The sequence below is a fragment of the Capsicum annuum genome, chromosome 3 (assembly GCF_002878395.1).
Source record: "Capsicum annuum cultivar UCD-10X-F1 chromosome 3, UCD10Xv1.1, whole genome shotgun sequence".
Classification (NCBI taxonomy): domain Eukaryota; kingdom Viridiplantae; phylum Streptophyta; class Magnoliopsida; order Solanales; family Solanaceae; genus Capsicum; species Capsicum annuum.
Genome location: NC_061113.1, coordinates 139,999,378 through 140,071,466, shown reverse-complemented (window position 1 = coordinate 140,071,466; position 72,089 = coordinate 139,999,378).

The window sequence follows — 72,089 nt, the reverse complement described above, 5'->3', positions numbered from 1 at the left end:
CGATAAGTGTGGACCCTAAAGTTAGTGTAGTACCAAGAAGGCTTAATCACTTTAAATATAAATATGTATTATACCATCCCCAAGCCTACGTTATAAGCTGAAGAAATGTCCTATAGTGATCCTAACTTAACTGTCTGAAAACATAGGTAAAGAAAATAAGGGAAACCCTATGATATTTGACATGCATTTATTGGAACTTCTTTCTCAGAGTGAGTGTCTCTTGACCGTCCTTACATTGACATACTAGATTTCATAAATGAGTATGGAAGGACTTCCTTGTATGAGGTCACATCGGTTTTATTACTAGCAACTTACTTGTTTGGATACTATAACTTGAATATATGCATGGTTATTTATTGCTAATGTAATACCGTATCTTGATTCCTTTATACCACATTGTTGTTCTATATTAACACACGCAGTTGGTTTTAAAGTGATTGAACTCAGAGAGGGCAATGTGTTTTGATCTAAAATTGATGATTGACTACCATAGGTATCTTATGTTTCCCTTTGTTAAGCATCATCATATTGTTTTGTTAAGTTATGTTGAATGATGACAGGCAACATTTTATGTTGAGGGTCTTGATGTGATATAGTAATATAGCACGTACAGTGCTTAAACTATGAGAATATGCATGTATTAAGGCTATTTTGTTAGATTTGATATGTTTTAGGCATTGTTTTATAGGAAATTAGGAGTTGGGATGCTAAATTTAAGAAGAAATATGAAAATTTGAATGTTTTGCTACCTACTTAAGCATTTTTAGGCATTTGTGGTAAATTATGAATTCCTCCTAACTACCCGTAAGGACACCTTGCGAGTCATAACTTGGACAGCTACGACAGAGATTCGACAGTATTCAGTATTTTTGTCATAAATTTTCACCCTAATATCATATTAAGGAAAAATTTATATATTTGGAAAGCTAATTCAATTGTCTATCCGTCGGTGGGTCTGGAGATAAAAAATTATAAGTACACAAAAATTTATGCTCGGTTGAAAATTACAATAGTTATAAAATTCACAAGGATTTAATGCTTTAACTTTCCTATAAGATAAGAGCTATTTGTGATCTTTATATGCATGTAAAGTCACCAAAAATCTCTAAAAATGTTGAAGTCTGGTTAGTTTATGAGTCATCACATCACCTTACGACTAGTAGCTTTACTCGTGTAGATGGCAATAGCAGAAGCTAAGTGGAGGCTAAATATGACTCAAAAGGAGTGAGTAAGATCCCTAGTGTGGAATTTTAAGGATAATAGAAGCTTGTATCCCTACAAATGTTCACTGGAATACATATAACTAGTAACATACGATTCGTAAGGAGAATTTACCAGTAGACCACATAAGTCCTAAGTTTGGACGAGTTAGTTTTCATATTCTATTTTAGTTAGGAATGGTTTCCTAGGGTTTCTATGTATTCCACTTAAACTCCAATGATATTTTGAAGTCCTAAGTATAGGTAATTATGTTTTCCTATTTTATTTAGGATTTGATTTCTAGAGTTTTTGTATTTTATTTAGGATGTGATTTCTATTTGATTTCTAGTGTTTCTTGTAATCTATAAATACACTTTAGACATTGTATTAATTATTAACATTCATATATTGATTATTCACACATTCAGGGATAAGACCTTGGCGGCGATCCTATACACTTATTATTCTTGGCTTGTTCTTAGTTTGTTATTTAATTTAACACATTGGGATTTATTCTTTCATTAATTGGAAATTTATTTTGTAATTTCTTTTGTGGATTCCATGATTTATCTCATAACTATGAATGACTATTTCCTTTAGCCAGGGTTGTGGGAACCCTGATAGATTAACAAGTATGCATTGCCCGATGATTTTAACAAGTTTGAGATACATTTTTGGCCTATTCCCTGGGGGATCGACCCCAACCTAGTTGGTTTACTATATTTGACAAGGACTACTTATACTTATAAAGAGGTGTACTTTTGGAGTAATCAAATTTTTCAAAATTTGATGTCACCCAAAACTAACCTCTAATAAAGTATGTCGTGGTTGATGCTAAATATAGTAATCCAACTAGGTTGGGGTCAAACCCATAGGGAAGATGCTGAATAGTTGCTTACCTTGATGTAATTCACGAGCAGTGTGGAAAATTAAATGCAAGATTTTTGATGTAATCAGTAAGTTGTAACTGACTGGAGTGTTTTGAGTAGAAAACAATAGAAGATAAACAATAGGATTGTTTTCCACCAGGCTTCTTAACTCCATAAGTTTCTCGTGTTCAACCTACCTAATCTGCTGCTCGTCATGCAAAGTCAACAAGCTATTTTTAATCAACAATGTTTATAGATCTCACCCTTACCTTGTGAGTCTTAGGGTGTCGCCTTATTTCTCCTTGTCTATGACTTTATTTCAACTCTTAGTTTTGAGTCTTGAGTGGATTAGATAAGATACAAGAATAGTGATGATGGAGTGAATCTCAAATTATTGTCTAAATCCACTTTACCCAATCACAAACTCCCTTGTAAGGATGTTTATGAATAGTGTATCCCCAAGCTTCTGCAGTTGCTTTGAGGTTAATTATGATGAAGATAATTAAGATACATGTAGTTTATTTTATAATAGATGAATCTCCCAATTCCTTTACGTAGTTAATCAACCAGGGTTCCCACAACCCTAGCAAGGGAAATTAGCCAATCATGGTCACGCAATAATCCATAATAATTAATAAAGAAAGCATGTAGTTATTTGCACAATAATGAGGAGAATAAAATCCGAAATCTACTGTTGAATAATAACCCAAAATCCCAAGAAGAAAGAAAAACTATGTAATAGAGTATATTGGAACATAAAATGTTTTAAAGAATGTAACCTAATAAAAGATAAACACTAGGGTATTATTGTATACAAAAATACTCAAAAATCATAATAAAAATGGGAAAGGTAAAGTTATGTCAGCGCATGGTACTATTCACTTATTCACTCATTTGCTTATCATATGAGTCATATCATATTTCTCGTATCCATTCCATTTTCTGATCTCCAAAGGATTAAGATTTATGTTCTTCTTATGACTTCTGCTCATGAGTCATTCCTTGATTATAAGACTCATGGCCTTCACTCGTATCCACTTGGGAATTCTTTCTTTGTAGCTTTGAACACTGGTCTAATTACAGTTTCCCATTAAGAGTCATACTCAGACTTTTGGCTCGTATACTTCTAAGACATTAACTTTGGATGGTAGCTTTAGATTTTTTTTATGCTTATGATTCTTTTTCAAGACCCTTACCTTTAGATTACGACTTATATGAAAAAGTTGTATATTTTCTTCATTTAGTATTTTGTTTTGGTCTTTGATTCTGTTGTGCTTACGATTCATCCTACGAATCGTATGGTGTGTTGATGACTCATGAGGTAGCTTGTCTATTGATAAGACTTTTGTCCTTCTTAGTTTTTTTCTTCCATTTTCATCTCAATACTATTGTAGACCTATTTTACATGCAATAAACACAAAAGTGCATCATATCTACTAAAACAACCTAAGTCCAAGCATAAGCTCAAGGTTTTAAGCATCAAAAATGTTGTATTTCCACGGCAATCAACACCCTTAACTTCGAATTTTACGTGTCCTCAGGCAAACAGAAACTAAACTCTATCTCAAAATACAAAAATGATGCTTAAATAGGAAGATCCTAGGATACCTATGGCAGTGATTTTTAATTTAATTTTCAATCATGTTATTCCACTCCTAAATTTAACTCTTAAAGACTCAAACTGTGTATAACAATTTAGCAAAGGGAGAAACACAAGGGAATCTGATGATGGCATTACATTTGTGATAGACAACTAGGCCTAGATACGTACTGCATTCACCAAACAATCTAGCAACCTAACAACATAACCCGTGTGTGCTCATAGTCAAAAAAATACCATTGACTCTTTGTATGGATCAATTAATTTATTCAAGGATATAAAAAAAGATTCTCTCGCTTGCAAAGAAGTATCACCTATGTATGAAGAATACCATAGGCTTGCCTTAATGCTCTCTTCCTAAGTTTTCAGACAATCGAGGTAGGATCACTGGAGGAACTTATTAGGCTTGTAATGTAGATTTGGGGCTAGTATGGTCCCCATTTTTTATTTATTTAGTTACTATGCCTCCTTGTCACTATGCTTTCTTTGGGGTTCACTTATTCTTCCATTTTATATCTTCCCTTATACCTCCCTTTTTATTTCAAGTGCATTCATGGTCCAAGTGCGGTTTTCTTTTTTCATTTTATTTTTTCTTTTTTCAATTTTATTTTTCTTTTTCTTTTATTTTACCTACACCTATCATTATTCATTTACACCTATTTTGTCATACTCGTTTTCTCCTACATACCCATATAACAGCCACCCTAAACTTAGTTAATTTGCTTGAGTTAAGTTGCACAGTGTCCATGGAGGTCCAAGTTAAAAACTAGTTCATTGTGAGGGAAACGGGAAGGTGAAATTGGTATAATCAAAGAAATGGGTCAATTAGGCTGAATTATTTTGATAAAAGAAATCCATATATTATTTGGTTGGACATTTCGGCTCGAGTGGACTCAGAAAAAAATGGCCTATGATAATTTCCTACTCTACTATCCTAGACATAAGTAAAAACAATCGACTAAGTTGTAGATTCCTACACACCAGGAACTCAGTAATACCTTACACCCATTTACACAAGGTTACATTGCTAAGTACTACTTATCCAGTTATGCAACTGTTTTCCTTAATTTTTATATCCCTAATTCTAATTCCATTATCATATTCAAAATAGTCTCAAACACACATATATCACACAATTAACATACAATTAAGAGGGGTCTCAAATTTTCATCACAATTTAATTAAATACAAATACTTATAGTGAAATAATTTCAAATTCACAATCATTCATATTTCTAGAATCACAAATCAATTTTAAACCAAAATTCATTAATATACAGAATAAAGAATAATTCTTCAAAATCAATCAAAAATCACTCTTCTAGCATACGTACAAATTTTCCTAGTTTCTCGATTATTTTTCAGCACAAAACCTTTAAGCCATAATAGACTTTCAACTATTTAGATTTTCAAGTAATGCTACACATTCAAAATCACATATACAACCCCACCCAATCTAAAATTCTTGCACTATCGCAAGTGCCAAAAAATGTAAAGAAAGGATGAGAGGTCATACATGGGCGCTTAAGGAGTCGAATCATTTAGTATCCCCATGTGACCCATTTGGTTAGGTTGCACCATAATCATCATGAGTTCAATCTACTGGGACTGGGTCAGCACCCATGGCACTAGTGGTGGCTGGTGCACTTAATGTTATCTCGATCGATAGGTCTACATCACTTCCTTACTTAATGTCAACAACAGGTGGTATCGAATTACCAACTCCTGCAGCTCACGAACCCGTATATACCAGTTTTGATTATTCTGTAGGCTATCTGTCTTATCTTTCTTTATAGCATCTTTCTCCCCATGCTTTCTTTTCTTTCTCTATATTATGTTCTATCAAGTTTACTTAGCCTGTACCTCAACTTTGTCTAAAATACCCCAGATATTATCAACATGGATCGTGGGCATAACTATCTCAATCATGGGCTATGGGATAACAAGTCTATCATACAACACCCCGACCATCTTCTTAATTTTAACAACTTTTGACTTAAACTCCATAATATCTAAGGTATGGATGCTACCCAACTGTCAGATCATCCTCAACTCCAAATCATCAGGTCGCACTTGGACCCGCTTATCCTTGTTTGCCAACTTCAGGTTAATTAAGGATTTACACTCCCTCCATGTTTCAAACCTTGGTCTCTAGCATACCCAGTCTTATCATATCTTCAATCCACATCACCTGTGAAATCATAATAAAACCAGAAGGCATACCTCTCGGGAGGGGTGGTAAAGACTGCACTGGAGGTGGGGCACCTGATGTACAATCTATAGCTAAAGTCTATGCGATCCCAGTCTGTCCACCCGACTTAGCAGAATTAGTTGTCCCATCCTGACCACTCTATCTATACATCTCTATAAGTAAATCAGCTTCTTACCTCACCTGTTTAGCCAATGGGTTGGTTGTGTCTCTTATTAGGCTAATATATGTGGTGTTCATGGCCTCTATTATCTCATCGATATTGGGGAGTTCCTGCACTCCTACAACTAAACAAAGTTACAGATCATACATGGGCATGCAAGTAGTAATTTTTCTTCTCTTAAAACTCGATCTCTCATTTTTTTAGCTAAGAACTCTCGTACATCAAACTTGTAAATGGCCATGAATCCAGTTATCAAATCTACTCAAACTCCACTCAAAACATTGTCCCCAGTTGTTGGACAAATCCTTTATCGGGCCAACATCCATCATACATTGGCTTTGAAATTAGGAGTATTCTATTCGATCTGAGGGGAGGCTACTCATGGGCTTCCGACAACCCACACAGTATTCTCACTATTGGATTCTATATGCCACATAATCCTTTTGAAGTGGCAAATATTTTTCTCTGACCCTATCTGTTTTTGTGTAATTTTTCTAATCTTCTCCAGATGGTTGTCTATTTCAGTAGTGTTTACTAGAGGTTGATAATCTGGTCCATGTAAGAATCTGCTAATAGTGTGTAGGTAAATATATACCTGCATTCCCCAAATAGTTAGTGATGGTATAGGTTCACCACATTTCCATAATTGACCATGTGAATATTATCTCTTTAACTCGCCCTTGTACGCTGCGTAAAATTACCTCACTATCACGTCACTGTACTTCCTAGGCAATCTTGTAATCCACTAAAATCCATATCTCTTAAAGTTTTCCTTTGTAATACCCTATAAAATTCTAAGCTTTTTTAAGCTTCTAGATGCAAGCTTAAGGAGTTCAAAGCTTGAGATTTTTCATTGTGTTGCGTACTTAGTCATTTATAAGACCCCTAAACATCCTGGATTTTTATTTTTGTCTTTCCGACCATGATATATTGGTTTTTAGGTTGAAATATGTTCGTAGTTATTAAAGGTATATCTTAGGGGAGTTTTTGGAATTCAAACTGGCGTAGGGCGTGTTTGAAAAATAATAACACTACACCTTCGTGATAAGACTAGGGTGTGGGCTTTGCTCTACCAGACTGAGTGTCACGATATTAGGTTATCTCCACTAAATTAAGGGTCACATCGCGGGGCTTGCTCTGTTCGAAGGAGGTCTGCAACATGCCAGTGTTGTTTCTCCCATCTCTTTTTCCATTAAACTAAGGGGTAATTGGGACATTTCACTCAACCTAAGTAGTACATAAAATTATTGGGATCAACCATATGGGTATTATTTTCTCTTTCCTCTTAAAATTACTTTTACGAAACCCTTCTACTTTCCCAAGTACAATATCCAAGCCTCTTTCTCAAGAAATTAAGAGTTCAAGCTTCCAAGTTCAACAAACCCTCAAGAAATCTTCAAGAAACTGTCTAATGCGATATGTGGTAATTCAACAATGGGTCCCTTTCACTCTTTCAACCAAAAATCCCTATTTTAACTTACAAGTATAAATCTTATACTACTTTATGAAATTAATCCATGAATTTCATGTTAAATCAATTAAAAGGCATGTCTAAATGTGTTTCCAAGTGAATTATGCTTTTATATTTTAAACTGAAAGTTTCCATGTCATAGTCCATTGATTACATGTTAAATCCCTAAATTGTGAATCAAGCTATGTAATCATATAATTTTCTCTTGTTTAGGAAATTACCATGTTAAAGTTCATGCTTATCAGTTATTTTTGGTGAAATGTTCATGTTTTGAGTCTTTAAACCATGATTCCATACTATAGTTTTAAAGCTTTGTTGTCGTATTTGTGGTCATTCAATGTGTGCGGGTTTTGAACACCCAATACCTATGTGTTGTACATGATTTATTATTTCTATGTAATGATTAAGTTAAACTATGGATATTATTATTTTACAGAGCTTATATAATCATGATGAGCACAATCAGAAATAATGTTCAGTTAAACTTAGTCCAGTTCATTACCACTGTTAGTTCAATTAGGAGTAGAATTTTGCATCGGCTCAATGGAGGGATGACAGCTCCCACTTCAGTTTAGGCAGAGTTGTTAGTAGCAGCCCCTAAGTTTAAGAACTATATAGCCAGAGTAGTATATGAGGGGTTACCCATTAGTTTAGGCTTGACTTTTTCTCAGGGGTCACCTGTCAGTTTAGGCATCACACCCTTGTCCTTTGGGACGCATGTTTAGTGGATCCACACAACCATTGTTAGTACTTATGGCATGACACTGACACCCTTTTAAATAAGGTTACAAGTTGGTCCCCGATTAGATATGATTGGGTCATGTTGGTTACTTGATAGCTCTTAAAGATTCAATCAGTATTTTAGTGTGTTTTAGTTTAAATTTTCTTAACCAAGTGTACAGATTATTAGTTATTCAATTATATATATTTTAGTCTTTTAGATTTCAAATTATCTCTGTAACATGATTGTTCTTGGTCTTGCATTCTTAAATATTACATGTTTATGCATTCATGCCCAGTTATCCCATGCATTTTAGTCAGTCCTTATCTCACATACCAATACATACAAAGTACTGACAATATACTTTTCTTTGCACTATGTTGCCTTATAACATAGGTTCGAATGCTTAGTTTTCCGACCACTTTTTGACAACTCAGCGTTATCTAGTAGAAGTAGTGGTGAGTCCTCACCCATTGAGGATATGATTTGTTTTCTCTGTTATTTCAATATTTCTTTATGTTCAATTGGTTGGGGGTTTGTCCCATAAACTCCTTACGATGCTTAGAGGCTTTTAAATAACTAATTAGACATTTAGCCAATTCTTTCAATGTTATTAGTTGTTTTAGAAAAATACTTTAGTTTCAGGTATTTTTATCTGATATCTTAGACATGTCATTGCTATGTATTTTAGTATTCGAATTTATAGTATCTTATCAATTTACCCTCTACATATGTGTTGTATTATTATTTTACTCAGTGCTCACAACATATATCAGTTCCTGGGTTTACGTATGGTCGCTTGTGGTCGTAAGAACCGTTGTCTCGACTTGGGGGTAGAGCCTTGGATCGTGGTAAAACTTTTTATCAAATCCTAAGGTTGTAAAGTGTCTTAGGGTGTCTTAAACACCCGTTGAGTAGAGTCTTATGCATAGGTGTGATGCACATCATACTTATGGAAAGAAGGCTATGAGATATTTTAAGAAAGTTTCCCTTTATTCAATGTTCATTTCATGCAAAAGAGCATGAGTTCTTTTTAATTCCTGTTCTAACTCATAATTTATTCGGTCTACAGACAATGAATCCCATAAGAAACAAAAAAAAAGGAATAGAGATAAGCCTGCACCACTACCTATTCAGGAAGATCTCCTGAATGAGAATATATCTTATGCGGAATTCAGGTCAACTTTCACTACCTTACACCATTTTGTAGCTACTCAAAACAATTACCACGCTATTGCCCCAGCCAATCCAATGGAAAATACAACTACAGTTAGGATTAAGGATTTCACTTGGATGAATTCCCCTCTGTTTTCAAGCTTTAAGTCTATGGAAGATCCGTAAGAGTTTCCAGACATGGTGTAGAAAGTGACAGATATCTTTGGCGTCACTTTAAGTGAGAGTGCATATTTGGTTATATACCAATTACAAGCTGTAGCTTACACCTGGTTTAAGCAGTGGAATAAGGGTTGAGGTGATGATGCAGGGCCTGTGGAGGGAGGATTTTTCCATAACTTTCATAGACAAGTTCTTTCCCCTAGATTTAAGGAAAGCTAAGGTTCAGGATTTCATCAATTTGGAACTAGGTAATATGAGAGTGAAGGAGTACCCGCTTAAGTTTACTCAGTTGGTGAGGTATGATCCTTCTATGGTGGTAGATAATAGGCCTAGAATGAGTAAATTTATATCTAGTATTTCTGATATTGTGGTCAAGGGATGTAGGATTGTTATGTTGATTAAGGAGATGGACCTATCTAGATATATTATTCATGCTCTGCAAATTATGAAAGAGAAACTTAAGGAGAAAGAGAGACAATAAGAAGTCCATAATAGGTAGTTTAAAATTTTCTCAGCCCAGGTTAGAAGGTAGGAATAGTTCTTAGTTTCATCAAAAATTTTCATACCTCGCTCCATCTTTAGCTAGTACACCAGTGCCTATGTTCAGTCAATGCAGTCGCGATTTATCGCCAGGCTATAATTCCTAGGGTAGTGCAAACAGTGGTAATACAAATCCTCTCTGTAAGAAATATAGTAGGAATAATCAAGGTAAGTATAGAGAGGGCAGTGATATGTGTTTTAGATTTAGCAAGCCAGGCCATAGGATCTGGGTGTATTTGGTGGTTGCTCAGAGGGGCAATAATGATCGTAAGTAGGGCTAGACTAATTCTTCAGTAACACCAGCTAGTCGCTAGGCTCAGCAAGGTGCTATGTTCAGTGCCATCAGTGTGCATTACTATAATATGTTATATGCTATCCATTCTCGAGATGATCAGTAAATTTCTCCTGATGTGGTTATGGGTACGTTACATGACTTTTATCTTTATGTTTATATTTTATCATACCCACATGATCACTTTATTTTATGACTCATTATAAAGATGCTATCTTTGGTGTTAGTCCTAAAACATTAGAATAAGCTCACTCAGTATCTACCTTGGTGGGTAAATCTATCAATGCAAAGAAGGTGTACAGACATTGCCCGATCATCATATCTCAGATAATGACTTTAGTTGATATTATAGTGTTAGAGATGACTAATTTTAATGTTACTGTCGATATGCATTGGCTCCACTCATGTTATTCGTCAGTTCACAATAGAAATATATTCTTTCAATTTTAGTTTCCTAATGAACTTGTTACTGAATGGATGGGTAGTACTTTAATACCTGAATGTAATTTTGTGTCCTATCGTTAAGCAAGAAAGGTGATATATAATGGGTGTATTTAATATCTTATTTGTTTCAAGGACTCAAATTATTAGATTCAAAGTCTTGAGTCAGTTATAGTAGTAAATGAATCTTCAAATCTGTTCCTGAAAAACTTCTCGGAGTTTCCCCGAGAGGGAAATCGACTTCAGAATAGATATACTTCAAGATACACAACCTATCTTTATTCTTCCATAGAAAATGGCTTAATCTGTACTTAAGGAATTAAAGGAATAGTTAAAAGATCTCTTACATATGGGTTTTATCAAGCTTAGTTTCTCCATGGGGCGCGCCTGTCCTGTTTGTGCATAAGAAAGATGGTTCACTTAGAATATGCATCGACCACCATTAGTTGAATAAATTTACAATCAAGAATAAGTTTATCTCCCTAAAATTGATGAATTGTTCGAACAACGTTAGGGTGACTGTTATTTTTCTAAGATAGATCTTAGACTCGACTTTCATCAGCTTAGAGTTAGAGAATGTGACATTTCAAAGACACCCTTCAAAACTTGGTATGGCCACTTTGAATTTTTTTAATGTATTTTGTACTAAAAAATGCCCCTAAAATGTTCATGGAATTGATGAATTGGTTGTTCAAGCAGTACTTTGATATGTCCATCATAGTCTTCATTGATGATATCCTTGTTTATTCCTATAGTGAGAATGATCATGCAATTCATCTGAGGGTTGTGTTGCAGACCCTTAAAGATCATCAGCTATTGATAAGTTTAGTAAATATGAGTTTTGGGTAAGATTAGTAGGTTTTCTTTGACATATAGTTTTTAGTGATGGCATCCGAGTTGAGCTGCAAAGGACCAAAGCAGTGATAAATTGACCTAGGCCTATCTCTTAATTATATATCAACAGTTTCTTTGGTTTGACTAGCTATTATTGGTGGTATGTCGAAGGGTTCTCTATTATTACTTTCTTCATGTTCCGATTAACTCAGAAAAATGTCAAATTTCAGTGGTCATATTCATGCAAGAAGAGTTTTCAAGAGTTGAAGACTTGACTTACCTCTGCCCAAGTCTTAACATTGCCAGATGGCTTAGATGTATTAGTAGTTTTTTGTAATTCTTCCTTAGTTTGTATTCGTTGTGTGTTGATACAGAGAGGCAAGGGCATAGCCTATGTCTCTAAGCAACATATACCTCATGAAAAGAATTACCCAGCCTATGATTTTGAGTTGGCAACTCTTGTATTCGCCTTGAAAATTTTGAGGCATTATCTTTATGGGGTTAATGTTCATGTGTTCATAGATAATAAGAGGTTGTTGTATGTGTTTACTCAAAAAAATCTGAATCTTCATCAAAAATGTTTGCTCGAATTATTAAAATATTATGATATTTGTTTATTATCCGGGAAAAGCCAATGTGGTGGCAGATTCCCTTAGTAGGTTGCGTATGGATAGTTTTACCCACTTAGTGAATGATAAGAGTGAGTTAGCCTATGAGTATCATAAGTTTGATAGATTAGGTGTCCAATTGGTTAATTCAGCTGAACGTAGCACATTGGTTCTAAGTGGTTCAGAATCTTCTTTGGCTGCTGAGGTAAAGGAAAATCAAGATAGGGATTCTAGTTTTGTTAAGTTGAAGGAGACTATTAGAGACCATAAAAAAGAAGGTTTTTTTCCTGGGGAGATGGTGTACTCCTCTGTCAATGCGGGTTATGCATTATATGTGTTGATTGTTTTTTACTACCAATTTTAGCAGAAGTGAGTGGTGCATAGTACTCTATTCATACAGAGACCACTAACATATACCATCATTTATGGGAAATATATTGGTGGAATATTTTGAACAATGATATTGTAGAGTTTATGGATAAGTGTTTGAACTATCAGTAGGTTAACGTTGAGCACTAAAGGTCTAGTTGTACATTGCAGGAGTTTAACATCCCTTCTTGGAAATAGTAAGTGGTTTTCATGGATTTTATGATTGGGTTTTCTCATACGCATCGTCTCCATGATTCGATTTGGGTCATGACAAATCAACTAATTTCTTGCCAGTTGATATATTATATTCAGCTAAAGATTATGCTAGACTCTATCTCGGAGAGTTGTTTAAGTTTTATCGGATTCCGTTGTCTATCATTTTAAATAGAGGTACTTAGCTTAACTCTTACTTTTGGAAAGCTTTTCATAAGGGTTTTGGTACCCAAGTTTCTCTTAGTAAAACTTTTTATCCCTAGACTGAAGGTAAGGCATAACAGCCATTCAGACTTTAAAAAAATTGTTGAGGTCCTGTATTATTGACTTCAAGGTAATTGGGATTACCACTTACCTTTGAATACATTTACATACAATAATATTTATCACACGATTATTCAGATGGTTCGGTTTATGTCTCTCTATGGAAGGAGATGTAGATATCTTATTTATTCGTTTCAAATAGGTGAGGCATCTTTGATAGGATTAAATTAGTGTTTCAGACAATGGAGATAGTTTAGTTGATTCAAGAGAGGCTGCAGATAACAAAAAGTTGTCAAAAATCTTATGCAGATATGAGGAGAAGAGATCTTGAGTTCTATGTTGGTGACTTGGTGTATTTGAAAATTTTACCTATGAAGAGACTGAAGAGATTTGGCAAGAAGGGGAAACTCAGCCCCTGCTATCTAGGCCTATATAGAATCTTTAACCATTTTAGGAAGGTAGCTTATAAGTTTGAGTTGCCTACAAATTTTGCAAAAGTACATTCGGTGTTTCATGTTTCCTTGTGAAAGAAAAGAATTGGTGATTCAGCTGTTGTTGTTCCTCTAGAAAGTATGGATGTTCAGAATAGTATTTCCTATGAAGATGTTCTAGTTATGATCCTTGATCATTAGATTCGTAGGCTAGGGAATAAGGAAGTTCCCTTGGTTAAATTTCTTCGGCGAAATTAGCCTATTGAGGGAGCTTCTTGGGAAGCAGAAGCAGATATGTGAACCAAGTACCCTCATCTTTTGTTAGCACACTCAGATTCAGCTTGAGGTAACCATTTTCCTTAGAGTGACTCCTTTTCGTTCTCTATTTCAGATATATATCCATTGACATTGTATGCATTCACAAAATCAATTTAGTTCATGTATCATGCTTTAAACTCAGTTATGTAATCAAGTTCCAAGTCATTCATGTTAAGTATAAGATCTCAGTTATGTTAGTTTTCTCAATCTAACTAGTCTCATTCAAGGATAAATATTCCCAATGGGAAGATATTGTAATACCCCACAAATTTCTACGCTCATTTTAGCTTCTAGTTGCAAGCTTAAGGAGCTCAAGTCTTGAGATTTTTCACTAAGTATTGAGTACTTAGTCATTTTCAAGAACCCTAAACTTTGTGGATTTTTATTTTTGTCTTTCCGACCCTGAGACGTTGGTTTTGCATTATAAAGAGTTTAGGGTTGTCAAAGGTATGACTCAGGGGAGTTTTGGAATTTTCAAATAGGCATTGGGGTGTGTTTGGAAAATGGAAATAGTGCACCCTCATAATAAGCCCGCTGGGCATGGTATGCTTTGCCAAACTGAGTATCGTGATATAGGGCTTTCTCCACAAAATTGAGGGTCGTGGTGTGAGGCTTCCTCCACTGGAGGGAGGTCCATATCTTGCTAGTTCTATTTCATCAAGCTCTTCTGCCTTTAAACTAAGGGGAAATTTGATCTTTTCCCTTAACCCAAGTTGTCCATAACACAAAGGAGATCAACTATAGAGGGCTTATATACCCCTTCCTCTCGAAATTACTCTCACAAAACCCTTCTCTTATCCCAAGAACAACATCTAAGACCCTTTCCCAAGAAATCTAGATTTGAAGCTTCGAAGTTCAAGAAACCATTAAGAAATCTTCAAGAAACTATCTACTGAGGTATGTGAGTATTCATCAATGGGTCCTTTTCACCCATTGAGCCCGAAAACCCTATTTTAATTTAAAAGTACAAATCGTGTCCTACTCTATGAAATTAATCCATGAATTTCATATTAATAGATTAAAAGTCATGTCTACAAGTGTTTCCAAGTGAATTACGCTATTTTATGTTTTGAATTGCAAGTTTACATGTCATAGTCCATTGATTTCATGTTAAATCCCTGAATTATGAATTGAGCCACATAATTATGTTGTTTTCTTATATTTAAGACATTCCCATGTTCAAGTTAATGCTTCTCACTTATTTTTTAGGTAGATTCGTTAGTAGCAGTCCGTATGTTCTAGAACTACATAGCTGGCATAGGATATTAGGGGTCACCTATCAGTTTAGGCCTTACTTCCTCGTAGGGGTCACTCGTTAGTTTAGGCTTGACACCATAGTCCTTTGGGACACTAGTTTAGTGGATCCATACGGCAAGTGTTAGTACCCTTGGAAAAGAACGAACACTCTTCAAACTGGGGTAACAGGTTGGATAGTACACACAGTTTTAGCCAGTTTTTTAGTCTATCTCAGCAAAGGGTTGCTTGATCAAGTTTATAAATTATCGATTATTTTGTTATATAGATTTCATATTATCTCAATAAAATGTTTGTGCTTGGTCTTGCATTCTTAGATATTATATATTTATGCAACCCAGTTATCTCATGCATTTTAGTCAGTCTTTATATCACATACCAATACATTTAAAGTACTGATCACATTCTTTTCTTTGCTCTATGTTGTCTTATAAAATAGGTTCGAATGCTCAATTTCTCGACCGCTCTTAAAAAACTCAGGGTTACCCAACAATAGTAGTGGTGAGTCCTTATCCATCAAATTCATGCTGTTTTCTCAGTTATTTTAGTATTTCTTTATTATCAGTTAGTCAAAGTTAGTTGGTGGTTTGTCTCATCAACTCCTCATGATATTTAGAGGCTTTCAGACACCCAATTAGTAAGTCAGTCAATACTTTTAGTTTTATCAGTTGTTTCAGAAAAATATTTAGTTTTTAGAATTTTTATTAGATATCTCAGACATGTCAATTCTACATATTTTAATATTTGGATTTACAATATTTTATCAGTTTACCTTCCACACATGTGTTGTATTACTATTTTACTTAGTTCTCATAGTAGGTACCTGTTCATAGGTTTATTTGTGGTCACTTGTGTCCGTATACACTGCTATCTCGAATTGGGGGTAGAGCCTTGGGTGATTAAATCCTCAAACTTAGGTAACTCTATGAACCAAGAATTAGTCAACCTCTTCTCTAAATACAAGACCCATTTGATCTTTCTGTTATGGACAATGCTTAGGCCATCAATATAGGTCTCCTGCATATTGGGGTACCTTCATCGTTCAATGATATGCATCGAAGAAGTAGTAATGACTAGCGGGGGCTCTTGTAGATCTATAGGAGGCACGCCAACTTCCTCATAATCATTTTTTGAACTCTCTACCTTAGAGCTAGATTTAACTTCTTTTTTTGCCCCTGAAGGTGGAGGTGAGTGTGGAGGGGATGCACTCGGGTTCTATATCCTATGTCTCTGTGGAGGTGAGTCCTCTGGATTTGCTACTTTCTTCCTTTTTGCAGCCATTTTGTCATTTAGGTTAACCTTTCCCTTTGTTAGGTATTTGTACAGGTCAGTACTACTGCGAGATGACTTAATAGCCTCAGAACAAAATGATTATACCTTTTTGTTTTCCCTTTTGGACACTTGTTTGGAGGAAGATGCACCTTTAGGAGGGATTGTAATAGAACATGAGTAAAAATTATAATTAAAAAAGGAAAATAAAAAAAAACAAGAAAATAAGTTTTTATTATGCATCTATGGTTTATTGTACGTGTAGGGGGTACTAAGGTATAGACTGGGTACAACTTGTATGATCGAGTCATATGATCTTCAGTGTATAGATGATTATTCATTGGTGGGCTTATGAGTCCTACAAATGAGTTGTAAAGACAAGGTACGACTCATTGCCAACAATCATAAGCAGTTTAGAAATGATTCTATAATATATTATATCTAACCAGGTCCTTACGACTTTAATGTACGAGTCGTGTGGCATGGATACGACTTATTTAGGCAATTTATACCTATACCAAAATCTACATTTAGTTGGATTTCCATGTTATCAGTGGGTACGAGTCTTGTTATGACTCGTTACTTATGGGTACGAGTCATAAGAGGTCCCATATCCGCTGCAACATGGAATTTGAACTGTAGAGTTGACACAATTTCTAATTTCCAAATTACCCTCTACTTTGTAAAGCAATATCACTCAATTTGAACAAAAACAACATAAAAAAGAAACACCCAAGACTTATACAACTAGTTAACTCATGAATTTTAGTTAGTCCTTATCTCACATAACAATATATTTAAAGAACTGATCACATACTTATTTTTATTGTATGTTGTCTTATAAAATAGCAGTGAATGCTCAGTTTCTTGATAGTTGTTAAACAGCTTAGCATTACCCAGCTGCAGTAGTGGTGAATCCTCATCCATCGAATTTATGATATGCTTCTCAGTTATTTCAGTATTTTCTTATTTTCAGTAAGTCAAAGTTAGTTAGGGGTTTGTCTTATAACTCCACATGATGTTTAGAGGCCTTCAGACAATCAGTTAGTCAGTCAGTCAATACTTTTAGTTTTATAAGTTGTTTTAGAAAAATAGTTTAGTTTCTAGTATTTTTATCAGATATCTTAGACATTTCATTTCTACACATTTCAATATTTGGATTTACAGTATTTTATCAGCTTACCTTCTATATAAATGTTGTATTACTATTTTACTCAGTGCTCACAGTAGGTACCAGTTCATGGGTTCGCTTGTGGTCACTTATGGTTGAAAGCACCATTGTCTAGACTTGGGGGTAGAGCCTCTGGTCATGATATCCTTGAACTTGGGTAACTTTGTCATCCCAGTATTAGTTAACCTTCTCTCTAAATAAAAGACTTATTTGATTATTCTATTATGGAGTCCGCCATGGTTATCATTATATAACTCCTTCAACTAGGGTAGCACCACCGTTCAACAATGGGTAATGGAGTAGTAATGATAACTATTGGTGGTCCAGGACATCAATCGTAGGCATGCCAACTTCTTCCTCAGTATTTTCTAAACTCTCCACTTCAGAACTTTATTCAACTTCTTCTTATGCCTTTGAAGGTAGAGGTGAGTGGGGAGGAAATGTACTTGAGTTATTTCTCCTTTGTCTCTGTGAACATGAGTCCTCTGGGGTTGCTAATTTCTTTCCTTTTGGAACCTTTCTAACTTTTGGGTCAACCTTTCCCTTTGTTCGGTATTGGTACAAGTCACCACTACTGCTAGATAACTCAATAGACTCAGAACATGAAGATTGTACCTTTTGGTTTCCCTTTTTGGCCACTAGTTTAGAGGAAGATGCACCTTTGGAAGGCATTGTACCTGAACACAAGATTACATTAGTAATTAAAAAAGGAAAATAAAGTAAAAAAAAAAGAAAATAAGTTGGTAGTGTGTATCTAATGCTTATGGTACGAGTTGGGGGTACCAGTCGTATCGACTGGGTACTACTCATTTGATCGGGATGCATGATGTCCATTTTAGTGATGATTGTTCAGTGGTTTGCTTATGAGTCCTCCAAATAAGATTTACAGACAATGTATGACTAGTTACCAACAATTGAAAGCAGTCCAGAATCAATCCTATAATACATTATTTCTTTCTAGGTCCTTATGACTTCAATGTATGAGTCGTGTGGAATAGTTACGACTCATTTAGGAAAGTTGTACCCCTACTAGAATCTATATTCAGTTGGACTTCCATGTTGTTAGTGGTTACGAGTCTTGTTATGACTCATTACTTATCGCTACAAGTCATATAAGGTCCCGTATCTACTGCAACATAGAAGTTTAACTTTATAGTTGACGCCATTTTAAATTTCCCAAATTACCCTCTATATTGTGCAGCAATATCAATCAGTTTTAACAAAACCAACATACAAAAGCAACACCCAAACCAAAGTTTACCCCCAATTTATTTTCTCAATGCAAAGCCTATGAACTAGGGTACCAAATTTCTATACTCAAGTAAAGTTAACTAAAGGCAAGTTTAAAATAACTCACATTTATAATTTCAACTTGAAATGTAAATATCTTGAGTTTGAAAACTTATGTGATTGGTTGAGTTCTTAGCTTTTCAAAATTTCAAATTGTCTTCCCGAAAATTCTTGTCTAATTCATGTAATTTGATGGAATTGGAGCAAGTTTTTATGTTATTCTAAGTGCTTTTGTGCCTTGGAATCTTGAAATTTAGTCAATAATGGAGGTATTGTTTTTTGTGGGTGAATCTGATATCGGGTACCCGTTATTGGCTTCCCTTTTAAACTTTTAAATCTACTATAGGGTGGGTTGACCTGCTACCCCTAACATTGTAAGCGTGCATACGAGTGATGTGTACGACTCGTACCAAGGCTTACAAGTTATTTCCTCAAATCGTATATACTTGGAACCTTACGTGGGTTCTTGAGTGGATACAACTTAATATGATGAGTCGTACCTTAAAGGTATGACTTATTCTAAGAGTCGTAAAAACTCCAGAAACTTTTACGAATTCCAAATTTTTTCCAAAGTCCTTACAACTCTTATTCACGAGTCGTACCATGAATATTCACCTCATAAAGAGTCCATATGACCAAATTTATTGATATTTCTTTATATTTTTTTCAATATTTATCCTGCACATTGAACAAACATTTAATCCTGTAAATAAGTAAGTACAAAACATGGGTTGCCTCTCTCGCAATGTTTGACTTAACATTGCAGCACGACGTAGATATGTTGTCTACTAGATTTGCTAACTAGAGCATGAGTTTCGTCCCATCCAATGCATGATTTAACTTTTGTGGTACGACATATTTACCTTGGTTACTCAGACTTCACAAGGTCTATTTCAAAAATCATATTAATTTCCTTAGTGTTACCTATATAATGCTTTACTCTTTTCTTATTAACCTTGAATGGGGCTTCACCTTCTCTCTTTAATTCTTAAGAACCTTATAGGAACACTCTTAAAACAATACAGGGACCATACCATCTAAACTTCATCTAACCTAGAAACAAGCAAAGCCTTGAGTTGTAGAGTAATACCTGGTCATCTTTTTCAAAGATTCTTTTAACAATTTTGTGATCATAGTGCAGCTTTATCTTATCTTTGTAAAATGCTGAACTTTCATATGCTTTGAGTCGGAATTTATCCAACTTATTCATACTATTCATCCTAGACATGCTACATCTTGTCACTAAAAATTCATCTTCATTAAATAGTATAGTTCATTATGTTAAAGTTTAACAGGAAAGTAAAAAGCCTTATAATACACCAACTGATAAAGGGAAGCACCTATGAGCTTTTGAAAGCTGTGCGGTAAGCCTATAATGCATCATCTAACTTTTGTGACCTATCAGGCCTATTGGCACTCACTGTCTTCATTAAGATGGATTTAATATCTTTATTGGACACCTAAACTTCTCAAGAAGACTTTTGAATAGACAATTACAAAAATACGACCCCCTTTCATTAATGATAGCACGTGGAGTGCGAAATTGAGAAAACATATGCTTTACAAGAATGTGGTGACACTGCGTATTTCATTATTGGATAGTGCAATTGCTTCAACCCATTTAGAAACATAGTCCATAGCCACAAGTATATACTTCATGCCAAATGTACTAACAAAAAGACCCATAAAATCTATACCCAATACATTAAACAATTCCAATTCTAAGATAGGAGTCATAAGAAGTTCATTGAATTGAGAGATGTTACCTTGCCATTGACATTAATCACAAGCAGAAGCAATATCATATCCATCTTGGTAAATTATTGGCCAATAATACCCATATTTTAAGATTTCGTAGGCTATGTGGGTTTCTCTATGATAACTCTCTACTGTCAAATAATGACAAGCATCAAGTATACTCATAATCTCCACCTTGGGTATGCATCTAAGAATAATCCCATTCACGCAAATTCTGAATAAATAAGGCTCGTCCCAGAAAAATTTCCTTACTTCATGCATAAACTTTTTTCTTTGCTGAAAGGAAAGATATTCTGAAATTAAATCACTTGTAAGATAATTTGCATAGTTTGTAAATGATGGAATTCGATCTTGTAAAGCTACCAATTTCTGCTCATCTAGAAAACTATCATCAATCTCTAGCCTATTTTCAACATTCTAGTTTACATGATTTCAGTGTTGGCGGGTTCTCAATAACCGATACCTATGTGTCATACACGATTTAGGATTTTAAAGTAATGATTCAGCTGAACCATGGATATTAATATTTTACTCAATTGATATAATCATGATGAGAACCATAAAAAATAATGTTCAGTTAAACTTAGTCTAGTTCAGTACCAATATCAGTTCAGTTAGGAATAAGATTTAGCATCGGGTGAATGCATAAATGATGGTTCCCCTATTAATTTAGGCAAAGTCGTTAAAAGCAGTCCATAAGTCCCAGAACTACATATCAAGGGTAGGATATGGGGGTCACCCATTAGTTTTAGCTTGACTTTTTCTCTAGGGTAACCTAGTTCCTATTTTAACTTTTCTCAGTGAAGGTCAGAAGACGGTAATCGTTCTAAGTTTCATCTTCAGCTAATGCGCTAGTTCCTATTTTTGGGTGAGATAGTCATAATAAAGCTTATGGGTCTATGTCCCAGGGTAGTACAAATAGTGATAGTACAAGTCTGCTCTGAAGAAAATATGGTTGGAATCATTAGGGTGAGTGTATAAAGGGTAGTGATATATGTTTTATATATAAAAATCTAGGCCATAAGATCTGAGAGTGTCTGGTGTTTGCTTAGAGGGGTAGAAGTGCTCGTCCGAAGGACTAGACTAATTCTTCAGTAGCAATGATCGGTCGCAAGGCTCAGCTGAGTGCTATGACCAGTGCCACCAGTAGGCAGGGCCAGAATAGGATGTATGCTCTCCAGACTTGGCATGATTAGGAAAGTTCTCCTTATGTGTTTATGGGTATGTTATAGGTCTTTCATCTTGATGTTTATGTTTTATTAGACCCCAAAGCTTCACTTTCTTTAGTCACTCCTAATATAGTTGTTATCCTCGGTTTCAGTCCTAAACTATTAGAAGAACCTTTCTCAGTGTCTACCCTGGTGGGTAAATCTATCATAGCCAGGCAGGTATATAGAAATTTCCCAATCATAGTATCTCAGAAAATCACTTTAGTTTATATTATAGAGTTAGAGATGACTGATTTTTATGTCATTGTTAGGATGGAATGAATCCTCTCATATTATGCCTCAGTTAACAATAGAAATAGAGTCGTTGAGTTTCAATTTCCTAATAAACCAATTATTTAATGGAGGGGTAGTACTTTAATGCAAAAATGTCGATTTGTGTCCTAGCTTAGAGAAAGAAAGATGATATCAAAGGTGCATATTTAACACCTCATTTGAGTCAAGGACTCTAATTTAGAGACTCCGAGTCTTGAGTCAGTTCTGTTAGTAAATGAATCTTCAGATGCGTTCCGTACAGATCTTCCCATACTTTCTCCCTAGAGGGAAATCAACTTCAGAATAAGTCTCCTTATAGATACCCAACTTATCTTTATTCTCCCAATAAAATGGCTACATTTTGGCTTAAGGAATTGAAGGAACAATTAAAAGTTCTCTTAAATAAGAGTTTTATCTGGCCTAGTGTTTCTCCATGAGGAACTCAAGACCTGTTCGTGTGTAAGAAAGGCGATTCCCTTAGAATGTGCATCTACTATCGTCATTTGAATAAATTTATAATAATGAATAAGTATCCTCTCCCCAAAATTTATGACTTCTAAGACCACCTTCAGGGTAATAGTTATTTCTCTAAGAAAGAGATTAGATCCGGCTATCATCAACTTAAATTAGAAAAACTGGCATTCTGAAGACAGCCTTCAGAATTTGATATGGTAACTTTGAATTTCTAGTTATGTCTTTTGGACTAGAAAATGCCCTTACAGTGTTCATGGACTAGATGAATAGGGGGTTGAAGCATTACTTGGATGTATTTGTCATAATCTTCATTGATGATATCCTTGTCTATTCCCATAGTGAGAATAATCATGCAAATCATCTGAGAATTGAGTTGTAAACCCTTACAGATCATTAGTTATTTCTTATTTTCTGTAAGTGTGAATTTTGTGTTAGATTAGTAGATTTATTTGGCCATATAGTTTCTGGTAATGGCATCCGAGTTGACCCTCAAAAGACAAAAGCTGTGAGAAACTAGCCTAGACCTATCTCTTCATCAGATATCAGGAGTTTCTTTAGTTTAGATAGCTATTATAGGTAGTTTGTTAAAGTTTTCTCTTTTATTGCTTCATCCATGTCTGATTGACTAAGAAGAAGGTCAAATTTCATTGGTTAGATTGTTGTCGTAAGAGTTTTCAAGAGTTAAAGACTCGACTTACCTCTACCCTATCATAACTTTGCCAGATGGCTCAGATAGATTTCTAGTTTATTTTTATGATTGCATAGTTGGTCTTGGTTGAGTGTTGATGCAGAGAAGCAAGTTCATAGCCTACTCCTCTAGACATCTTAAACCCTAAGAGAAGAATTATCCGACCTATGATCTTGAGTAGGCAGTAGTTATGTTTTCTATAAACATTTTGAGGTATTATCTTTGTGGGTTTGATGGATCGTAAGAGTTGTTTGTGCATGTTGACACGGAAAAATCTGAATCTTTATCAAAGAAGGTGGCATGAATTGTTAAAAGATTATAATATGAGGGTGTTAATCATCCGAGCAAGGCCAATGTGGTGGGGGATGCCCTTAGTAGGTTGTCAAAGGGTAGTGTTGCCCAGGTAGAGGATGTAAGAAGGAGTTAGCTAGTGAGGTTCATTAGCTTGCTAAATAGATTAGGTGCCTAGTTGATTGATTCATCTAAATGTAGTACATGGGTTCTGAATTATTCATAATCTTCTTTTCTTACCGAGTTAAAGGAAAATGAAGATAGGAATTTTAATTTTGTTAAGTTAAAGGATGTTGTTAGATATTAAAAAATAAAGGTTTTCTACCAATGGGGAGATGGTTTGCTCTATTTTTAGGGTAGGTTATGCGTTCCAAGTGTTGATTATTTAAGGCATTAAATTTTAGCTGAAGAAAAGGTGCGGGGTACTCTATTCATCCAGGGACCACTATGATGTAATGTGACTTACCAGAAATATATTGGTGGAAAGGTTTGAAGAAATTCATTGACATTAAAAGTTGTTGGGATGACCACTTACCTTTGATTAAGTCTGGATACATTAATAGTTATGACTCTAGTATCTAGATGGCTCTATTTGAGGCTCTCTAGGGAAGGCAATATAGAGCTCTTATTGGTTGGTTTAAAGTAGGTGAGGCTTCTTTGATAGGGCCAGATGCAGTGTACGACATAATGAAGAAGTTTAGTTTATTCGAGAGAGGCTAAAGAGAGCCTAAAGTTGTCAAAATTCTAATGTGGATGTTAGGAGAAGAGATCTTGAGTTCGATGTTGGTGACATGGAGTGAAGAGATTTGGCAAGAAGGGGAACTCAGCCCACGCTATGTTAGAAATATAGAATTTTGAACAATTTTGGGAAGGTAGCTTATGAGATTGAGTTTGCTGCAAATTTGGTATGAGTACATCTGATGTTTCATGTTTCCTTGAAAAAGAAATGCATCGACAATTCAGTTTTTATTGTTCCTTTAGAAAGTGTGGATGTGGAGCATAGTCTTTCCTATAAAAAAGTTCCAGTTGAGATCCTTAATCATCATATTCGTAGGCTATAGAATAAGGAAGTTTGCTTAGTTAAAGTTCTATGGCAGAATCTGTCTGTTGAGGGACCTTCTTGGGAGGTGGAAGTAGAAATGCGAACCAAGTACCCTTATTTTTTATCTATAAACTCAAATTCATCTTGAGGTAACGGTCTTCCTTAGATTGACTCTTTTCTGTTCTTTTTTTTAGCAATGTAACCATTCTCATGTCATTGCATGCATTCATGAAATTAGTTTAGTTCATGTATCATGCTTCAAAAATAGTTATGTAATCATGTTCCAAGTCAAGCATGTTCATTATAAGATCTCAGTTGCTTTAGTTTTCTCAGTCTAACTTGTCTCATTTGAGGATGAATGTTCCAAAGCGGGAGATATTGTAGTACCCCATAAAATTCTAAGCTTCTTTCTAATTCTCAGCTCAAGTTTTCTTGACCAAGTGTACAGATTATCTATTATTCAACTGTATAGATTTCAGTCTTTCAGATTTCATATTATCTTAGTAACATGTTTGTATTTGTTCTTGAATTCTTAAAAACTACATGTTAATGCTACCCAGTTATCTCATGCATTTTAGTCAGTCCTTATCTCACATACCAGTTCATTTAAAGTACTGACCACATACTTTTCTTTGTGTTGTGTTTTCTTATAAACTAAATTTGGATGCTCAGTTTCCTGACCACTCTTAGACAGCTCAGTGTTACGTAGTAGCAGTAGTGGTGAGTCCTCATCCATTGAGGTCATGATAGGTTTTTTCAGTTTTTTAAATATTTAATTATGTTCAGTCAGTCAAAGTTAGTTGGGGATTCGTCCTATCAACTCTTCCTAATGTTTAGAAACTTTTGACAATCAGTTAGATAGTCAGTCAATACTTTAAATTTTATCAGTTGTTTTAGACAAACAATTTAGTTTCTAGTATTTTTATCAGATATCTCAGACTTTTCATTGCTACGTATTTTAATATTTGAATTTACAGTATTTGATAAGCTTACCTTCCACACATATGTTGTATTGCTATTTCACTAAGTGCTCACAACAGGTACCGGTTCATGGGTTTGCTAATGGTAACTTATGTCCATAAGCACTATTATCCCGACTTGGGTGTAAAGCCTTGGGTCCTGACATCCTCAAACTTGGGTAACTCTGTCATACCATATTAATCAACCTACTCTCTAAATACAAGACATGTATGATATTTCCATTACAGAGTCTACCCAGGTCATCAATATTTGTCACCTACATACTGAGGTACCTCTATTGTTTAACGATGGGCGTTAGAGCAATAGTGATGACTAGTGGAGGTCCTGCATATCAATCAAAAATACGCCAATGTAATACCCCATAATACTCTTATCTCATTTCATCTCTTAGTACATACAAAGGGGTCCAAAGCCTTGAAAATTTCACTAAGTGTTAATGACAACCATTTCAAGAACCCTAATCTTTGAGGATTTTTAGTTTGGCTTTCCAAATTTTTATTGTTTATTTCTAAATTAACTTATGTTTAGGGAGGTCAAACGTATGTCTCATGGATGATTTGGTAGTAGACCTAAGCTTAGGGTTGCGCCGCGTTGGTTCTTGACCGAGATAACGGTCACACCGAATTGGCTTCTTCACTTAGCTAGGGGTCGTACAACATTGGACGGTCTTATCCAGCTTCTTAAATCCTCGTTATTAAGGGCCTTTGGGTCAATTCCCTATGCCAAACTTATCCATAACACAAAACTTAGGTCCCCTAGGAGCATTATTAACAAATCCACAAAAATAAATCCATTTCTCTCTCAAGAACACACAATAACCCATTGAATAGAATTACGAAATTCAATCTCAAGCTTCAAGAAAATCCACAAGAATCTTCAGGAAATCATCATGTGACGTATGTGTGATGTTTATCCATGGTTCCTTTTCACCCATTGAGTCCAAGAATCTCTTTTTACATTTTAAATTATAAATTTTACATGATTAAGTTGAATAATTCCCATGAACACCTTGATAATTAGATTTCAAGGTATGATTACACGTGCTTTCGATGGAATGATCCATTTCATACTTTGAATATTGAACTCTTGTCATTTAAAAAAATAATCCATGATTTTAGTATTGTAACTATGTTATTATCACGTGATTTATCCATTCCCATGTTTAAGTTCATGAAACATATGTTTGATGGTATGCATAAGTGTTGAATTTTAAATAATGATTCCCTACTATAGTTACAAAGTTGTTATATGTTCGTATTATTATTTCCATTCAGTGCTGGAGGGTTATGCATACCCAATACTTAACTTTTTACATAATTTCAGTATCTTCAGAATGATTTTAGATATAGCATGAACATTATCATTCAATAAGTTATTATGATCAGTTGTTTGTTCACTTAAGCTTTGTTCGGTCCATTAAATAGTGTCATTTAGTAGGTAGTTGGATTTAGCAGCGAGCGAACCAAGTTATGGAGGTATTCTTACTATTTTAGGGTTTGGCCCTTAGTGGCAATCCCTAAGATACAGAATTACGTAGCCAGTATAGGTTGGAGATGACTTCATGCTAGCTTAGGGTTGACACATATCTCATGAGTTTTCTACCAGTACAGGGTTACTTTTTAGTCCTTCCGTACACTAGTTTAGTGGATACACACAACCAGTATTAGTACCCATGGCATGGTACTGACATCCTTCCAATTGGGGTTACCAGTTGGACCCCAATTAGCTTTGAGTGGGGCATGTCGGTTAGATGATACCTTCAACAGTGTCAGTTCAGTATTTAGTACAAATTCATTTTAGGTTTGCTTGACCATAGTATACAGACTTCCAATTATTCAGGTATCAGATTATAGTAATTCAGTTTACAAATTATTTCTAAAATATTATATGCTTGGTCTTGCATTCTCACTATTTTAGTTTCCATGCATGCATACTCAGTTAACTCAAGCTATTTAGTCAGTCATTAGTGTATGCATATTTAACTCTTGCATATCAGCCTAACCTCATTTTATCTACTAGTACATTCAGACTATTGATCGTATACATTATTTGCGCTATGTGTCTTATATTATAGGTTCAGATGCTTAGTTTTCTGACAGTACTTAAACAGTTCACCTTATCAGCAGTAGCAGGTGTGGTGATTTCTTATATATCGAGGACATGATTAACTTATTTCAGTTTATTTCAGTAGTTTAGTATTTTCATCCAGTCGGAATTAGCTGGGGGTTTGTCCCATCAACTCCACAGTCTACCAGTTAGAGATTTTTTAGATATTCAGACAGTTAATCAATTTATCATTTGTATAATCAGTCTTTTTATTATGACTTTAGATGTTTAGTCTTTTTATCCAGTCTCTCTTTCAGACTTATTCTTCCTCCCATTTATATATAATGCCACATAAATTAGAATGGAAAACAGCCCGCACCTCTACTTGTTCAAGAAGATCCCCTAAGTGAGTGTATCTCTCATGCCTAGTTTAGAGCAACATTCACTACCTTAGCCCACTCAGTGGCTTCTCCAAATAATTAGCAAGATCTTGCTCTATCTAATCCAGTGGAAAATACAGCTACAACTAGGATTCGAGATTTAACTAAAATGAACCCCCCTTTATTTTTGGGATCTATGTTTGAGAAGGACCCACATGAGTTTTTTTATATGGTTTAAAAAATGACTGATATCATCTATATCACCTCAAGTGGAGGTGCAGAGTTGGATGCTTATCAAATATAGGTTGTATCTCACACCTAGTTTATGCACTGGAAGGTGGATAAAGGTGCTAAGGCAGGGACGGTAGAGTAAGAGTAGTTTTACAAAACATTTTTAGACAGGTTCTTTCCTTTAGAATTGAGAGAAGCTATGGTTCTGGAGTTCATTAATTTTTGAAAGGAAATATGAGTGTTATGGAATGGTCACTTATGTTTACTAAGTTAGTGATGTTGGGCGTATTTATACGTCTAAGCACCATAACTTACCCATGTTTTAGCTAAGTTTTGATGATAAAATACATAATTCTTGCACTTTTAGTCTATTTTCAATTAAGTTAGCTGACCTATGTGATTAGCATGCTTTTCAGGTACTAATGTGGAAGATTTTAGTAATTTGAGGACTTGTGGACAGCAAAGGAAAACTTCACATAAAAGAGAAGGAAGCTTTTGGACTGAATGTGATGCATGGGAACTTTTTCTCGGGCAAACTCATTATTTTTAAATAGTTAAGGATGCAGTAGCAATTTATTAGAGAAGGATGTTATTAAAAGATTTATTGCTGAATTTTTAGTGATTATTCATTATTCAGATTCTGTAATATTTTGGAAAACAGAGACAACGGCTTAGTTGAAGCGGACGGAGAGAGGCAAAACGTGCTTTCCTCTTATTCTCGCTAGTCATCTTTATTGGAGAGATTGTTCTAGTTTTGGTATAATGATTATGTCTATTTTCAATTCCGTTTTATTCATGACTAGCTAAGCTTATTTGTTATGGATATGGAAACCTTGTAGTATACTCTCTATTGCTATGAGTTTGTGAATTTATGATGTGTCACGCCACTTATATCATTACTCTCTTCATTTTGATTGAATTCTCATGGTTGCAAACATAGGGAATGTACCATTATAGCATTAACTTGTTCGATAGAAAAGTTACTGTTTGGAAAAGAGAGTGTGACAAGAAAATAGGGTTTCCAATCTCTATTTACACGTTAATGCCCTAGCAGGATTAACTTCTTGGAGAGTTCGTATAATTTGTTGTACACTTTGGGTTCGAAAGAACTAAAGTGAATAAATCCTTGATGGTTGAAAAACACTTGGGTTTAGAATTAAAATACGTCTCTCTATAAGTGCATGCATGCATAAACTCCGTATTACTCATAGTTAATAAAGAAGTAGAAACTACAAGGTGGACATAACCCTAACTTGTCATTCTCTGTGATCAAATATTATTACATATCATCTAATCTTTACACTGATAATATCATTGTGCACTTAAACAAAAACCCCCTTATCTTGGAACCTTCGATCAACAATCTAATAATAATCGAAATACTTAGTGACCATAGTATTCCCTATGGGATTCGACACCTAACCCTGTTGGGTTCTATATTTGACAGCGACCGCTTACACTTTCTAACGAGAGTTGTAATTTGGGCGTATCAAATTTTGGTGCCGTTGCCGGGGAATACGGTTGTCAATAAGTTTGTGATAGTTAATAGACCCTTTTGTCAAAGATTCTCAAATTTTACTTTCTGTTTGTTGTTTTTGTTTTGTCCAGGTTTAGTGGAGTGCATGCCAAATACACGAAGTTCTAGTCAACCATTATTACCTATAAATCCTGAACCACATCTTATTGCAGAATGGATGCGCAACAAAACCTTGAGAGGATGGCTACTCAACAGGAGCAGGCTAGATTAGCTGCATTGGCAGCTGCGCAAGTAAATTAACACAATGCTGATAACCCAGGTCAGGTACCAAATCTTGATGATGAGGACCTGGGTGATGATGAGCTATTAAATCCAAGGCGTCTAGATGATGTGGCGGCACCAGTGAACAGGAATGTCAACAGAGATCGTCAAGCTAGGATGAGACCCAAATGCCGAGCTGTACAAGTTGCTTTTGATGATGATGATGATTACTTGGATGGGGCTGGTGCCACAGGGACTATTATTTCTCCGCCCTTGGCACCCAGAGCCAATTTCAATATCACTAGCACCATGATCCAACTATTACAACTCAAAGGGTTAATTGGTGGACTTGCAGGCGACGATCCGAATATGCATATGATTAATTTTATATCAACATGCAAATTGTTTGACAATCCAGGGGTTGGACAGAATGCAATCCGGCTGTGCTTATTTCCATTGTCTCTATCTGGACAGGCAACTTTATGGTTAAACGGGCTAACTCCTGACTCTATCACTAATTGGAGGCAACTGAAAGAATCTTTCCTAGAAAGGTTCTTTCTGCTATCCAAGAGAGCACAATTAAGAGATGGGATAAGCAATTTCAGACAGCTTCCAACTGAAGCTCTCCACGAGACATGGGAGAGGTTCAAGAAGAAGCTTATACGGTGCCCAAATCATCAGATGACCAATGTCCACTTGATTGAAATATTATATAAGGCTTTGAACTCGGTGACTAAGCCAGTGGTTGATAATGCTGCGGGTGGGTCATTCATGGACCTGACTTTTACTGAGGCATGTGATATGCTGGATCGTATGACAAAGCAGAGTAGAGCTTGGCATACTAGGGATTCTGAGGTAGCAAGCTCTACTGTATCTAGTGGCACAACGGCAGAACAGAGGCGAAGAGAAGAGGAACATGACCAGGATATGGCTCACATGAAAATGCAGATGGACCTTCTTACCAAGCATTTATTATCAGGGAAGACAGAAAAGGTCAAGGCTATTGTATCACAGGGAAGGGATGACTCCGATTCTGATGAGGAAGCAAATTACTTGAATAATCAGGGGGGTTTCCGAGGCAATGCCCAAGGAAACCAAGGTCGGAAATATTATGAGAAATCCAGATACAAGGACCGAGACCAAGGGAGTTGGAAGAATAAGAATGACAGGAGCGGTTTGTATGTTTCTCCTGGAAATCGTGAAGCTGCTGCATCTAGCTCTGGGAAGATGTCTATGGAGAACATGATAGCTAAGCTATTGAAAGGAGTAGTGGCAACCAACACGGGAGTAACTGAGGTGCAAAATGATTTGTCCTTAATAAATTAATTGTTTGACTCGCATTCTACTGCAATAAAACAGCTGGAAAAACAAATGAGTCAACTATCAGCGACATTCAATCAAAGAAAAGCTGGCACTTTACCTAGTGACACTTTGCAAAATCAAAGGAATGATGGATCATGTTTGGCTATTACTACCAGGAGTGGTAAGGTGTTGGAAAATCCATCCAAGGGCAAGCCGGTGGTTGATAATATAGAAGAGAATGTTATTGAAGCAGATTGTGATGATTTTGTAGAAGCTGAAAATCAGAATGAGAACATTCATGATACTACACCTAGATGTCAGCAGTCTGAAAAGGTTGATAATAGGAAGCAAAATAAAAAGGAAGTGGTGGAGAAAACTCTTCCAAATCCATCACCACCTTTTCCTCAGAGACTGAAGAAGAAGGCTGATGACACCAGGTTTAGTAAATTCATGACCATGCTGAAGTAGCTGACTATTAATGTGCCTTTGGTGGAGGCACTGGAGCAAATTCCAGGGTACGCCAAATTCATAAAGGACCTTTTGACAAAGAAAAGGGCAGCGAGCTATGAATTGGTAGATAATTTTCATCATTGCAGCACAATTGCCACGAGGTCTTTGGTACAGAGGAAGACAGATCCGGGTGCTTTCACTATTCCTTGCACGGTTGGATCTTTAGATTTTGCTAAGGCGTTATGCGATTTGGGGGCTAGCATTAATTTGATGCCACTAGCCATTTATAGAAAGTTGGGGTTGGGGGATCCTACACCAACCAACATGCGACTCATAATGGCAGATAGGTCGGTAAAACGACCTGTTGGTATCTTATATGATGTATTAGTGAAGGTTTCTACCTTTATTTTTCCTGCAGACTTTGTTATTTTGGATTGCAAGGTGGATTTTGAAGTTCCAATAATCTTGGGTCATCCTTTCCTCACAACAGGAAGTGTGCTTATTGATTTACGAGCAAATGAGCTTTTATTTCGAATGAATAACGAAGTGGTACGTTTTGATGTATGCAAATCAATGAAGCAGCCCAAAGATATGAATGTGTTCTCTGTAGTTGACGTTTATTATAAGGATGAGAAGGAATTATCTTTAGAGAAGCAGCTTACTGTTGAGCTATTGGCTGCTGTGCATTTGATCTTAGAGCGTGAGGATGTTGAAGAGTACGAAAAAACTATCTGTGCACTAATAGGAATGGGGTCATATTCATATGCCCCTAAGAAGCTAGACCTTGACCTTAACAATCGACCTTCACCACCGGCGAAGCCATCCATTGAAGAGCCACCAGTGCTAGAATTGAAAGAGCTACCCAGTCATCTAAAGTATGCATTCTTGGGTTGTGGAAATACACTGCCTCTTATTGTTGCTGCTGATTTAGGTGAACAACAAGTAGAGGCTCTCATCTCTGTTCTAAAGAGGTACAAGAGAGATATTGGTTGGACTATTGCTGATAAATTGGTATCCCTCCTGGCATATATATGCACAAGATTCAGCTCTAGGAAGATTGCGTACCCACTATTGAGCATCAACGTTGTTTGAATCCACCTATGCAAGAGGTGGTGAAGAAAGAAATCATAAAGTGGTTAGATGTAGGGGTGGTGTATCTAATCTCAAACAGTAAATGAGTGAGTCCTGTACAATGTATGCCCAAGAAAGGGGGCATGACAGTAGTAGCAAATGAGAAGAATGAGCTAATCCCACTCAGGCCTGTCACAGGCTGGAGAGTGTGCATAGAATACCGGAAGCTAAATTCCTGGACGTTAAAGGATCACTTCCCAATGCCATTCATGGATCAAATGCTTGATCGATTGGCAGGGAAGGGATGGTTCTATTTATTAGATGGTTATTCCGGATATAATCAGATTTGTATTGCTCCTGACGATCAGGAGAAGACCACTTTTACATGCCCATATGGTACTTTTGCATTTAAACGAATGCCATTTGGGCTATGTAATGCACCTGCTACTTTTCAGCGGTTTATGATGTCCATTTTCTCTAATATGGTTGAAGACACCTTGGAGGTGTTTATGGACGACTTTTCGGTTGTAGGTGAGTCATTTGAGTCATGCTTGGAAAATCTGAGTATGGCTTTGCAGTGATGTGTTGAATTCAATCTGGTGCTGAATTGGGAGAAGTGCTATTTTATGGTTAAATAAGGCATTGTTCTTGGGCATAAAGTCTTTGAAAAGGAAATTGAAGTTGATCGATCCAAGATTGAAGTTATCGAGAAAATGCCACCTCCAATTTCTGTAAAGGGGGTTCGTAGTTTTCTTGGTCATGCTGGTTTTTACAGGAGATTTATTAAAGACTTCTCCAAGATTGCAAACCCGTTATGCAAACTTTTGGAGAAGGAGGCAAAGTTTTACTTTGGTGAAGATTGCTTGAAGGCATTTGAATGCCTCAAAGGAAAGCTAGTTGAAGCCTCTATTATTGTAGCACCTGATTGGTCTCTACCTTTTGAAGTTATGTATGATGCAAGTGGTGTAGCCTTGGGTGCTGTACTTGGTCAAAAAAGAGAAAAGCTATTTCATCCAATCTACTATGCGAGTAAGTCCTTGAATGGAGCACAGAAGAACTATACCATCACTGAACAAGAGATTCTTGTGGTTGTTTATGCTTTCGAAAAGTTCCGTGCTTACTTGTTGTGAACCAAGGTAGTGGTTCATACAGATCATGCAGCTCTAAGATATCTAATGGCAAAGAAGGATGCCAAGCCAAGGCTAATTAGGTGGGTGCTAATGCTTCAAGAATTTGATTTTGAGGTAAAGGATAGAAAAGGTTGTGGAAACCAAGTAGCTGATCATCTATCTAGACTTGAGAGTGAGCACACAGTGCAGACCGACCTTGATATTGATGATGCATTCCCCGACGAAGAGATTCTAGCAACTATGGTGGAAAACTTACCGTGGTATGCAGATTTTGCCAACTACGCGGTGAGCAAAGTGATTCCTGAGCATCTCTCCTTTCATCAAAAGAAAAAGTTCATGTATGATGTGAAACATTACTTCTGCGATGAGCCCTATCTTTTTCAATGATGTGCTGATAGTATTATTAGACGGTGCATCCCAGATGTAGAGGTGCCTATCATACTAGAAACAAGTCATGCTTCCCAAGTTGGAGGTCACCATCCTGGTGATCGAACGGCCAAGAAAGTACTACAAAGTGGCTACTATTGGCCTTCATTATTCAAGGATGCCTACAACTTTGTAAGAAGATGTGATCAGTGCCAGAGGCAAGGGTTTATCTCAAAGCACCATGAGATGCCCATGTCCAAAATGATTGAAGTAGAGTTATTCGATGTCTTGGGTATTGATTTCATAGGCCTATTTGTGAGTTCATTTGGGATGAAATATATCCTAGTTGCTGTGGACTATGTATCCAAATGGGTCAAAGCAGTTGCGCTAGCTGATAATGAAGGTAAGAGTGTTGTAGCGTTCTTAAAGAGAAATATCTTCTCTCATTTGGTAACAAGCTGTTCAGAGCCGTATTGGTAAAGTATGGGTTTAAGCAACATAAGGTGGCTACACCGTACCACCTATAAACTAGTGGGCAGGTGGAGGTTTCAAATCGGGAAATCAAGATGATCCTTGCTAAGACTGTAAATGCCAGCAGGAAAGATTGGTCCAGGAAGTTGGACGATGCCTTATGGGCATATAGGACCGCGTTTAAAACACCAATTGGCATGTCACCATACTAACTAGTTTATGGAAAAGCTTGTCACTTGCCAATTGAGCTAGAACATAAAAAAATGTGGGCACTGAAGCAGCTTAACCTAAAATGGGATGATGCTATATATATGAGATTGGGACAGCTGAACGAGATGGATGAATTCCATCTAAATGCATATGAAAGAGTGGATCTTTACAAGAAAAGGATGAAAAAGTACCATGATTCAAGGATTATCCAACATAGCATTCAGAAAGGCGATTTGGTACTTCGTTTCAACTCTAGACTGAAGCTGTTTCTAGGTAAGTTGAAGTCTAAATGGTCTGGTCCATTCAGAATCAGCCAAGTTTACCCATCTGGAGTAGTGGAGTTAGAAAACAATAATGGTGGTGTCTTTAAGGTGAATGGCCAAAGAGTGAAGCTATATATCGGTCCAATCGACTCGAGAAAATGTATAGCCACCATATATCTCGATGAAGTCTAAGTACTCGAGATAACTATGTCGTGCCACGACAATAAATCAAGCGCTACATGGGAGGCAACCCATCACTTTAATCATTTTTGTTTCACTAGGAGTTTGTTTTTGATGAATAAAAATTCAAAAAGAAGAGTCGAGCCACGACCAAAACTAAGGCGCTTGGTGGGAGGCAACCCATCCTTCTAATCAATTTTGTTGTTTTTGATTAAGTGTAGGTGCATGACGTATAAAGAAGGAGATTAGCCCCAAATTTTGATTTGAAAGTGAGCCATGCCAATGCTGGTAAGTCTAGGAATGATGGAGCAAAGGCTATAGGCTAGGCGCAGCCTATGCCAACATAGGCAATAGGCTAGGTGCCACCTATGCCAACATAGGCAATGCTAGAGGCGCCACCTATGCCATTGCCTATGCTCACTGCCTCACATAGGCGATAGGCTAGGCGCCGCCTATGCCAACATAGGCAATAGGCTAGGCTCCGCCTATGCCAACATAGGCCATAGGCTAGGCGCCACCTATGCCATTGCCTATGCTCACTGCCTCACATAGGCGATGGACTAGGCGCCGCCTATGCCAACTTAGGCAATGCTATAGGCGCCGCCTATGCCAACATAGGCAATGCTATAGGTGCCGCCTATCAACATGACTTTTGCCTACTAACCCGTTTGTGAATGGACCAACCCATGGCTTATCCTTTAAATATATCTTCTACCTTTAAACACCACTCAATTTTTCTTAAGCCTAGGCGCCGCCAAAGCACCCTTGCCCTCTCCAAGCTTTACTCTTTTCTCATCTAATCTTGCAGGCTCACCTTCCCGATTCACCACCAAGTAAGTTGTTCTTTCATATTCCGTAGTTGTTTCAGTGCTACGCTTATAATGGTTAATTAGATTTTGTAGTAGTGCTTGGTGATAAGTGTATGGTTAGTTTGTTATGATTTTTGAAGAATACCTCTCATTGAGTGATGGGATTCTTATGGGTATTCTTGATTTCACTCCGACATGTATCGATTGGTATTCACTATCATAATGTTTTTTTTATTATTTTGGAGTTCAAATTTTGAAGTTAATGCATAATTTTGGGAGTTGTAAGCTTGACTAAGTAAGTGACTCGTTCATCGATGTAATAGTCATGGTTAACCAAAAGCATAAGATTGTGTAATTGTTTCTATGCTATAGCATGATAAGATTACACGACCATTGTGTGCTTCTTCTCTATATCAAACTGCGAATTTGTTGCATAAAGTGAAGGGTTTAAAGTGTGATTGTGCTAATAATGTTGTTGGCACATACCACCTAAATGTATGTCGATGAAGTCTGGGTAATCAACATCACTCACTCAATTAGTTTGTGCAAACTAATAAAGTGTGGGGTGGTCCCATCACCATTTTCTTTTTCGATTATAGTGAATTTTACGAAATGAGGTTAACATGACTTTATTGTGATCTCAGGTAACATGGCTCCGAAAGGACGACAGGGACAGGAGAAAGCATCCACCTCACAAAAAGGTCAAAAATGGTCAAGAAAGGACAAGGCTGATTCCTCATCTCTTCAAGTGCCTCGACGCACTTTTGGGATCAAGTGGGTTCTGGAGGAGGAAGGGAAGGAATGGTATAGAAACAATAAAGTGAAGAAATATGTCCATGTGGAGTTGATGCAGAAGGAAAGTTTAGCAAAGAGAGACCCTCGCATTTTGGCTAAGATTATGGCACTAAATCTTGACTTTATCTTCCAAGACAAGGGCGAATGTAATCTTGATTTGAGTCGAGAGTTTTATGCCAAATGGTCCCCAAGGACTACGGGTAATGAAGTAAAGATTCAGGGGCAAGTCTTGCAATTGAACGCTGATTTCTTCAACTCTTTCTTGGTTACTCCAAGTGTGGATCAATCACCACTCAAGGATCTCTACAACAGACCTACATACAGAGCCATCAGACATACATTGTGTGTATCAAGGTCCATGACCCGGTGGACTTGTCATAAAGATAATGGTCATCATAATACTTACCCATATGCTTGTTTAAACAGAGAAACTCACATATGGTTAAGAATAGTCAATTCCTGCTTGATTCCTGGGACACAATACACTAAGGTCACACGTGATCGAGTCTGCTTGGTATATGCTCTAATGACGAATGTTCCCATCAACATATTGCAGTTATACGAACGTCGATGCGAAAAGTAAGGTTGCACAAATGGTCTCATTTTAGCTTTGGCAACTTGTTGACTGCAATTTTAAGGAAAGAGTGCATTGAGGAGGAGCTAGCAGACCATAAGTTGCCAAATAACCCGAAGAAGGTAGATCTTACGAAAATCAAAGATCCAGAAACTGGTCAAGGGATCAACCTTACCACTGCTGAGAGACATGCTCGAGATGAGAGTTTTTTCTACCATCTATATGGCATGACTAGGTTTACCATGATGAATGGGGGTTGTGTGAGAACTGATGCAGAGCTTCGACAGCTGGACTATGACTACCCGCTTAATGAGCATGCTCGGTCCATGTGTGGAGTGGGAGTAAATTTTGAGGAACCTCTAGATGATGATGTACCGACAGACGATGATCACCGACTGCTAGACTCTGATGTGGAGGACAACTCTGATGATGAAGACTCTGATGATGATTTTGACGCAGGGGGTATGACCCCGGATATAGAGGAGGAGTCTGACTAACCAAGTTTTTGCTTATTTATTTACACTAAGGGCAGTGTGTTCCATATAAGTGTGGGGTGCAGGTATATGTCTGCGGATTGCCTTGTCTGCTCTATTGCGTACTGCTTGCCTACATTTATTCTATGTTGTTTTGATTTAGTCGTAGAAAGTTAGTTGTAATTAGTCAGATTTTGAATGAAATTGTTCTGATAGACGGCATGGCATTATAACAGGAGTTTGTACTGAATCACTACTATTGAAACACTTAGGCTCTAAGTTGTGACTCACTGGGTGATAATTGGTTGTAGTTTAATTCATTATTCTGTTGGGTCAAGAATCTATAATGCTCCCAATTAAGTTGACCATGTGCCATGTGTGTGTAAGGTTATTGTATATTCTTTGTTGCGACTGATACTAGAACTTGCCTAGTGTGTGTGTGAAGCGAAATAAAGATTGTGAGTTTAGGAGATGATTTAGGCATTTCTTTGACAGCCCTGATTCTGTTTATCTTCTTTTTACCTACCTTTGTACATTGTCCTAGTGAACACCCTTTGAGCCTTTATCTATTTTCTTTGGCAACCTCATATGTAGCCTAATCCATTTTTTTGAAAAGACCATAATTTGATCCAAAACCTCTTAAGCGCTTTAAATTGTAGAATCAAGTTGAGTAAAGAGTGTGGCAAAATAAAAAAAAATGGTGAAAGTGATGCCTCAAAGTTTAGTTATTGGTACATGAAAATGTAATCAAGGGTCGCTATCATAGGGATGCTTAATATAAATAAAAAAATAGGCAAAGAAAGAAAAGAAAAAAAAATGATGCGTCTGCCGTGAGTTGTATATTCCCATCACAGTGTTTTTGATTGAGTAACAAAATGGGTGAAAGGGGGTTGGTAGATGAAAGGAAGGTAGAGTGGTTGTTAAAAGCTAGTGTAAATGGCATAATGTAGTTTAATAAACCGCTTGGAAAGCATAGTCACCACTTCTGGCCAAAATAATCCTACCCGTCCCTTTAGCCTACTTTACAACCCGTAAAGACCTATTTGATCCTAACCTTAGCATTCTGATATTAGTGGAGTATTACACTAAGGACAAGCATATGGTCATCAGTTGTAATCAAGAATTCTTTGTGAGATTGAGAGCAAGCAAGTTCTTATACCCATATTTCTGAAAAATGCAAAACTATGAGTGATTATGGGTAACATTTTGTGTGAGCGCACATGGTTGATGATTGTTGGGTAGTTTTATATGTTTTTTGGTTTAACTTGTGAATACAAATTAACCAACTTAATGAGTCTATGTTGGAGGGTGAGTTGTTTCTAGTAATGATCAAGAAATCGACTCTTTGTTAATAATTGCAGTGTCTGTCTTATTGAAAATTGTGTGTGCTTTTGTGAAGTTTAGTTAGGTATTCGCATGGATGTACTATTTTGTTCAAGGACAAACAAATCTTTAAGTGTGGGGTGTTATACGTCTAAGCACCATAACTTACCCATGTTTTAGCTAAGTTTTGAGGATAAAATACATAATTCTTGCACTTTTAGTCTATTTTCAATTAAGTGAGCTGACCTATGTGATTAGCATGCTTTTTAGGTACTAATGTGGAAGATTTCAGCAATTTCGGGACCTGTGGACAGCAAAGGAAAACTTCATATAAAAGAGAAGGCAGTTTTTGGACTGAATATGATGCATGGGAACTTTTTCCCGGGCAAACTCAGTATTTTTAAATAGTTAAGGATGCAGTAGCAATTTATTAGAGAAGGATGTTATTAAAAGCATTATTGCTGAATTTTTAGGGATTATTCATTATTCAGATTCTATAATATTTTGGAAAAGAGAGACAACGGCTTAGTTGAAGGAGACGGAGAGAGGCAAAATATGCTTTCCTCTTATTCTCGCTAGTCATCTTTATTGCCGAGATTGTTCTAGTTTTGGTATGATGATTATGTCTATTTTGAGTTCCATTTTATTCATGAGTAGCTAAGCTTATTTGTTAGGGTTAGAAAACCTTGTAGTATACTCTCTATTGCTATGAGTTTGTGAATTTATGATGTGTCACGCCACTTATATCATTACTCTCTTCATTTTGATTGAATTCTCATGGTTGCAAACATAGGGAATGCGCCATTATAGCATTAACTTGTTCAATAGAAAAGTTACTCTTTGGAAAAGAGAGTGTGACAAGAAAATAGGGTTTCCAACCTCTATTTACACGTTAATGCCCTAGCAGGATTAACTTCTTGGAGAGTTCGTATAATTTGTTGTAAACTTTGGGTTCGAAAGAACTAAAGTGAATAAATCCTTGATGGTTGAAAAACACTTGGGTTTAGAATTAGAATACATCTCTCTATAAGTGCATGCATGCATAAACTCTGTATTACTCATAGTTAATAGAGAAGTAGAAACTACAAGGTGGACATAACCCTAACTTGTCATTCTCTGTGATTAAATATTATTACATATCATCTCATCGTTACACTGATAATATCATTGTGCACTTAAACCAAAACCCCCCTTATCGTGGAACCTTCGATCAACAGTCTAATAATAATTGTAATACTTAGTGACCATAGTATTCCCTATGGGATTCGACATCCAACCCAGTTGGGTTCTATATTCGACAGAGACCGCTTACAATTTCTAACAAGAGTTGTAATTTGGGCGTATCAGTTAGCTAGTTATGCTCCTTTAATGGTGGCTAATAATAGGTCTAGAATGAGTAATTTTGTTTCTTTAGTAGCTGATACTGTGGTCTAGGAGTGTAGCACTACTATGTTTATTAAGGAAATGGACGTATCTACACTTATGTATCATGATCAATAGATTGAAGAAAGGAGACTTAAGAAAAAAAAAAGAGAATAAGAGGGCTAGAATAGGTAGTTTTAATGTTTCACAGCTGACATCAGAGAGTGGTAATTATTTTTAGTTCTATCAAAAGTTTTCAGCCCCAGCTCTTTCCTCAGCTAGTATGCCAGTGCCATAGGTTAGTAACGATAGTCGTGATAGGGAACTAACTCAAAGTCCTCAGGTAGTATGAATAATGGTCATCCATTTTGTGGAAAATATGGTAGGAATTATCAGGGTGTGTATAGATCTTGCGGTGATGTTTTCATTGGATGCTGCAAGCCAGGCCACAGAGTCAAAGAATGTCCATTGGTTAGATAGTAGAGTTAGCTCAGTCATCCATTAATTCTAGCTGATTGCCCGAATCAATAGTGCATCAATTACACTGCCACTAGTGGACAGTGCTAGAATAAGTTGTACATACTTCAGTCCCGACAAGATTATGAAAGTTATCCTAATATAGTTATGGATACGTTATAGGTCTTTCATATTAATGTTTGTGCATTGCTAGACCCTGGAGCCTCACTTTATATTGTAACCCTTAATATAGTAGTCTAGTTTGGTTTTATTCCAAAAAAATTAATAGAGCCTTTCTCAGTGTATACCCCATGGGTAACCTATCATAGCCAGACGAGTGTATAGAAACTATCCAATTATATTATCTTAAAAAATTACCTATATAAATTTTGTGGTGCTAGAGATAATAGATTTTGATGTCATTCTCTGCATGGATTGGCTCCACATATGCTATGCTTTAATTAACTGTAGAAATAAAGTCGTTCATTTTAGGTTTCCAAATGAACCAGCTATTGAATGGAGGGGAAGTACTTTAGCTCTTAGAGGTAAAATTATGTAATACCTTAGAGTGAGAAAAATGATATCTAAGGGGTGTGTTTACCATCTTGGTTGAGTGAAGGACTCATATTCTGCGAGCCACACTCTCAAGTCAGTTTCAGTAGGAAGGGAATTCCCAGATCCGTTCCTTGAAGATCTCCCTAGAGTCCCTCCTGAAAGGGAAATTGACTTTGGAATAGATCTCCTGCTAGATACCCAGCATATATCTATTTTCCCTTTGAAATGGCTCCAGCTAAGATTAGGGAGTTTAAAGAACAATAGAAAGATCTCTTTGAAAAGTGATTCATCAGGCCCATCATTTCTTCATGGGCTACTCCGGTCCTTTAGTTCTTAAGAAAGATGGTTATCTTGGAATGTGCATCGATAACTATTAGTTGAACAAAGTCACAATAAAGAATAAATACCCACTCCCAAGGATTGATGACTTTTTCGACCATCTTCAGGGTGCTAGGTATTTCTATAAGATAGACCTCAGACCTAGCTATCATCAACTCAGAGTCAGAGAATGTGATATTTCAAATACAGCCTTCGAATCTCTATATGGTCACTTCAAATTCCTATTTGAATTGATAAATAAAGTGTTCAAGCCGTGCTTGCACATGTTCCTTAGAATCATTATTGATGACATTCTTGTCTATTCCTATTATGAAAATGATCATGCAGACTATCTAAGAATTGTATTGCCGACTCTTAGAGCCCATCAGTTATTTGCCAAGTATAGTAAGTACTAGTTTTGGATAATATCAGTAGCTTTTATTGGCCATAATAATTCTGGTGATCGCATTAGAGTTAACCCATAAAAGATCAAAGTAGTGAGAAACTAGCCCAGACCTACCTCTCCAATATAAATATCAGGAGTTTCTTTGGCTTGACTGGCTATTACAGACATTTTCTTAAGAAGTTTTCTTTTATTGCATCCCATGTCTCTATTGACTCAGAAGAAAGTTAAATTTTAATGGTCAGATTCTTATACAAAGAGTTTTTAGGAGTTGAAGACTCGGCTCACTTCAGCCCCAGTCTTGACATTGCCAGATGGTTCAGAGAGATTTGTTGTTTACTGTGATGCTTCTAGGGCTGGTCTTGGTTGTGTACTCATTTAGAAAGGTAAGGTCATAGCCTATGACTCTACAAAAATTAAACCCAATAAAAAAATTACCATGTCGATGACCTTTATTTGGTAAGGGTTGTTTTTGCCTTAAAACTTTGGAGGCATTACCTTTAAGGAGTTAATGTTGATGTGTTCATGGATCATAAAAGTTTGTAGTATGTGTTTTTGCAGTAAGATTTAAATCTTCGTCAGAGAAGGTGGTTAGAGCTACTAAAAGATTTTGATATAGAAGTTTTGTATCATCCGGGCAAGGCCAATGTAGTGGCAGACACCCTTAGTAGATTGTCTATGGGTAGTGTTTCTCATCTTGAGAATGATAAGAAAAAGTTAGTTCAGCAGGTTCATCAGCTTTCTAGATTAGTTGTTTGATTGGTTGATTCCGTTGAAGGTAGTGTATGTGTTCAGATTAATTTGGAATTTTCATTCTTTGCCAAAGTAAAGGAGTAATAGGATAGGGATCCCAGTTTAGTAATGCTGCAAGAGTTAGTTATAGAGAAAAAAAAGTAGAGGTTTTCTCCCAAGAAAGAGATGGTGTATCGTGATGTCAGGTAGTCTATGTGTGTCATGTGTTAAAGATTTTAGAATTGGTGCATGGTACCCATTATTCTATACATCCAGGAACCACTAAGATGTACTGTGATTTACAGGGAATCTATCGGTAGAGTTGTCTGAATAGTGATATTTTAGAGTTTGTAGCTAAGTGTTCTAATTATCAACAAGTTAAGGATGAGAACTAGAGTCCTAGTGGTATATTGGAGGAGTTCAGTATTCCCACTTGGAAGTGGGAAGTTGTGAATATGGATTTTGTGATGAGGTTACCTCGTACACATCGTCACCATAATTCAATATAGATTTGGGATTATGCCAATCTCTATCTTATAGATAAAATGACCAAATCATCCAACTTCATGCTTGTTCATACTTCATATTCTGTTTGGGATTATGCCAATCTCTATCTTATAGAGGTTGTTAGGTTGCATGAAGTCCTGTTGTCTATCATTTCAGATAGAGGTACTCAGTTTACCTTTAAATTTTGGAGGGCATTTTAGAAGTGTCCTGGTGCCCAATTTCATATTTTTAAAAGTTTTCATCTTCAAATAGATAGTTAGGTAGAGAGGACCATTATGACCTTAGAAAATATGTTAAGGGTGTGTGTGCTTGATTTCAAAGGTAATTGGGATGATCACCTACGATTGGTTGAGTTTGCCTACAATAACAATTATCACTAATATTTAAATGGCTCCATTTGAGGCCCTCTATAGAAGGATATGTAGATATCCTATTGATTGGTTTTAAGGCAGGTGAGGCTACTTTTATATGGCTAGATTCAATGTTTAATGCAATGGAGAAATTTAAGTTAATCAGGGAGAGGAATAAGATATCCCAAAGCCATCAGAAATTCTATATAGATGTGCAAATAAGAGACCTTGAGATTAATGTTGGATACATATTCTATTTGAATATCTCACCCATGAACGGATTAAAGTGATTTGTTAAGAAGGGGAAGCTTAGTCCATGAGATGTAGGCCCTTACAAAATCTTTATCCATTTTGGGAAGGAAGTGTATGAGTTAGAGTTACCTGCAGATTTATCATTGGTGCATCTAGTGTTTTATATTTATTTGTTAAAGAAGTGTATTAGTGGTCCAGCTATTGTAGTTCCCTTAAAAAGCACAATGTATGGTATAGCCTTTCCTTCAAAGAAATTCTAGTTGAGATCATTGATTGTCAGATTTGTAGGATAAGGAATAGAGAAGTTCCCTTGGTCAAAGTTCTTTGGCAAAATCAATACATTAAGTGAGCTACTTGGGAAGAAGAAATAGATATGCGAACCAAGTACTCTTATCTTTTCTCGGCAAACTCAGATTTCAACTTAACATAACAATTTTCCTCAAATTTACTCTCTTCCGTTCATAGTTTCATCTATGTAATCATTCTCACATCAGTTCATGCATTCATGAAATTAGTTCTATTCATGTATCATGTTCCAGGCTTAGTTATGTAATCGTGTTTTCAGTTATGTATGTTCAGTATGTGATTCTAGTTTCGCCAGTATTCTTAGCTTAACCAGTCATATTTAAAGACAATTGTTCCCAAGGGGAGATATTGTAATACCCCATAATACTCTTAGCTCGTTTCAGCTCTTGCTACTTGCTAAGGGGTCCATAGACTTAAAAATTTCACCAAGTGTTAAAGACATCCTTTTCAAGAGACCTAATCTTTGAGGATTTTTAGTTTTGCATTCCCAACCTTTGAATGTTTATTTCTATGTTTATTCATGTTTAAGGAGGTAAAAAGTATGTCTCGGGGAAGTTTTAGAACTTTTAGATGAGGTTTGGACCGTGTTTGGATAACCAAAATATTAAAGCATTGCGATGGATTCGAGCCACAAAGGGTAGTTGGCCCAGGCTTGGGGTCGTGTCGTATTTGATACTTCACCCATCCAGGGCGTTGCGTCGCATTGGTTGCTTCACCCGACTAGGGGTTGCTCCTCATTGGCTGCTTAACCTAGCTAGGGTTCATGCAACCTTGGGTGGTCTCATCCTGCTTTTTAATCCTCGTCATTAAGGGAATTTGGGTTAATTTCCTACACTCAAACTCGTCCACAACACAAATTTAGAACTCCTAGGGGAATTATTTTCCCCTTTATTCATACATTCTCTCAAAGAAAGCCATTCCTCTCTAAGAAAAAACCCTACCCCATTCAAAAGAATCAATGAATTCAAGTTGAAGCTTCAAGAAAATCCTTAAGACTCTTCAGGAAATCATCAAGTGAGGTATATGTGATGTTCATCCATGATCCCTTTTAACCTATGTAATCGAAGAATCTCTTTTTATGTTTTAAATTACAAATTTTGCATGATTAAGTTGAATTATGCCAATGAACATCTAAATAATTTAATTTCAAGTTATGATTACACGTGTTTTTGTTGTAACTACTTTATTATCACGTGATTTACCCATTCCCATGCTTAAGTTCATGACTCTCATATGTTTGATTAAATGCCTAAGTGTTAGATTTTGAGTAATGATTCCCTACTATGATTTCAAAGCTTTTATATGTCCGTATTATTATTTCCATTCAGTGTTGGAGGGTTATGCATACCTGATACTTAATTGTTTATATTATTTCAGTATCTTTAGCATAATTTATGATATACCTTGAGCATTACCATTCAGTATGTTATTATGATCAGTTGTTTGTTTAGTTAAGCTTAGTTCAGTCCATCAAAAAGTGTAATCCAGTTGGGAGTTGGATTTAGCACTAAGCGAACAAAGGGATAGTGGCATTCCTAGTAGTTTAGGGTTTAACCCTTAGTAGTAATACCTAAGTTACAGAACTACGTAGCCAGCATAGGTTAGAGATGTCTTCCTACCAGCTTAGGGTTGACATATTTCTCAGGAGTTCTTACCAGTATAGGATTACTCTTTAGTCCTTTGAGACACAAATTTAGTGGATCCACATAGTCATTCTTAGTACCCGTGGACCAGTACTGACACCCTTTCAACTGGGGTTACAAGTTTGACACCAATTAGCTCAGATTAGGGCATGTCGGTGAGATTATACCTCCCACAGTCTTATTTCAGTATTTATAATAGAAATCAATTTAGGTTTGCTTGACCAAAGTATATAAACTTCCAGTTTTTTGGTTATTAGATTTTCTGTAATTGAATTTAAAAATTATTACAGAAACATTATATGCTTGGTCTTGTAATCTCAGTATTTCAATTTGTATGGATGCATACTCAGTTATCTCATGCTATTTAGTTAGTCATTATGTAATACCTAGTTATCCCTTGCATTTCAGCCTAACCTTATCTTATGTACAGTACATTCAAAGTACTGATCACATATTTTCTTCGTACTATGATGTCCTATATCATAGGTTTGGATGCTCAGTTTCCTAACTGTACTTAGACAATTCAGCTTATCAGCAGCAACAATTGCTGTGATTCCTTATCTATCGAGGAAATAATTGTCGTATTTTATATTATCTTAGTAGTTTAGCATTTTCATTTAGTTAGAGTTAGCTGGGGATTTGTCCCATCAACTTCATAGTCAGTCAGTTAAAGGCTCTTCAGACAGTTAGACAGTTAGTCAGTTTATAAGTTATGTTATCATTCTTTTTAGTATATTTTTAGATGTTCAGATGTATGATTTAATCATGTTTCAAAGTTTAAAACCTTTCTTCATTAGAAGTTGTTTTATGCATATGTCTTTATTTATCAGTTTACTTAGTATGCACAATAGCTACTAGCTCATGGGTTAGCTTGTGGTCATTTGTGATCGTAAGTACCTTTGTCGTAACTAGGGGGTAAGTTTGGGTCATGAAATCCAACTTCTACCTCATAATTTTCTAAATTCTATAACTTAGAACTATATTTAAGTTTTTTTTCTGCCTCCAAAGGTGGTGGTAAGTGTGGAGGGGATGTACTTGGGTTCTATCTCCTTTGTCCCCATGGAGGTGAGTCCTTTGAGGTTTATACATTCTTCCCTTTTGCAATCTTCTAGTATTTTGGTTCTTAGACCACTCTATGGCTTCTCAGAATAACTATTAAGATGTTGCTCCGACTAATCTAATGGGAAATACAGCTACAATTATGATTCTAGATTTAGCTTGAATGAATCCCTCTTTATTTTTGGTATCCAAGTCTGAGAAGGATCCACATGAGTTTCTTTATATTGTTCAGAAGATGATTGATATCATAGGTGTCACCTCAAGTGGGGTTGCAAAGTTGGTTGCTTATGAATTGTAGGATGTAGCTCACACCTAATTTATACACTAGAAGAAGGATAGAGGTATCATGGAGGGACTATAGAGTAGGAGGAGTTTTCCACAACTATTTTAGATAGGTTCTTTCCTTTAGAATTGAGAGAAGCTAAGGTGTCATAGTTGATTAATTTGAGGCAAGGTAATATGAGTGTGAAGGAATACTCACATACGTTTACTAAGTTAGCAAGGCATGCTCCTTCGATGGTGGGTCATAATAGGTTTAGAATGAGTAAGTTTGTTTCTGGTGTAGCTTATAGTGTGGTTAAGGAGTGTAGGATAGCTATGTTGATTAAGGAGATGGACCTATCTACACTTATGGGTAATGCGCACCAGATTTAAGAACAGATGCTTAAGGAAAAAGAGAGAAAATAAGAGGGCCAGAATAGGTAGTTTTAACTTTTCTCAGCAGAGGTCAAAGTGTGGTAATTATTTTTAGTTCTATCAAAATATTTCAGCCCCAACTCTATCCTTAGCAAGTACGTTAGTGCCAAAGTTTAGGAATAACTGTCGGGAGGGGGCACCAGGATCAAAGTCCTAGGGTAGTATGAACAGTGTTTATTCGCTTTGTGGAAAATATGGTAGGAATCATCAGGTTGTGTGTAGAGCTTGTAGTGATATGTTCATTGGATGTGTCAAGCCAGGCCACAAAGTCAAAGAATATCCACAGGTTAGTCAGTAGAGTCAGTATAGTCGTCCTTAGATTCTAGGCGATTACCCGACTCAGCAGGGCACCAGTCACACTGCCACTAGTGAACAGCGCCAGAATAGGTTATACGTACTTCAATCCCAATAAGATCATGAAAGTTATCTTGATATGGTTATAGGTACATTATAGGTCTATTATATTAATGTTTGTGCATTGATAGACCCTGGAGCCTTACTTTCTTTTGTTATCCCTAATATAGTAGTCAAGTTTGGTGTTAGTCTAGAAAAATTAATTGAGCCTTTCTCAATGTATACCCTATGGATAAATCTATCATTGCTAGACAAGTGTATAGAAACTGTCCGATAAGAGTATCTTCGAAAATAACCTATGTAGATCTTATTATGCTAGAGATGACTGATTATGATGTCATTCTAAGCATAGATTGGCTCCACTCATGTTGTGCTTTAATTAACTGTAGAAATAGAGTTGGCCATTTTGTTTACCATCTTGTTTGAGTCAAGGACTCAAATTCTACGAGCCCCACTCTCGAGTCAGTTTTAGTAGAAAGGGATTTCCCAGATGTGTTCCTTGAAGATCTCCCTAGAGTCCCTCCTAAAAGGGAAATTGACTTTGGAAAAGATGTCCTTCTAGATACCCAACCTATATCTATTTTGCCCTTTGGAATGGCTCTAGATAAGCATAGGGAGTTGAAAGAACAGTTGAAAGATCTCTTAAAAAAGTGATTCATCAGGACCATTATTTCCCCATGTTGCACTCCGGTCCTTTTCGTGCTTAAGAAAGATGGTTATCTTAGAATATGCATCGATTATTGTCAGCTAAAAAAAGTTAAAATGAAGAATAAATACCTACTCCCAAGGATTAAGGACTTTTTTGACTATCTTCAGGGTGCCAACTATTTCTATAAGATAGACGTCAGATCTACCTATCTTCAGCCCAGAGTTAGAGAATGTGACATTTCAAATACAACCTTCAAAATTTGATATAGTAACTTCAGATTCCTAGTTATGTCCTTTGGACTAACGAATACCCCTGTATCTTTCATGGACTTAATGAACTGAGTGTTTAAGAATTACTTGGACATATTCGTTATAGTCTTCATTAATGGAATCCTTGTCTATTCCTATAGTGAAAACAATCATGTAGACCATCTAAGAATTTTATTACTGACTCTTAGAGCCCATCAGTTATTCGCCAAGTATAGTAAGTGCTAGTTTTGAATAATATCAGTAGCTTTTCTTGGTCATATTAATTCCAGTGTTGGCATTAGAGTTAACCCACAAAAGATTGAAGCAGTGAGAAACTGGCCCAGACCTACCTCTTTAATAGATATCAGAATTTTCTTAGGCTTGGATGTCTATTATAGAAGTTCTGTTAAGGATTATTCTTTTATTGCATCCAAAGTCACTATTGACTCAGAAGAAAGTCAAATTTTATTTTTCAGATTCTTATGAAAAGAGTTTTCAGGATTTGAAGACTCGACTCACTTCAGCCCCTGTCTTGACTTTGCCAGATGGTTCAGAGGGACTTGTTGTTTACTATGATGCTTCTAGGGTTGGTCTTGATTGGGTGTTGATGCAGAGAGGTAAGGTCATAGCCTATTCCACTTGAAAAGTTAAACCCCGTAAAAAAGTTACCTAACCCATGACCTTGAGTTGGTAAGGTTTGTTTTTTCCTTGAAAATTTAGAGGCATTACCTTTAAGGGGTTTGTATTGTTGTGCTCACGGATCATAAAAGTTTGCAGTTTGTTTCTGCAGTAAGATTTAAATCTTCGTCAGAGAAAGGGGTTAGAGCTATTAAAACATTATGATATAGATGTGTTGTATCATCCGGACAAGGCCAATGTTTTGGCAGACACACTTAGTAGATTGTCTATGGGTAGTGTTTTTCATGTTGAGAATGATAAGAAAAATTTAGTTTAGGAAGTTCATTAACTTTCTAAATTAGGTTTTAGGTTGGTTTATTCAGCTAAAGGTAGTGTATGGGTTAAGAATAGTTTGGAATTTTCATTGGTTGCAAAAGTAAAGGAGAAACAGGATAGGGATCCCAGTTTAGTAATGCTAAAAAAGTTAGTTAGAGATCACAACAAAATTAGAGGTTTTCTCCCAAGGAAAATATGGTGGGTTACGATGTTTGGGTAGGCTTTGTGTTTCACGTGTTGTTGGTTTGACATAATAGATTTTATTAATAGCGTACAGTACACGTTATTCTATACATCTAGGAACCACTAAGATGTACCATGATTTATGAGAAATCTATTGTTGTAGTTGTCTGAACAGGGATATTGTAAAGTTTGTAGCTAAGTGTTCTAATTGTCAGCAAGTTAAGGATAAGCACCAGAGGCATGGTAGTATATTGAAGGAGTTCAGTATTCCTACCCCAAAGTGGGAAGTTTTGAACATGGATTTTGTGATGGGATTGCCTCATACGCTTCATCAGCATGATGTAATATATGTTATTATAGATAGAATAACCAAACCATCCCACTTCATACCCGTCCACACTTTATATTCTACCAGGGATTATGCCAAGCTCTATCTTAGAGAGTTGGTTAGGTTGCATGGAGTCCCGTTGTCTATCATTTCAGATAGACGTACTCAATTTACCTCTCACTTTTGGAGGGCTTTTCAGAAGGGTCTTGGTACCCAAGTTTATCTTAGTAAAACTTTTCATCTACAATTAGATAGTTAGGCAAAGAGGACTATTCAGAAGCTATAAGATATGTTGAGGGTGTGTGTGCTTAATTTCAAAGGTAATTGGGATATTCACTTACCATTGGATGAGTTTGCCTACAATAACAATTATCATTCTAGTATTCAGATGGCTCCATTTGAGACCCTCTATGGGAGGATATTTAGAAATCCTATTGGTTGGTTTTGAGGCAGGTGAGGATACTTTTTTAGGGTTAGATTAAATATTTAATGTCATTGACAAAGTTAAGTTAATAAGGGAGAGTCTTAAGACAGCCCAAAGCCGTCAGAAATTTTATGCAAATGTGCGAAGAAGAGACCTTGAGATTGATGTTAGAGATATAGTATATTTCAAAATTTCCCCTATGAAGGAAGTAAAGTGATTAGACAAAAAGGGGAAGCTTAGTCCCTGATATGTAGGCCCTTACATAATCTTTATCCATTTTGGAAAGATAGCTTATAAGTTAAAGTTGCCTACAGATTTTGCATTTGTGCATCTAGTGTTTCATATTTCTTAGTTAAAGAAGTGTATTAGTGGTCCAGTTGTTGTAGTTCCCTTGGAATGCACAGATGTTTGGGATAGCCTTTCCTTCGAAGAAATCCCAGTTGAGATCCTTGATCGTCAGAGTCGTAGGTAAAGGAACGAAGAAATTCCCTTAGTCAAACTTCTTTGGCAAAATCAATATGTTAAGGGAGCTACTTAGGAAGCAGAAGAAGATATGCAAACCAAGTACCCTCATATTTTCTCCACAAACTCAGGTTCAACTTAACATAACAATTTTCCTCAAATTTACTCTCTTATGTTCATAGTTTCATCTATGTAATCATTCTCACATCATTTCATGCATTCATGTAATCGGTTTAGTTCATGTATCATGTTCTAGGCTTAGTCATGTAATCGTGTTTTCAGTTACGTATGTTCAGTATGTTATTCTAGTTTCCCCAGTATTCTCAGCTCAACCTGTCTTATTTAAAGACAAATATTCCCAAGGGGTGATATTGTAATACCCTATAATACTCTTAGCTCGTTTCAACTCTTGGTACTTTCTAAGGGTTCCAATGAGTTGAAAATTTCACTAAGTTTTAAAGACTTATCCATTTCAAGACCCCTAATGTTTGAGGATTTTTAGTTTGGCCTTCCCAACCTTGAAATGTTGATTTCTATGTTGATTCATGTTTAAAGTGGTCAAAAGTATGTCTTGGGGATGTTTTGGAACTTTAAGCTGAGGTTTGGACCGTGTTTGGATGTCTAAAATAGTAAGGCATTACGATGGAGCCGCACCGTAATGGGTAGTTGACCCAGGCTTAGGGTCACGCTGCATTTGCTACTTCACCCACCCAGGGGTTGAACCACGTTGGCTGCTTCACCCAATCAGGGGTCGCGCCTCATTGGCTGCTTGACCCAGCTAGGTGTTGTGCAACATTGGGTGATCTTATCCATATTTTTAATCCTCGTCATTAAGGGCATTTTGGTTAATTTCCCACACCCAAACTCGTCTACAACACAAATTTAGGTCCCGTAGGAGCATTATTTGCCCCTTTATTCACAAATCCTCTCAAAGAAAGCCATTCCTCTCTCAAGAAAAAACCCTAACCCATTCAGTAGAATCAAAAGATTCAAGTTGAAACTTCAAAACAATCCTCAAGACTCTTCACGAAATCATCAAGTGAGGTATACGTGATGCTCTTCCATGGGCCCTTTTAACCCATTAATCCAATAATCTCTTTTTAGGTTTTAAATTATAAATTTTACATGATTAAGTTGAATTATGCCCATGAACATCTTAATAATTTCATTTCAAGTTATGATTACACATGTTTTTTGACGGAATAATCCATTGCATGTTTTGAATATTGAACTCTTGTTAGTTAAAAACTTAATTCATGATTTTAGTAGTGTAACTATGTTATTATCACCTTATTTACCCAGTCCCATGCTTGAGTTCATGACTTTTGTGTGTTTGATGAAATGTTTAAGTATTAGATTTTTAATAATGATTCCCTATTATGGTTTTAAAGATTTTATATGTCCGTATTATGATTGAAATTCAGTGCTAGAGGGTTATGCATACCCCATGCTTAATTTTTTACATAATTTTAGTATCTTTAGAATGATTTCAGATATACCATGAGCATTATTATTCAGTAAGTTATTATGATCAATTGTTTGTTTAGATAAGCTTAGTTCATTATATGCTTGGTCATGCATTCTAAGTATTTTAGTTTTCATGCATGCATACTCAGTTATCTCATGCTATTGAGTCAGTCATTATTTAATGTACAGTTAACCCTTGCATTTCAGCCTAACCACATCTTATGTATAGTACATTCAAAGTACTGATCACATACTTTCTTTGAACTGTGATGTCCTATATCATAGGTTCGGACGCTCAGTTTCCTAATTGTGCTTAGAAGTTCAGTTTATCAGCAGTAACAATTTTCATGAGTCCTCATCTATGGAGGACATGATTGCCTTATTTCATTTTATCTTAGTAGTTTAGTATTTCCATTCAGTTGGAGTTATTGGGGATTTTTCCCATCAACTCCATAGTCAGTCAGCTAGAGGCTTTCTAGACATTAGACAGTTAGTCAGTTTATTAGTTATGTTATCATTCTTTTCAGTATGTTTTCAGATGTTCAGATGTATGATTTAATCATGTTTCAAAGTTTAAAACCTTATGGCATTATAATTTTTTTATTCATATATCTTTATTTATTAGTTTACTTAATGCTCACAGCAGGTACTAGCTCATGGGTTAGCTTGTGGTCACTTGTGACCTGAACCACCGTTGTGGCAACTAGGGGGTAAGCTTGGGTTATGATATCCAACTTCTTTCTCAGCATTTTTTGAACTCTATACCTCAGAACTAGATTCAACTTTTTCTTCTACCTCCGAAGGTGGTGGTAAGTGTGGAGGGGATGTAATTGGGTTCTTTCTCATTTGTCCCCATGGAGGTGAGTCCTTCGAGGTTTCTACATTCTTCAGTTTTTCATCCTTTTAGTCCTTTAGGTAAACCTTTCCCTTCATTTGGTATTGTTAGAGGTCATCGCTACTGCTAAATGAATTAATAGCCTCCGAACATCAATATTGTGCCTTCTTATTTACATTTATGGCCACTTGTTTGGAGGAAGATGCACCTTTGGGAGCCATTGAAGCTAAACACAAGCATTTATTAGTAATTAAAATATTAAAAGAATGAGAAACAATAAAATAAGTTGTCAGTGTGCATCTACAATTTATGGTACGAGTAGGGGATACCAGTCGTATCAACTAGGTACGACTCATAAGATCGAGTTGTAAGATGTTCAGTGTAGTGATGATTGTTCACTGGTCTGATTAAAAGTCCTCCAAATGAGTTCTAAAGACAAGGTATGACTTGTTACCAATAATCATTAGAAATCCAAAAACAATACTATAATATATTATATCTACCCAGGTCGTTACGACTTCAATGTATGAGTCATGTGGTATGGATACGACTCATTTTAGCAAGTCGTACCCATTCCAGAATCTACATTCAATTGGACTTCCAAGTTGTCAGTGGATAAAAGTCTTGTTAAGACTCATTACTTGTGAGTACAAGTCGTAAAATATCTTATATCCACTGCAACATAGAAGTTCAACTTTATAGTTGACTTCATTTCAAATTTCCCGAATTACCCTATGCTTTTTCTAGCAATATCACTCAATTTTAACCAAATAAACACACAAAAGCAACAACCAAACAAAAGTTTGCCCCCAATTCCTAGTTTGAACTCAAAACCTACGAACTAGGGTGAAAAACTTCAATACTCAAGTAAACTTAACTAAAAGATAGTGGGAAATAACTCTTATTTGCAATTTCAACTTGAAATGTAAATATTTTAAGATTGAAAATTTATGTGATTGGTTGAGTTCTTATCTTTTCCTGATTTCAACTTTTCTTCCCCAAAATTCGTGTATAATTCAGTCAATATGGGAGATTTGGATTAAGTTGATACGTGATTCCAAGTGTTTTCGTGCCTAGGAAGCTTGAAATTAGGTAAAAAAATAGAGGTGTTGTTGGTTTGTGGATGATTCAGATCTCAGGTACTCGTTATTGGGTGCCCTTTTTCCTTTTAAATCAACTATTAGGTTGGTTGACCCGCTACCCCTGACATTGTATGCTTATGTACAAGTGGTGTGTAAGATGCGTACCTAGGATTACAAGTCGTTTCTTCAACTCGTATAGACCTGAAACCTTACCTAGGTTTTGGTGTGGATAGGACTTAATGTTATAAGTCGTACCTTGAGGATAAAACTTATTTTAAGAGTCATAAAGACTGTAGAAACTTTTACGCAATCCTGAATTTTCTCCAGGTCCTTACAACTTCTACTCACGAGTCCAACCATGAATATATGACTCATAGAGAGTCCGTATGACCAAACTTCTTGAAATTTTCATGATATTTTTTACAGTCTATAGTCTGGCACATTGAACAAACATATTATGCTATAAATAAGTACAAAACATGGCTTGCCTACCATGCAATGTTTGATTAAATGTTGCAGCAAGACATGGCTAAGTTGGCTATTAGAATTCACAAACTAGCCCATGGGTTGCCTCCCATGTAATGCTTGATTTAACATTTACGGCACCACGTAATTACCTTGGTTACTCAGACTTCACCGAGGTCCATTTCAAAAATGACATTAATTTTCTTAGTGTTACCCATATAATGCCTTACTCATTTCCCATTAACCTTGAATGGGTCTTCATCATCCCTCTTTTATTCCAAAGCACCATATGGGAACACTTTTAACACCATAAATGGAATAGCATCTAGACTTCAACTTACCTTGAAACATGAGAGGCCTTGAGTTGTAGAGCAATACCTGGTCACTTTTTTTGAAGATTCTTTTCTCAATGTTGCAATCATGTTGCAGCTTCATCTTTTCATTGTAAAATGCAAAACTTTCATACGCTTAGAGTCAGAATTCATCTAGCTTATTCATACTATTCATCCTAGACATAGCAGCATCTTGCCATAAAAAATTCATCTTCATTAAATACCATAGTTCTTTCTGTTCAAGTTTAACAGGGAAGTGGAAGGCCTTACCATACACCAACTGATAAGGGGAAGCACCAATGAGGTCTTGAAAGTTCTGTGGAAGCCCATAATGCATCATGTAACATTCATGAACAAAAAGTTATATTGTCCTTCACTGTTTTCGCCATGATGGAATTAATTTCTCTATTGAACACGTTAACTTGTCGACTAGTCTGTAGATGATAAGGTGTTGCCATATTGTGTTTCACTCCATATTTATCAAGCAGAATTTTGAATAGACGATTACAAAAATGTGACCCTCAATAACTAATGATAGCCCGTGTGAGCCAGATCCATAAAAGATATAGGTTTCAAGAATGTGGTGATGCTGCATACTTCATCGTTGGATAGTACAAATGATTCAACCCAGTTAGAAACATAATCCACAACCATAAGTATATTATTCATGCCAAACGAACTCACAACTGTACCCATGAAGTCAATATCCAATACATCAAACAATTCAAATTATGAGATAGGAGTCTTAAGAAGTTCATGGAAACTAGAGATGTTACCTTGTCATTGACATTGATCACAAGCAGAAGCACAATCATGTGCATCTTTGTTAATTGTTGGCCAATAATACCCACATTGCATGATTTTGTGGGTATTGTGGGTTGTCCATGATGACCCTCTACTAGTGAAGAATGACAAGCCTCAAGTATAATTATCATCTCCACCTCAGGTATGCATCTATGAATAATCCCATCTACATAAATTCTAAATAAATAAGCCTCATCCTTGAAAAATTTCCTGACCTTGTGCATAAACTTCTTTTTCTACTGAAAGGAAAGATTTTCTGTAATTACATCACTTGCTAGATAATTTGCATAGTCTACAAATTTTGGAATTAGATCTTGAGAAGCTACCATATTATGCTCATCTAGAAAACTGTCATCAATTTCTATGCCATTTTTAACATTTTGCATAGCTTCATCCTTAAGTCTAGACAAGTGATCTGCAATTTTATTCTTAGTACCTTATTTGACCTTGATCTCAAAATAAAATTCTTGCAGCAACAGAAGCCACTTAATTAGTCTAGGATTTGCATCCTATTTCACCATTAAGTACTACAATGTTGAATGATCAGTGTGCACAATCACCTTTGTACCAATCAAATATGACCTAAACTTTTCAAAGGGAGAAAGCACTACCAAAACCTCTTGTTCCGACATGATGTAGTTCTTTTGAGGAAGATTTAATCCCTTACTAGCATAGTATATGTGATGAAGGATATTTTATTTTCGATGACCCAGTACATCCCCTAAGGTCAATCCACTCACGTCACACATAATCTTAAAAAGAAAGGACTAATCTAGAGACACGATGATAGGAGCAATCATCAACTTCTCTTTCAGACATTCAAAACACTTAAAGTATGCTTCAATAAACTCAAATTTCACCTTTCTCAAGAAGCCTACAAAGAAGGTTGGCAATCTTGGAGAAATCTTTGATGAATCACCTATCAAAGACACCATGAGTTAAAAAGCTATGGACACATTTCACAAAAATTAGTAGAGGTAATTTCTCAATCACATCAATATTCTCTCAATCTACTTTAATACACCTTTTTAAATTGTGTCCAACTACTATACCTTCTTTGAACAAAAATGAAACCTTTTCCACTTAAGTACCAAGTCCTATTCTTTACACCTTATAAGAGCATTTACCATGTGAACCAGGTAGTCATCAAAGAAAATAAAAAATGAGAGAGAAATCTTTCATAAGCAGCAATGGTTTCTTCTACCATGTAAGAGAGGATTGACATCATACATCGGTAAAATGTGGTTGGAGCATTACATAACCCGAATGGCATATATCAGAATGGAAAGGTCCCATAAGGACAAGATAAGGTTGTCTTCTCTTGGTCTACAGGTGCAATTGTCATTTGATCGTAACCCGAATACCCATCAGGAAAATAGTACCATCCTATACCTATTAACCTATCTAACATTTGGTAAATAAAAGAAATGGGAAAATGATCTTTTTAAGTCCATGAATTCAATTTTTTGTAGTCCATGCATACTCTACATCCTATGACCAGCCTCATTGGTACAAGCATAATCTTCTTGTTAGGCACAATAGTAATACTGCCTTTCTTTGGTACACATTGTACCTAGCTGACCAACTTACTATCAACAATAGGATACACTACACTAGTGTCCAACCACTTAATTATCTCTTTGTTTACCTCCCCATGCAAAGTAGGAATGAGTCGGTGTTGATGCTCTGTATTCGGAATGTCTTGAGTTAAATTTTAGGAGTATAAATTCCTGGCGGTATACCCACAATAGATGCAATGGACCAAACCATAGCCCTTTTAAACCTCTATAGTGCTGATAGAAAAGCTTCCACTTATGTATCACCCAAGTAAGGTGTAATGACTACTAGTAAAGTTTTGTTGGACCCCAACAATGAATAGCACAAATAAGAAGGAAGGGTCTTCAACTTTAAGACAGGTGACTCCTCAATAGATGACTGAGAAAGTCGAGTGGTTTTATTCTTCCAATCTAAATAAAGCTTCTTTGGTGCATAAGTGTCAGAACTACTCAAACAGATTGCACATACTATCTCATCATAGTCCTCAAAACCAGCACTATCAAAGTTCATGACCACAGCTGCTAGAGCTTCAACACCCAACCTTTCTTCCATAGGAATAGTATTAGAAGTGCCTTCCAAAGTAGTTACTAAATCAATATCATAGAAATGGTCTATTTCTTCATCAAAAATGTAAATCACATATATCAATCTTAACTCATCAAGATGTTTCATGGATTTGCACACGATGAATGTCAGTTTTTCACCATTGAGTCTTAGCATCAGATGTCCTTACACTAAATCAATCTACGTCCTACATGTATCCAAGAAAGGTCTTCATAAATTAATTGGTACTTGAAAGTCAACTTAACAGTGTAAGATCACAAAATAAGAAGAAAAGATAAAAGAATCCACCTTCACCAATACATCGTATAGAATACCAATACGCTTTTTCACTGTCCTATCCGTCATCACTAGTCTTATGGTAATTGGTTTGGGATCTCTCAACCCTAATTATTTGAATAATTCTAAGGGCATGAAGTTGATACCATCACCCAATTCGCACAATGTCCGAGTGTTGTTGACAGATCCAATAGTGCAAGGTTTGGTTAAAACACCGGGATCCATCTTTTTCTCTATCAATGATCTAGTAACTACAACACTATGGTGCTGAATATTATCGATTGGATCATAAATGACTAATCTCTTATTGGTGATTAGGTTTTTCATGAATTTTACTTAACCTAGAATTTGTTCTATTGACTCTACAAGAGGAATATTGAGTGACAACTCCTTTAACAAAGACAAAAATTTTTGATACTTACCATTTCTTACTTTTCTTTCAACCTTTGAGGAAAACGATGGTGAGGTCTCTGAATGGGCTTTAGAATAGGCTCCTCAACCTCATCTTTTCCTTATCTTGATTGCTACTATTCTCTTAATCAACAAAATCATCATCATTCTTTTTCTCATCTATAGTGGGTACATGTGAATCTATGGTGGTTATACTATTTCGAGTGGTAACGGTATGGCAGTGACCATTGTTCTTTTGATTTACAATTCTGTTACTAGGAAGAGTGCAAGGGTTCCCTTTGATTCAATGTGGCCGACATCAGGCCATACTCCTGGTCTAAATGCTTGATTGTTCCAGCATGTGTCTCAACTTTCTGATTAGGCCCTAACAGGTCTGCATTAATATACTTAAGACAACTCTCTTAACTTTGTTCCCCTTTAATCATTTTTGGCAATATTGCCTCCATTGTGGATTCTCAATCACGACTACCTGGTGGAACATACTTGTCATTCTTCTCTTTGTAGTCATTTTTTGATCACCAATCACCATCTATCTCTCTACTTTTGTCTATGTATTTGTTACTATAATAGTTCTAACCTTGATTCCCTTTCCCTTGGGTTCGTAAATCTGCCAACCTACAATCAAGATACTTCTGTTCCTCTTAAAATTCAGTCTTAAAGTTTTAGAAATAGAACCCTATGCTCCAACTACATTTACTTTCTCAGCACCCCATGTTTGGAATTTCTTTGTAAGATGCCCAATATTTGTCTGAAGGTGAGCAACCTCTTGTGCTACCAAATCATGGCTCGCTCTATAGTTACCAGCTGCTCTAATAGCATATGGACTTGCATCATGCTTAATATCCCTAGACAAAAAATTCTCATACTTACCCTTTTCTTATTTCTTTTTAAGCCTTTGAGGAAAAGGAGGGTGAGGTCTCGGAATGGGCTTTAGCACAGGCTCTTCTACCTCATATTTTACTTTATATTGTTTTCTACTTTTCTCTTAATAAATAGAATCATCATTATTATTTTTATCATCTACAGTAGAAACAAGGGGATCTATGATCGTTATACCACTTCGAGTGGTATGGCATGGCAGTGACCACCATTCTTTCTGTTTGCAACTCTGTTACTAGGAAGATTGCCAGGTTGCCTTTGATTTAATATGGTCGACATCTGGCCATACTGCTGCTCAAATTTCTTAATTGCGGTGGCATGTGAATCGACTTTCTGATTCATCCCTGACAGGTCTTCCTCAATCACATTAAGGCAGATCTCTTATCTTTCTTGCCGTTTGACTAGTTTCGAAAACATTTCCTCAAATTTAAAATCTGAATCACAACTACCTGATAGAGCATAGTTGTCACTCTTCTCCTTGTAGTCATATTTGTGTCGCCAATCGCCATCTCTCTCTCTACTCCTATCTCTGTAACTGTCATTATAATAGTTTTGACCTTGATTCCCTTTACCTTAGGCTTGGAAATTCGCCAAACTAATATCAAGACACTTCGCTTCCTCTTCAGATTAAATTTCATAATCCTTAGAAGTTTAACCTTGTGCCCTAACTGCATTTAGTTTCTCAGTACCCAATGTTGTGAATTTCTTTGTAAGAAACCCAATATCTATCCGAAGTTGAGCAACCTCTTGTGCTACTAAATCATGGCTTGTTTCATAATAACCTCCGGCTCAAAAACCATAAGCACCTACCCCACGCTCAGTATCTCTAGTGTGCCATGCTCTACTTGTCACCAAAATATCATCTAACATCTCTTGTGCAAATTCCCACTGAAGTTGCATGAATGCTCCTCCTTAAATAGTATCTTACATTGCTCTTGAACTGGCATTCATTAATCTGTAGAAGATTTCAAACAAATTTGATAATCTAATTCTATAATTTAGTACAACGCTCAATATCTTCATAAATATAAAACATGATTCATAAAAGGATTCTGCGGTAACAGTCTGGAGTTATAAATTTCCTATTTCCACTGTTGCATTCTTGCATAATGGAAAAATCTATTCAAAAACTATTTCTGCAAGTCATGCCAAGTTTTGATTGAACCTCTTGTAAGTTCCACCAACCATAGTAATGCATCTCCAATCAGAGAAAACGGGAACAAACTTAGTCTCAAAGCTTCTTGATCCACTCCTGGAATAGTTGTCACAACCTGATTTCTGAGTTATGATGGCACCTACTATAACCTATCAGTAGATAAGCCAACATCCCAACCCGGAGATAACGCAATGGGTTACCTAGGTGGAATCGTCCAACATGGACCCTATATAGGAAAAAAATATAACAACAATATTCAAAAACGAAACAACTAACATTCAAATACCAATTCCATGACTTGGTAATATAAGTTGAAGAGAAACTCTAAATTTGACAACAAAATTTACAACTCAAAGTGAGATAAACTTAAATAATAATGCAATTGTCTCAAATTCAAAAGACAAAGTAATGATAGAAGGGATTTAGGGAAACTCAAACTCTAAGAGCTCACATTATCTACTAACGATCAATATAACACGACCCCAACTCAACGGAGGCAACTATAACTCGGGTCTGCACCAAAAATGTATTAAAGTGTACTATGAGTACGAAAACATGGGTACAAAGTAGGCACCATCGGCCGACTAAGGTAAATTATAATATAAGGATGATATAAAGAAAGACAATAACATAAAGTCAAGGTACAGGATTGAACATGAATATTCTTTGATATCACTTTGTAAGAAAACTATTCTACTATGTCAATAGCATCACGTATCATGTCAATGTATATTATAATCAATATAAAAATGATTAATCTTTTTGGAAGCGTAATGCCACATGTTTACAGTAACTACCATGTATCTACCATGATCAACACTAGCCATCATTAAAATATAAAGAGCAAGAACTTACCTCGACATCCCATACGGTTGGGAAGTACATGCAAAAGAACACAAGGAAGAACTCGTCACAACGTCCCTGACCACCAAAGTGTAGACCAAAAGAATGCAATACAAGAATCATAATGGCATGCCATACCACCGGAGAGTACACCCAAATATTAAACTATCAAAATATCAAGGGACTATTACACAACTACTCACCGAAAAGCCGTGGGCTCACATTTCCACCATGGCCTCTTACTGAGGTCTATAATCATTATAATACCACAATTTAGCACCACGAAACTAGTATCACCATTGCATAGTTATAGAGTTACTTACCATCTATTTCATTATTAAACTCCAAGTTTAGACTATATTAGCTAATCTCCATAACCATGAAACACTAGTTTACAAGTCTTATAGTTTACTAGACATCAAATAATGAAAAGCTACAAGTTACCAACACTATTATTTATTAACCTATCTCAACCCATTTTCTAAATAGCGTCCTCATTATATAAGTCATCAATTAAGCCTCCACGTCATCACATGTTAGATGTTAACTTAACTATTTATCATTCAATACTAAGGACAATATTATTAGGCATGTTACAAAATTAAGCACTAGTTTCCATATTTTTACCAAGTAAGGTCCACCAACTAGTATACTAGGCTTCTAGCCCATAAGTTATAGTCATATATTAGAGACAACTAGATATCATATAAGACACTTTATTAGGCGAAATTCCATGACCGATTATCCAAGCCAAGTAGATTTTCTAGGTGAGGCCTTGGTTCTATAAAAGATTACACATATCAATTACCCTTAACACAATACTCGACATTACCCACTGCAAGTTATTAATTAGGATTAATATGAGTGACACCTCATAACTAGTGATTAGTGACAAAGAATAATTAGTAATCTATCAAGGAAAGCATCATGTCCCATATACACAAACAGGTTTAGCCACACACGGTATAACCCCATATATATCCATATATTCTTATATATAATCACCAGCCATGGTATCATCATAACATCATTACCCCTTTCGAATTAACTGGACATCATCACAATATCAGCATATTCTTTGGACTTACCGAACATCATCATAATATCAACATATCCTGCGAATATACCTGAAATCATCATAATATCAACATATCCTCCAGATTTACCGGGCATCATCATAATATCATTACCTCATCAAAATTCACCAGGCATCATCATAACATTATTACATCTTTTGAATTCATCCGGCATTATCATAATATCAATATATCCTCCAAATTCATCATAACATCATTACCGCTTCTGGATTTATCGGGAAGCATCATAAAATCATTACCTATTCCAAATTCACCGAGCATCATCATAACATCATTAACTCTTTCGGATTCACTGGGCATCATCATAATATCAACATATTCTCCAGATTCACCCGACATCATCATAATATAAACATATCCTCCATATTCACTAGGCATCATCATAATATCAAAACATCCTCCAGATTCACCGAACATCATCATAACATCATTTGCTCTTCCAAGACAACAACATATACACATACATGGCTAAATAAATAAGTATATACAAGATGACAATAATAAAGTAAAAAGGATACAAGGTAGCATATACCATCGTACTTTACTAATCATCACCCCATAATATGAGTAAAAGTATTGGCATGAGTCTCTAAATGATACACATTCACCACTATTCCAAGGCCATCCATATCATGACAACAAGATAATCAATCAAGTATACATACTATCCAACCATCGCGCACATACATAAAATGACAATTGGGTTTAACCATTATAACCTCAACAAAGTAATTTAGATGTTCATCAAGCATCTAGGTCGCAAAGAAATCTCATAGTTCAAGCTTAAGGCGGTCAAGTCTACTCCAAAATCCCAATATTGTAAAGGCTCACTTCTACAAGACTAACTTCTACCAAAAATTAGGCTAGATTATCTATGTTACCGCATAAGTGTTTATCAATCCTTACTAGGTATACAAGGGAAAACCTTCTTCAATTATTCTATCAATGTCAACCCAAAAACTAAGTCCAATCCATAACTGTACAATATCTAGGTCAACATACTATAAGATCATCGAACAACATCAGTCTCATCTAGTAAAGAAACTAACGTGTTCTCATACAATTAATGAGATTACAGGTAGAACTAACCAAGGTTCTAGGCTAAAGGTCAAGCATCACACTTTACAAGTTTAATAACAAATGAGAATCAACTAAACACAGGCATTACTATTAAACCATTCATCACTTAAAACCCCACCCAATTTCAAAAGATATCAATAATTGTACTATAACCAAGCTCTATCGATGTATGAGTAAGCCTAACCTACCATGAGTCCAAGAAGCTCATGAACCAGCAAGCTTCGCGTTTCCCTTTCTTAAAGCTTTTTCCATGAGCCAAGCTACCAACACTACATTCAAAGCATCAAAATAAGAATAACAACACCCATTATGGCACCATTATTCCATGGGTCAAAATGACATCTAAACCCCCAAGTGGGTTCAACCTTCAGAAAATAAGTTTTCAAGACCAACCCGTCACTCACATATCATCAGGGAGCTATAACCCTCATTTGAGCAAATCAATCATATTTTTTCCTACAATTGAGCCTAAAAGACTTAGGGGTTTTTGGTCTAGAAATTGAGAATTTAACATCAAATAGAAGGAATCATACCTTAGAGTCATAGTAAAAATTTGATTACATAAGTTATACAATCTCTTAATCAACCCACAAAAATTACTTTAAAGAGTTACACTCTATTAGGGTTTAAAGTTAAAGATAGAGGCACAAAATGAGCAAAATTTTGGGTAAGATAAACTTAAGATAGGCTTTACCTAGGGCTCGAGTAGCGGAGTTATGCCCACCTCTTAGCCGCGGTTGCGGCACCGCATTCGCGCCTTACCTTATGCAGTTACGGTATCTCTCACTATGCTAGGCACAGCTGATGCTTGGAACTTTGTTTTGGGCTTCGGCCAATGCCTCATGATGCATTCGGAGTCTGATTCGAGCAAATAAGATATATAACCACATAGATATTGAGGTTTTGAATGCATTGGAGAAGTTGGATTTCTCATTTAAGGTCATTTTACTATAGTTTTTACTTGATGGTAAATTAGGAACAATGAAGACTTCGAATTAAAAAAGTGGTTCTAAAAAACAAATGAATTGCCAGGTAACCAATCTTTTGGTTTTGGAAAGCCACTAATGACTTGGGGCAGGTTTGGAGAAGATCTATCAGCAAAATAAGCAAGAATATGAACAATGACGTGAAGGGTCATTACATCATCTACTACTAAGGAACTTTCATACTCAAAAGTTAAAGGCGAGACAATAACTAAAGTCTCAAACAAATGAGTGTACTGGGCCCCGCATATAACTATCGATCTATCAAGTAGACTTTTCTACAAGGCGATGCCTCCACTGAACCTTGACCACTAAAATCACTCTAGTCCACAGTTTTCTCACATCACTAGCAAAAATCAACACGGGCTCCTCCACAAAGGTCAACTGATTATCCAACTAGATTGATTCCCATCTAAGAACATAAGAAAGATTAGGAATATTCTTACGCAACATAAAAACATGGAAAATTCAATGAACAATGGCAAAGTCTGGTGGTAAAGCCAACTCATAGGCCACCTCGCCAACTACACAGAGAATCTCATAAGGACAAATATAGTGAGGGCTAAGCTTGCTCTTTCTTCCAAACCTCATCACACCTCTAATAGGTGAAAAATAAAGAAACACACGATCACCTACTCCAAATTTCAAGGAATGGAGTCTACATTTGGTATCAACCTTCTTACTACTCTGGGCTACTCTTAGTCTATCCTGAATTATCCTGACACTAACAAATGAGTCCTAAAGATAATCTGTACCAGAAGGTCTAATATCGAAAGTCTCAAACCATCCTATGGGAGAATGACATCTTTTAACATACAAAGACTTATAAGACACTATCTTAATACTTGAATAGTAACTGTTATGTAGGCAAGCTCCGTCAATGCTAAGTGTTGATCCCATTGACCTCCAAATTCATTAAAATAGGCTCAAAGCAAATCCTCAAGAACCTAAATAGTCCAGTCGGATGGACCATCCATCTGCTGTTAAAAAGTCATACTCAAATCTAATTTAGTACCCAACTCCTTTTGAAATACTTTGTAAAACTGTGAAGTAAGCATAAAACCATAATGATGTTTATCTGAATTAGAATAAAATATGTCATCTTGGTCAAATGATAAATAATAAACCAAATATCATTGTGAACACAGGATATAAGAGTCAAACGACTTATGTAGTCCATGGTAATCCTTTCCCATTTCCAATAAGGAAGGAGCAATCTCTGAGTCAATCAGCGTGGAACCTAATGCTCGACCTTAACTTGCTAACAACACAGGCAATGAGCCTTGAAGTCTACCATATCTCTCTTCATACTATCCAACCAATAAAGTTGCCTTAAGTCTATACAATTTTATTATATTGATATGTATAGAATAGCTAGATCTTTGAGTCTCATGTAGAATCGACTAAATCAAATCATTTAGTAAGGGAACACAAACACTACCCTAAAACCTCAAGATACCCTTGGAGTCCATGTTATATTTCCCAGACTCACCACTCACCACCTGATCATGAAGAAGGCACAACTTACTATCCTTAAACTAATATCACAAATCTTCTCAAATAGGGAGAACCTCGCCTCAATATAAGCCAAAATCTTTGCGGGATCTGAAATATCAAGGCAAATCATCAAATTGGCAAAGGAATGAATGTCCTATGCAAAGGGCCTCTGAGAAACTGATATGCAAGACAAACTACCAATACTCACCACCTTGCAGCTAAAGACATCATCCACCATATTCTCCTTACCTGGATGATACAAAATAAAAATATTATAGTCCTTTAGAAACTTCATCCACCTACACTGGTGAGCATTCAAATCTCTCTGAGTGATAACATATTGAAGACTATAATAATCAGTGAAAATCTCACAACGCACACCATACAAGTGATGCTTTAAACTATTAAGCGCAAAAACTATTGTCGCCATCTCTAAATCACGAGTGAGGTAGTTGTGCTCATGTACCTTAAGTTGTCTAGAAGTATAGGCAATGACATGACCCTACTGAATCAAAAAACATCCAAGACCAACACAATATGTATCATAAAAAACTGTGAATCCCTCACCCTTGACTGGAAGAGATAACACCAAATATGAAGTAAGACAATTCTTGAGCTTCCCAAAGCTCAACTCACACTCATTGGACCATAAAAAAAGAACTTCCTTCTAGGTCATTCTAGTCATAGGGGCTAAAATGGTAGCAAAGCTCTCAACAAAACACCTGTAATAACCAGCCAAACTAATAAAGCTACGAACCTCATTAGGAAATGTACGTTTATCCCAATCACAAATTATTGAAATCTTAGTTGGCTGAACCATAATACCTGCCTTAGACACCATGTATCAAAGAAAAGACACAGACTCAAGTCAAAACACATACTTGGAGAACTTGGCAAAAAGCACATGCTCTCACAAAACCTAGAGCAGAATCCTTAAGTGTTGTTCATGCTCCTCACTAATCCTCGAGTACACAATAATATCATTAATGAAGACAATAACAAAGGAGCCTAGATAAGGTTTGAACACCTGCTTCATCATGTCCATAAATTTAGTTGGGGCATTAGTCAGCCCAAAAAATATCACCAAACACTCCCAGTCACCATAATAGGTCCTAAAGTCCATCTTCAGGATATCCTCAGCCCAAATCCTTAGATGATGATAACCAAACCTCAACTCTATCTTAGAAAACATGGTTGTACCCTGAAGCTGGTCGAACAAATAATTAATATGAGACATAGGATAATGGTTCTTCACTGTCACCTAGTTAAGCTGCCTATAATCAATGCACATTTGCATCAAACTATCTTTTTTCTTTACAAATAAAATAGGAGCTCCCCACGGGTAGAAACTCAGTCTAATGAACCCCTTGCCAAGAAGAACCTTGAGCTGAGAGTTCAGATCCTTAAGTTATGGAAGATCCATATAGTAAGGAGCCATAGATATAGGTCAGATGACAGGCTCAAGGTAAATAGAAAACTCAATCTCACGGTCAGGAGGGATTTAAGGCAGATTATTATGAAACACATCAGGAAACTCATACACAAAAGGAACAGAGTCAAGAATCAAACTCTCTACATGGGTATCAAATACATAGGCGAGATAAGACTTGCAACTCATTGATATAAGTCATCTGGCATAAATATAAGAAATTATCCCCATCGGCTCACGACAAAATATTCCTTGCAACACGACTGGGGTACTCTGGGTATGGCTAAGGTAACTATCTTGGAAAAACAATCCATGACTATATGATAGTGGGAGAACTAGTCCATGCCTAGAATTACATCAAAATCCAACATATCCAAAATAATAAGATCAACATAAGTATCAACATCACTAACTGTTACAACACAAGATCTGAATATCTAATCCACTACTAAGGAATCACATATAAAAGTAGATATGCGTAATGGCACAGATAATAAATCACTGGACAAGTCCAGCCATGGTGCATAAAAAGTAATATAAAAAATTAATGGATCCAGGATCAAATAAATAAAGAGAGGACTTATGGCATACCAAAATCACACCTGTGACTATAGCATTCGAAGGCTCAACCTCGGGTCTCACAAGTACTGCATACATCTGACCACGACTACCAACTGGTTGGGCACCTAACCAACCTCCTACCCTTCCTTCCTGAGTACCATCTCAAGCAACCTAGTAACCATCCTTACGACCTTGCAAACCATCTCTACCTAAAGAAAGAACCTCCCTAATATATGTAGCTCCCTAGGCTAACTCAATCATCGCCCCACGACTAGGGTATTCTTGAAAGTAATGACAAGGAAGCCATAAGTAAAATAAGACTCACGGGAAGAACAAGACCTCAGAAATTAGACTAACCAATCATAGCTACTGCCTCTAGCATAGCCCATAGGTGATCCTCTCAAAGACTGATCATCACTCTTACTAGGGTGTCAACTAGCAATAAAGTTATCCCTATAAGCTGTCTAAAGAGCTACTTAAATCGATTAACTAATGTGACTGTGAGGCAAAAAAGATGAATACAAAGTATTTGCAGCATAAGTAATGCCACCTCCTAATTGGGAACTACTATGACTCCCACCAAATCTTCCCTGATACTAATGCCTCTTATCACAACCCTTATGCTACATGTCCTCTATCACCCTAGCATTATTAACAGCCTAAGTAAAGGTCCTACCCGCAACAACCAAACTCTAGGTAGCTATTTGAATAGGAAATTTCAATCCTCTCACAAAGTAATGAGCTCTATAATACTCATTATCCAAGATAGAAGTCGCATGTCTAGACAACTCATGGAAATAAGCCTCATACTTAGTGACTGTAATAAAAACCTGCTCCAATCTAGAGAACTTATCTCTTAAATAATATCTAAGGCTACGCAGTAAAAACTTCTCCTAGAATATCTTATAGAACTGATCCCAAGAGAGAGAGAAAGATTTCGTTGGTCTAGAACTCACAAACCACTTCCACCAGTGTTTAGCAGATAAGTCCAACTAAAATATGGTGTAGTCCACACCACGAGTCTTAACAAGGACTAACCCATGAAGCTTATCCTCACAAGCAGTTAGAAACTCAAATGCATCCTCTCTAAAAGTACCTAATTTCTAGGTGGGGCTAACCTCAAGAACCTACTCAACATCTTATCCTTCTCTACAGACATAGTAGGCTGGGTCAAAACTAGCTGAATATCTATCAACTAAAAAACTACTTCAATAGAAGGAACCTCAACTCTAGGAGCTACAGCTGTAGGCTATACTCCTATCCCAGTAGTATGCAAACTATCAATAATACTCAATAGTTATAAGAAATCATCTCTAAGAAATGAAGAGGGGATAAATCTAAGTAAAGCCTTAGCTGGTCCCTAGCCCACCTCTGTTTGAGGTGGAGAAGTCTCTAGCTTGAGTACAGGAATGGGGTTCTGGGAGGTCCATCCTTATCCCTAACTAGGGGTACATCATGAGGCTGGGTCACAACGCCCTCTTCATATACCACCAAAGTATGTTCCCTGGACATATATGATATAATAAGGTTAAAAGAAAATATAACAAACTAACTCTTACTCTTAGCATAATATGAGTGAAAGAAGTGAAGGACTCCTAAGAATTTCCAATAGCCCCAAAGATAGGAAAATAATGTCAATATTTTGATCTGCAGAACTCTATTAGACATTTTCTTTTGCACTAATAATATCCATAAAATTTAGGCTATGATGCCAATTTGTCATTACCCAATTTTTAAGTCATGATAGCATATCATATAGGTCTTAAGTTATGGTACAAGTCATATGGTTCTAACTCATAAAAAATTAGTGTGTCCTTGATATTTTACCTAAGGTACGATTTGGACAAATAGTAATCATATGGTTGGGTATGATTTATCTTGCTTGGTCATATATTCGATAGTGTTAAGGGTCATAGTGGGGGTCTAGGGTACAATTAAGGGTACAACTCCTACCCTAGGGTACAGAGAGGGAGTGGTGGTCGTACCTTCCAGTGAGATTTGTATGTAGTTTAAGTTGGGGGAAATCTGGATATTTCCCCTCTTAACCCCTTAAGGCCCCATAATATATAACTTATTAGTGACATTATTTTCCCTAATATTCAAATATTAAACACTAAGAAACTCTGTTAAATTCTCTCAAAGGCTCTTAGGTCAAGGAAGGCTAGGGTTTCATCAATTGGTGGACAATTGAGGATCATAGGCATGATTTTTTCTCTTTTCCTTCGTAATCAAAGGCATATTACTCTTCCCTAACTTTTAGTTCCTAATAAAGGCATCTTTCGATAAATTGTTTTTATGGCATAATTGATGTATGGTTTTGGGTTTTCAAATATATATTGGGGGTTTTGGTTATAATGGTTGGTTATGGTTTTACCAAGTTAGTTACTTATTATGGTTTTCATATTAGAATATTGGTTTGAATATTAGGTTGTATGGGATTGGTTAATTTTGGGTTTAGTTTTGGCTTTGGAAATACTATGCCCCCAATATGTTTTGTAAAATGCCTATGAGAATGCTTTAACTATATTGTTGAACTTTTAATGTAAATATTGTATGCTATAACTTGGTAATGGAACTCTAAACATTTTAAATGGTCTGGCATGGTTAAATAGTAATTTCTTAGTGTTCATGGTTATATTTAAATTAAACATCCTTGTAGGGTACAAGTGAATCCCCCAATCATACATGATAATGAATATCTTGTGGGGTACATGAGAATCCCTCAAGCAACTAAATAATGGAATCTATAGGTACATAGGAATATTTTTCTTCTCTAAGGTTGGCTGAGGACATTACTTGCAAGATATAGTTGATATGACTATACCACTATTTATAGCCTTGGTTAATAATAAATGGAATCATGGTTTGGTTGTGTGGAAAAGGTTTTAATTAGGAATTAATAGCGGGGTTTGATAGCTAACTGTGCAGCTGAGAGTCTAATGGATGGACAATGTAAACTCATGTTTTCAATTATGACTATTGGTTAGGATGACCATATAGGATACTTATGGGGTACACAAGAATCACCTAGGTACACTTGTACATATGTATCATGGAGAACGGAGGGTACTTGGGAATCCCCTACTCCTATGGTATCTTTGGTTTGTGCGACTACATATATCAGGGCCTGTTTAGGGGGTT